This window comes from Trachypithecus francoisi, unplaced genomic scaffold (assembly GCF_009764315.1).
Source record: "Trachypithecus francoisi isolate TF-2019V2 unplaced genomic scaffold, Tfra_2.0 Contig01474, whole genome shotgun sequence".
Lineage (NCBI taxonomy): Eukaryota > Metazoa > Chordata > Mammalia > Primates > Cercopithecidae > Trachypithecus > Trachypithecus francoisi.
This window is the reverse complement of record NW_022681435.1, coordinates 16,507,821-16,579,909: the sequence shown is the minus strand read 5'-3', so window position 1 is coordinate 16,579,909 and position 72,089 is coordinate 16,507,821. Positions and strand designations below refer to the sequence as shown.

The 72,089-nt window shown below is 41.1% G+C and overlaps 1 protein-coding gene across 5 annotated transcripts; it reads right to left on the bottom strand.

The window, feature by feature from the left end:
- Positions 1-25,107: 25,107 nt before the first annotated feature.
- SOCS6 (suppressor of cytokine signaling 6) lies at positions 25,108-69,025 on the bottom strand. 5 transcript variants are annotated; one of them, XM_033175550.1, is made up of 4 exons: positions 68,759-69,025; positions 67,113-67,224; positions 64,005-64,249; positions 25,108-30,753 (listed from the first exon to the last, which is right to left on the bottom strand). In XM_033175550.1, the coding sequence occupies exon 4, from the start codon at positions 30,625-30,627 to the stop codon at positions 29,020-29,022; it is 1,608 nt and encodes a 535-aa protein (XP_033031441.1). In that variant the 5' UTR covers positions 30,628-30,753; positions 64,005-64,249; positions 67,113-67,224; positions 68,759-69,025; the 3' UTR covers positions 25,108-29,019. The 5 variants fall into 5 exon arrangements, with proteins under 5 accessions (XP_033031441.1, XP_033031456.1, XP_033031446.1 ...); XM_033175565.1 differs by lacking the exon at positions 64,005-64,249; XM_033175555.1 differs by lacking the exon at positions 67,113-67,224.
- Positions 69,026-72,089: the final 3,064 nt, after the last annotated feature.

The window sequence follows — 72,089 nt, the reverse complement described above, 5'->3', positions numbered from 1 at the left end:
ATGAATTGATGGGTGCTGACGAGTTGATGGGTGCAGCACACCAACATGGCACAAGTATACATATGTAACAAACCTGCACGTTATGCACATGTACCCTAGAACTTAAAGTATAATTAAAAAAAAAAAATTTTTTTTAAATGTTTCATTCTTCTACTGAACAAGTAGTTTACTTAAGGCCTACATTTTACCCACCTATTCAATACAACATACCAAAGGTGGCAAAGCAGACAGAAAGCATGTTCCCTGCCATTAAAAATTGAGAATCTACTTGAATAATGTGAGTGAATTCTCCGATGCCTACCACAATGGGACGATGCTCTATTCCAGTGGAACAAATCCACAAGATCATAGAAAGACACGATATCACAGGCAAATTGAACTACTAAAAAATCATTTTCCAAATATTTTCTTGCACTCTTATGGCTTACAACTTTCCATTTCTCCCACAGAATCACTGATCCACATCGTGCCTCAATCTATTTCATCTGACCAGAGCCTGTGGCAGTAACTTGTGATTTGCCTGAAGCACTGTATTGTTTGCTATATTACAGGACCTTTGCACTAGATGTGAAATGAAATCATGGAATCCAAATGCCTCCTGCATACTTCCCAGCTCTGACGCTCTGTAACAGTGGCCCCTCTGGGACGATGATTTTACATCAGAGTATGCCCAAAGTTAAACTCAGGTAGGAGTCAAGAGAGAGCGACCACATGCACAGGTGTGAGGCGGAGGGCAGAAAACTGAGTGTGGACAAGCCAGACCTTGCGTGGAGTCCAGTTGCACCATGTTTGTGGTCTTCTACACCTAGCCAAAGCCAATAAACCCCAGAAGTAAACGGAAATCTTGATGACCATCAGTTTTTTTCCACCAGCATTTTATCTTTCTACTCCTCTTCTTTCCATCTTCCATTCTTCGACTTTGTTTCTTCTTTTTTTCTAACTTCATCATCATTTTAGACCTGAACGTGGTACCACTGTCTTTTCAGGATTCAAGCTTTTCATGACCTATTATGAAAATTAGGGAAAGTATTCTTCCTTTACAATTCCTTTCCTGTCTCCTTCTCCACCTCCTTTTCCTATCTTATTAAGAGAAGCTACCATAATGGGAATGGGGAACTTACATGCTGCAGCATTATGTGCTATGTTTTATTCTTATCATCTCATTCAACCTCAGCTGAATAGGATTATAAGACACTCAACAGTAATAATGTGAAAATATATTAACACTCAAGAAAAAAAACAAAAAAAACAAGCAAGATTTTTCATTTATTTATTTTTTTGAGAAGGAGTCTTGCTCTGTCACCCAGGCTGGAGTGCAGTGGCATAATCTCTGCTCACAGCAACCTCCACCTCCCAGGTTCAAGTGATGCTCTGGCCTTAGCCTCCCAAGTAGGTGGGATTACAGGTGCGCTCCACCACACTCAGCTAATTTTTGTATTTTTAATAGAGATGGGGTTTCAGCATGTTGGCTGGGCTGGTCTCCAACTCCTGACCTTAAGTGATCCACCCACTTCGGCCTCCCAAAGTGCTAGGATTACAAGCCTGAGCCACCACGCCCGGCCAAGCAAAAATATTCTGATGACTAATCTCGTAAATAGCTTCTGATGCAGCAGGCATAGTCATTCAACTTTTTTTTTTTTCTTTTTTTTTGGGGGGGTGGATAGAGTCTTTCTCTGTCCCCCAGGCTGGAGTGCAGTGGCACAATCTCAGCTCACTGCAACCTCTGCCTCCTGGGTTCAAGCAATTCTCCTGCCTCAGTCTCCCGAGTAGCTGGGATTACAGGCATGCACCACCATGCCCAGCTAATTTTTGTATTTTTTAACAGAGATGGGGTTTCACCATGTTGGCCAGGCTGGTCTCAAACTCCTGACCTCAAGTGATCCGCCCACCTCAGCCTCCCAAAGTGCTGATATTACAATCATGTGCCACCACACCCGGCCAAGCAAAGATATTCTGATGACTAATCTCTTAAATAGTTTCTGATACAGTTTCTGATGCAGCAGGCATATTCATTCAACTTTAACTTGCCTCATTTCACCTACAGGATTGACTTTCTTTTTTTTTTTTTTTTTGAGACGGAGTCTTGCTCTGCCACCCAGGCTGGAGTACAGTGGCCGGATCTCAGCTCACTGCAAGCTCCGCCTCCCGGGTTTACGCCATTCTCCTGCCTCAGCCTCCCGAGTAGCTGGGACTACAGGCGCCCGCCTCGTCGCCCGGCTAGTTTTTTGTATTTTTAAGTAGAGACAGGGTTTCACCGTATTAGCCAGGATGGTCTCGATCTCCTGACCTCGTGATCCGCCCGTCTCGGCCTCCCAAAGTGCTGGGATTACAGGCTTGAGCCACCGCGCCCGGCCAGGATTGACTTTCATCTGTGAATGAAGATTACTTCCATTGCATCTTTCAAAAAATCATATTATAAACACTGATTATTGTAGCTCTGTTAAACTTGAACTTCCTACATTTCTCCTTAAAAGTTTAATAATGTATTTTTTAAAGGTATGGGTAAATCCAGTCTCTGTAACAATATCTACAAATGAACCTTTTCAGCTGCCTACAGTCCTTGGATGCTAACAGCCTCAGACAGAATCTGAGTCCCACCTATGTTTGCCAAACAATCCTGGTTTATAGGGTAATTGAGAAATCTCCGGAACTATTTTCATTTGTCCTTTGGACTAAATCTGTCCTCATGTAGGTAGTAAGGCTATAAATAGTTTAATTTTTTATTAGCTTAATCAAATATGCCATATGAAAATTATTCCTGTGGGATGAACAGATATTTGATAAAGCACATATAGTAATATTTTAATTGTAGATCTAAGTGATGGGCATATGAATATTCACTGTGCAGTTCTTTCAACTTTTTAAATTTGAACGTTTTTAAAGTAAAATGTTTAAAATCTCCTTTGTAAAATATTTATCATATATTCTACAGATATTTATTAACTCCTGCTGTATACCAGGCACTGGTATATGATGGGAAAGGAGCTTACCGTTTAAGGCAACAATCCTGCAGAATTGGCTTATGTTGGACTTGGAACCCAAAGCTGAGGACCAGATATTCTTTTTTTTTTTTCCTTTAAGACGGAGTTTTGCTCTTGTTGCCCAGGCTGGAGTGCAATGGCGTGATCTTGGCTCACTGCAATCTCTGCTTCCCGGGTTCAAGCAATTCTCCTGCCTCAGCCTCCCGAGTAGCTGGGATTACAGGCATGCACCCCCGCACCTAGCTAATTTTGTATTTTTAGTAGAGACGGGGTTTCTCCAAGTTGGTCATGCTGGTCTCAAACTCCCAACCTCAGGTGATCCGCCCACCTCGGCCTTCCAAAGTGCTGGGATTACAGGCGTGAGCCACTGCACCCAGCCCAGATGTTGTTTTAGCTGAAACAGGAAAACCCCTCTTAGCCTACCCACCTTAGTGGGGTGAGGGTCTCCAGTTATGTGGAGATTGTTTCCAGTCAAAGACTTTGAACAACTTATTGGAAAGCCAATCAGAAAGCTCCACTACCCACTCCCATATCCTCCACATCACTTCCAAAAATCCTACCTGAAGACAGCATGCCACCCAATAGAACACTGACCAACCAAATATTGTCCTAAGACTTCCTCCTTTTATTCTGCAAAACCCACTGTCCTTTCAAATCCCTTTGAGTCTCTACCAGGTTCCTTCCTTGAAATTGTAACTCACTCCTTTGCTATAGTAAGCTCTGAGTAAGTAACCATTGATGAACTCAACAGGCATCTTCATCCTTTTGATATTCCTCAACTATAGTCATCTACGTGTTTAACTGAAATCGGTTGTGACAACTCTTCAAAAACAAATACAGTGTCTACATTGGTTTTCTCTAGAATTCCACACTCCTTTGTACTGCAGTCTGCTTCTAAGAGAGAAGGGGATCAAGTTACAGGTAGCTTGCCTAGAATGGCATATAAGCCACCGTGCCTCCTCATTCGAGAAGGTCATCTATACTGTGATTTTCCAGGCAAAAAATGTTGAGGGCCACTAAGTATTCAACTTGACACATCTATGGGTTGGGGCCTATATTTGTGAGCAAAATAAAATCAATTGCTCTGCAATAAACTGAGTTTCTCCTGGAATCTAGTTAGTGAGATCAACAGATGAAACGAGAGAGCTGGATTTTACACCATTTGTCTCTTAACAATGACAGCAAATACATGAACTGTGCTTAATATATGCCACTGACACCTAACAAAAATAACTCACATATTCAGAACAGCCCATGCAAAGCGGGCACCATTATCCTCATTTTATAGATAGGAAAACAAAGGCACAAAGGTGAACTTCCCCCAAGGTCACAAAGACAAGTGACAGAACCAGGTTACAAACTCACACAGTCTGCTTCCAAAATCTGCTCTTATCCAATATGCTACATTTCCTCTATTTAGGGTTTTACATTATTTAGGGCATTTATTTCTATGAATGTCAGAGGAAAAACATTAGCATAAAAAAATTACCAACTACTCTCTCCTCAATGGGACTATTCTATAGCTTAAAAAAAAAAAAAGATACCCTACATAAGCAATGACAAGGTAACCATTTATGAATGCCTGACTGGTAGCCTGGCTGTGCGGCTTCATCTTTTATTGATATGGAAGGCGAACACTGTTTTCCTTTGTATGGCCTTATAAAGATTTACTTAAAAAGAAAACTGCTTCATATACTAATATGGGAATGAGATTTGGTAAAGTTCAGTCAACTCTTGGGAGACAGACTTCTCCACATGATTGGCACAGAAGGAAAAGTGACAATTCTGCTTTTTCGCTAACATATTTGCTCAATTCCTGAGACAGTCATTGTGCTCTGTTTCACGAGGAGCAAAGGTTTTATGCTTTATAGCAGATCAAAGACTCTACCCTTTTCCTCTCACTTTCCTGCTCAGCCAATTATTTTCCACTTGCTATCATTTAGTGGTAAGCACAGGCTGAGCAGGAACGTCCATCTAGAAGAAGGCGTAGCTGCACTAGATATACTGGATGTTCTGGCTTCTCTACCTACACCTAAAGGGGTAGAAAAGCTCACCACCTGTATTCATATGGCTAGTTGTTATAATGAATCTAAAGGAAATTTCCCTCCCCATTTCTATTCTGGAAAATGGCTGTTTATTTTATACCTAGCTCAACATCATTAAAACAGAAGCAATCATTTTATTAGGAACCTTGATAGTGTCTTAAGCCCTTACTAGCACATGTGATAGGCCTGGACAGCTTTGGGGAATTAGGGCAATTAAGGAAAACTGAAGGTATCTAACTACTACTTAAAATACCTTTTAGGCCGGGCGTGGCGGCTCAAGCCTGTAATCCCAGCACTTTGGGAGGCCGAGACGGGCGGATCACGAGGTCAGGAGATCGAGACCATCCTGGCTAACACTGTGAAACCCCCGTCTCTACTAAAAAATACAACAAACTAGCCGGGCGAGGTGGCGGGCGCCTGTAGTCCCAGCTACTCGGGAGGCTGAGGCAGGAGAATGGCGTGAACCCGGAAGGCGGAGCTTGCAGTGAGCTGAGATCCGACCACTGCACTCCAGCCTGGGCGACAGAGTGAGACTCCGTCTCAAAAAAAAAAAAAAATACCTTTTAATGTTTCTCATAATGCAAGTCTGAGGACAAATAAATTTTCTCACCTTTTGTTTAACTGTTTTACCTTCTTTTTGAAAGTTATTTTTAATGGATACAGAATTCTGGGTTGACTTTCTTTTTCTCTTTAAGCTCACTAAAGATAGTCCATTGTCAGCTGGGCACGGTGGCTCACGCCTGTAATCCCAGCACTTTGGGAGGCCGAGGCAGGAGGATCTTCTGAGGTCAGGAGTTTGAGACCAGCCTGGCCAACGTGGCGAAACCCAGCCTCTGCTAAAAATACAAAAATTAGCCAGGCATGGCAGTGCCCACCTATAAGTCCAGCTACTCAGGAGACTGAGGCAGGAGAAGCTGTTAAACCAGGGAGGTGGAGGTTGCAGTGAGCCAATGTCATGCCACTGCATTCCAGCCTGGGCGACAAGAGTGAGACTCCATCTCAAAAAAAAAAAAAAAAAAAATAGTCCGTTGTCTTTTGGACTCTATTGTTTCTGATGAGAAGTTAACTGTCATTGTATTGTTGTTCCTCTGGAAATGATGTGTCATCCTCTCATTCCCAGAAGCTTATAAGGTTTTTCCTTATTTTAAATAGTCTGATTACGATGTCCCTAGGTATAGTTCTCCTGCTTGGGGTTTGTTTGGTGTCTGGGATTTGTAAATTATGATTTCACCAATTTTAGGTAATTTTTTAAATCTTTTTTTTTTTTTTTTTTTTTTTTTTGAGACGGAGTCTCGCTCTGTCGCCCGGGCTGGAGTGCAGTGGCCGGATCTCAGCTCACTGCAAGCTCCGCCTCCCGGGTTTACGCCATTCTCCTGCCTCAGCCTCCCAAGTAGCTGGGACTACAGGCGCCCGCCACCTCGCCCGGCTAGTTTTTTGTAGTTTTTAGTAGAGACGGGGTTTCACCGTGTTAGCCAGGATGGTCTCGATCTCCTGACCTCGTGATCCGCCCGTCTCGGCCTCCCAAAGTGCTGGGATTACAGGCTTGAGCCACCGCGCCCGGCCAATTTTTTAAATCATTTTTTCAAATATTTTATCCTTTTCTTGCTCTCCTCCTCCTGTAGGACTCCAATTTCAGTTATGTTCGACTGTTTGATACTCTCCTAAGTATTACTGAGGCTACTAATTTTTTCCAACCATTTCTTCTCTAGGTCTTCAGAATATAATTTCTTTTCTTTTATATATATATATATTTATATTTATTATACTTTAAGTTCTAGGGTACATGTGCATAACGTGCAGGTTTGTTACATATGTATACTTGTGCCATGTTGGTGTGCTGCACCCATCAACTCGTCAGCACCCATCAATTCATCATTTATATCAGGTATAACTCCCAATGCAATCCCTCCCCCCTCCCCAGAATATAATTTCTATTGATCTAGCTTCAAGTTGACCAACTCTGACAGTTTCCTTCTCCAATTTGCTGTTATGCAATCAATTTTTAAATTTCAGATATAGTATTTTTTGGTTGTAGAGTTTCCACTTGATTCTTTTTGGGAGTTTCCATTTCTCAGCTGAGATTTCCTATCTGGGCACATTTATAGTGTTTTTTTTTTTTTTTTTTTTTTTTTTTTCCCTACTGTCTGGCCTGGGGTCCCTTGTTCCAGCTTTTTAGCATTACTGACAATTTTTGACCGGATGCTGAACATTGTGGATGAAAAATTTTAGAAGCTCTGAACTATTATTGCCTTCCTCCAAAGAGGGTTAAGTTTTCTTGTTGAAGGAAGGCTAGGTAATGGATTCCTTTGAAACTTGGTCGTAGGCATTGTTAAGTCTGGCCTATTTAAGTTTTCCTTACTCTTCTGGCACAGCCACCCTGAGGTCTTGATTTAAAGCTTGAGTGCTTACCAAACCCACTCTACTTGAACTCCAGCAACTGTCTCCCCAGCATTTCGTAGCTGCTAACGTCTCTGTTTGGCTCTTCAGCCTCCCTGCTGTTGTTTTCTTCCAGGATTCTTTTTTTAGGCTTTTTTTCCTTCTAAGGTTCCTGAAGTTTTACTCTTTGCATGAACATTTTAAGCATCCAACAATTACAATAAAATACCACGGACCGGGCACCTTACATAACAGGAATTTATTTCTCACAGTTGCCAGCAGGGTTGGTGTCTGGTGAAGTATCTCCTGGGTTGCAGATGACTGTCTCCTTGCCATGTTTTCACATGGCCTTTCCTTAGTGTATGCAGATAGAGAGAGAGAAAGAAAGCACGCGACAGAGAGAACACCCACGCACAAACATGAGTGCACTCTGGTGTCTTTTCTTATTACTATTATTATTATTATTATTTTTAAAGATAGGGTCTTGCTCTAAAACCCAGGCTGGAACACAGTGACATGACCATCGCTCACTGCAGCCTTGACCTCCTGGGCTCAAGCAGTCCTCTCACCTCAGCCTCCCAAGTAGCTGGGACTACAGGCACACACTACCATGCCCAGCTATTTGTTTTTACTATTATTTTTAATAGAGACAGGGTCTCACTATGTTGCCCAGGCTGGTCTTGAACTCCTGACCTCAAGTGATACTCCTGTCTTGGCCTGGGATCCCAAAGGGCTGGGATTACAAGTGTGAGCCACTGCACCTGGCCCATGCCTCTTCTTGTAAGGGCACTAGTCCTATTGGGGGGGCCCTGCCCTCATGACCTCATCAAACCCTAATTACCCCCGAAAGGCCCCAGCCCCAAATACCAGACACATGGGTGTGTTAGGGCTTCAATATACGAATTTTAGAGGGGCACAAACATTCAGTTCATAACAGCGAGGGTGGCTCAGATCCCAGCTGGTGGTTGGGTGGGCCACTTCAGCTTTTTAACCTGAGGTCTCTTGTCCTATTTGTATAGCCCCAGATTCCTCTCTTTTTTCCCATTCAGTTACATGTTTAGTTGTAATATTTCTGCATGGCGTATATGACATTTTGGTGGTTTAAAAATTGTGCACACTTTGAGAGGCCAAGGTGGGCGGATTACCTAAGGTCAGGAGTTCAAGACTAGCCTGACCAACATGGTGAAACCCTATCTCTACTAAAAATACAAAAAATTAGTCGGGTGCCTTGGCACATGCCTGTAATCCCAGCTACTCAGGAGACTGAGGTAGGAGAATTGCTTGAACCCAGGAGGCAGAGGTTGCAGTGAGCTGAGACTGTGTCACTGCACTCCAGCCTGGGGAACAGAGAAAGACTCTGTCTCATAAAAAAAAAAAAAAAGGAAAGTTAGATCGCACCACTGTGCTCCAGCCTGGGCGACAGAGCGAGACTCCATCTCAACAACAACAACAACAACAAAATGTGCACAAACCCAACCATAACCAAGAGGGTTTTGGTTGTCTTTTATTATCTGAGCAGGCAGATTTACTCTGGAATGGAAAACATTCCTGCAGTTAACTTGTTTTTGCGCTGCTCTTGCCACCTTAACCTAGCACAGCTCTTTTTCTATCTCCAGAAATAGCATTTTTAATAATTCTGTGTTGCATTCATTCAGGTTGTTCCAGTATCTAACAAAATTTTCTTTCATAAACAAGACTCTTGCAGTTGTTAAAGATTCAATTCCAAAGTATTGCCTACAGCCATCACATTCAAATAGGTTAAAAGTAAAAAAAAACATATAAGTTGCTGAAACGATTCTATTAAAGTTTAAAATCTACAATCTCTTTTTCTTCCTCTGGTAGAGCAGTGCTTTTTCTTATGGGTTTCCAAATGAAGCCACTTTAATGAAAAAAATATGCCAGGGCACAAGGCAGAAATGTACACCAATACTTTGCTTTGCTGTGACCTTGGAGCTCTCAATAAGTGTGTCTGCATGTCCCTGAATAATTTACAAAATGGGTTTTTCATGGCTTTGATCACTGTCTAAGCTGGTCTCTTAATTGACCTAGGCAATGGCCTCTTTTTCACATGAGAATGCCTCTTCAGAAGGCAACAAGATTGTGAAGCCAAACTTTGATCTATATCTTTTGATTATGGGAAAAATATGAATGTAATTTACTTATTAGAAACCATGTAATTTTTGAAGCCTCAGTTGGCAAGTACAGCTAAGGTGTGGTGTGTAGTTTATATTTATGCCTTCAGCATCCCACTCAAAGAGCTCTTACTTCCCAATCCTAAACATATTTCCCTAGTAATGATAGTTGATGGCTGGTTTGTGATTGCCTTAAAAAGTGATTTAATTTTCATCAGTTTTTTTTCCTTACTCCTAAGGAAGTAGTTTTTCCCTGTTTAGAATTTAAAGACAATTGGTGGATTCCAGAAATTCAGCAAATGTCAATTAGAAAGGGAAATTTGAACTTGAGCTTTAGAACAATTTGAACCAAATATTTTTTTTCCTTTGTGACATATACTGAAATACCTACACATTTATATTGTTTCAAGTCATTTGTGACTTTTCAAGCTGTCTACATTTGCCATGTAATGGGAAGATTAAGTGTGAAATCTGTATTTAATTTAATTAATATGTGTTATTAGCTCAAGGGCATGAAAGAGTTAATCTACAGACATCAAATATGTAATATTTATCAACTACTAAATTGCTATCCTTCATTATTAATTGATAGAGCCTTAAATTGTAACACTGTTGTTAAACTATTTCAGTTGAAAGGATTTCCCTCTCTATAGGAACTGGGTGGTAAGCCGTTAGCAGGGTGGGAATATATTTCTATTGTTCCCTCAGGAAGTTAAAATGCAAGACATATAAATGTTCACATAACTAAAATCTCTTAGGAAGCTCTGTGTAAAAGCAATAGATGTATATTTTTTTAAAATTTCATTTCCATATTAGCCTTAGGGTGAAAATTCAATTTTAATATCTTAATGTTTACTGCTATTCAGAACTTGTGGTAGAAATGAATATGTCTGGACCCAGAAGTTGAGAATATAACTAAGGTAATTCTGAATTTTAGTATGAAATTTTCTATTGCATTTCTCACTACCTGATAGTTTACGACTTTTTTTTAATCTAAATAGATGATAAAATAAAGGTCTGGGGCAAATTCCCTAACAGCCCTGGTCTTTCCTGATAATCAGTTGGAGATTATATCTTTATAGCACTCATTTTGGCAATTAATCATTGACTGCTTAACTGTTCACTATATAACTGTCTTGCCTTCCCAAGAAGATTATAAAAATTTAGAGCATAAGGTTATAAGACTGCCATTATACCTAGTCTCTAGGACTTGATTACTTCCTTTAACATGTTTCTAAAATTAATCACAATTTTTAGTATGATGTTAGCGGGCACATATGCCAAAATTGCTCACAATAAAGATACAGGTGATTAGAAAATTCTTGAAGTCTTTCTTTTCCTTCTTAACTTGAATCCTTAAAAATGATGTCTTTTGCCTGGGTGTGGTCGTTCACGCCTGTAATCCCAGCACTTTGGGAGGCTGAGGTGGATGGATCACCTGAGGTCAGGAGTACAAGACCAGCCTGACCAACATGGCGAAACTCCATCTCTACTAAAAACACAAAAAGTTGCCAGGCGTGGTGGCACATGCCTGTAAGCCCAGCTACTTGGGAGGCTGAGGCAGAATTGCTTGAACCTGGGGGGTGGAGGTTGCAGTGAACCGAGATTGTGCCATTGAACTCCAGGTTGGGTGACAAGAGCAAAACTCTGTCTAAAAAAAAAAAAAAAAGATGTCTTTTTAAAAATCTAAAATGCATATATATCTTAAATTCATATCTTTCAAAGGGAATCATGCAAGTTTCTAATATAATTTTTTTTTTTTTTTTTGAGACAAGGTCTCGCTCTGTCACCCAGGTTGGAATGCAATGGTGTGATCCGGCTCACTGTAGCCTCAACCTCCCAGGCTCAAGCAATCCTCCCATCTCAGCCTCCCAAGCAGCTGGGACTACAGGCATGTACCACCAAACCTGGCTATTTTTAATATTTTTTTTATGAAGTTGGGGTCTGGCCATATTGCCCAGGCTGGTCTCGGACTCCTGGGCTCAAGTGAACCATCTGCCTCGGCCTCCCAAAGTACTGGGATTATAGGCATGAGTTGCTGCACCCGACCTCTAATATACATTTTAAAATGAAAAATAATAAAGGACAATTGTCATCACTGATGGCCATATTTGAGTATTCTGGATTCTATAATCTAGAGAAATTTAGGTTACTGAACATTAAAATCACACAGAGGCCACCAAACCACTTTTACTGGTGTTCTATAGGGTGGAAAAAGGATGTGAAACAGAAGACAGAAATAGCTAAAGTTTTTTGTCTCTGGTTTTGGGAGATAAGTAAAGAAGAAGAGAGGGAGCCTGGTATTTATGTCTCTCTACCTGTTGGTTCCCACATTTCCAGGAAGATCTGATATTTTAGAATAGCAGTATGCAAACTGGGGTAAGTACATGAAAGTCTAGAGGTTAAGTACATGTAAACTTCTCTTTTTTTTTTTTTTTTTTGAGACGGAGTCTCGCTCTGTCACCCGGGCTGGAGTGCAGTGGCCAGATCTCAGCTCACTGCAAGCTCTGCCTCCCGGGTTTACGCCATTCTCCTGCCTCAGCCTCCCAAGTAGCTGGGACTACAGGCGCCAGCCACCTCGCCCGGCTAGCTTTTTTTTGTATTTTTTAGTAGAGATGGGGTTTCACCGTGTTAGCCAGGATGGTCTCGATCTCCTGACCTCATGATCCGCCCGTCTCGGCTTCCCAAAGTGCTGGGATTACAGGCTTGAGCCACCGCGCCCGGCGTAAACTTCTCTTAAGTAAGCAGGTATGGATAGTTTAAAAGAATTAATTCCCAGATCCTCAAGTACCATGTCTATTCTCTTCTAAAAGTGATCTTCCTGAGAATGTGCTTGGGGAGACATCATTCTGGTTAGTTCTCTCTTCACAAGTATCCTTCTCTGTCATTCCATTGCTATAAGATGCCATGTAGGCCACTGGCCACACCATACCCCCACAAATCTCAGCTTTGTTTTAGAGACAGAGGGAGACAGATTTCCAACCCAGAATACTACACAGAGCCTAACCAGTAAACAAATAGACATACAAATGAGTGGAATAAAGAGATTTTAAGGCATTCAAACTAAAAAAGAAAAAATAATCGTGTACTTTTTCTCAGGGAGCTATTGGAGGATGTGCTCCAACAAAAAGAGGGAGTAAACCCAGAGACAGGTGATCCCCAACACAGGAGAAATATGAAGGGAATCCTGGGAGTGATAATAAGATAACTCACTAGTATCACTGAGAGTGACATTAAGTGTAGCTTAAGGACATCTTAAGGTTAGCAGCTATAGTAGACTAGAGAGCAATCCATCCAAGCTCAAGAGAAAAAGCATGAGGGGAAGTAGGGATGTTTCAAGAAGAAAGAAAAGTGGATAGATTACCTGTTGCGTTCCAATGTATTGAGAAATAATTTCCAATTCTGACAAAAACTTCAAAGATGACCAATACATAGAAAATTAAGTGAATGAAAAAAAATGTGACCAATAATGAGACTGCAGTTGTACAAGAAAAGTTATACAGGAAAAAATAATCATAGCACAATATATGTTTTAGTTATAAAAATATTTACTGGCTTATAGTAATTTGAATACCTCCAGAAATTGGGATATAACACGTTTGGGAGAATGACAAAAGAAACAATATGTATGTGTGTGAGTGTGTGGGTATATAAAAGAATTACAGCATTATATTTATGAAAGTAAGTCAACATTTAATACCTAATGCTAAGGTCTAACCTAAACAAGAAAATCCAGAAACAGTCATATACACTAGTAATAGAGCAAAAAGATTTTAGAAATCAGATGGAGAACTTTGAGTGTGATAGACAGAATAAGGGCCCCCAAAGATATCCACATCTTAATCCCCAGAAACTGTGAGTATATTGCCTTTTGTGACAAAAGGAACTTTGCCGATGTGATTAAGTTAAGGATCTTGAGATGCGGAGATTATCCTGGATTTATCTAAATGCAGACAATCTAATCACCTGAATCTTTTACAGCAGGTTATCTTTTCTGGCTGAAGTCAGGAAGAGGGAGAAAGATGCAAAGCCTGACAAGAGTTGGACCTGCCATTGCTGGCTTTGAAGATGAAGGAGAGGCCCTGAGCCAAAGAGGCCCTGGATGGCCTTTGGAACTTAGGAATGGGGAAATGAGGATCTCAGTTCTACAATCTCAAATACCTAAATTCTGCCAGCAACTTAAACTAAATGAGCAAGTAAACAGATTCTCCGCAAGAGTCTCTAGGAAGGAACCCAGCCCTTTGAACACATAGATTTAAGCTCAATGAGACCTATGCTGGACTTAACCATCTCCAGCCTGTCAGATGATACACCTGTATTATTTGAAGCCACTAAGTGTGTGATATTTGCCACAGCAGCCAACAGAAATCTGTTGAGGTACAGTGAAGAAGAGATATTTTATTTTATTTTATTTTATTTATTTATTTTTTGAGACGGAGTCTTGCTCTGTCGCCCAGGCTGGAGTGCAGTGGCCGGATCTCAGCTCACTGCAAGCTCCGCCTCCCAGGTTTACGCCATTCTCCTGCCTCAGCCTCCGGAGTAGCTGGGACTACAGGCGTCCGCCACCTCGCCCGGCTAGTTTTTTGTATTTTTAGTAGAGACGGGGTTTCACCGTGTTAGCCAGGATGGTCTCGATCTCCTGACCTCGTGATCCGCCCGTCTCAGCCTCCCAAAGTGCTGGGATTACAGGCTTGAGCCACCACGCCCAGCACAGAAGAGATATTTTAAATTCTGTGGTACTTTTTACATGAATACATTTGTTTTCAATATGTAACCATTTTAAAACTTCAGTAAACTAAGAATTTATGGATATTTTCTTGATGCGATTAAAAATATTTAATTAAAACCATCAGCCTCCTTCTGGCTTCTCTTCCATTAGGTACATTTACACATGAATTCTGGTGGCTTATGCAGTCCATGAAATGGGAGAAAGGACCCTGATTTCCAGTTCATTTTGATGTTCCCCTAAGCTTCTACTGACATAGCTGTGGTGGTTTCAAGTTGGGGCTGCAAAGTTTTTGACTTTTGAGTTTTTTGACTTTGCAAAGTTTTGACTTCCTACTATTAAGGGGGTTATGAGCCCTTCCCTTTTATCTGGGCTGGTCTGTGACTGAGTTGACCAGTAAAAGAACACCTGTGACAGTAGAGGACTTCTGGTGTAGGTTATAAAAGACCATGGTGCTCTGTTTCATTCACTCTTGGAGTCCTGAGCCACCATCTACAATGTCTGGTTGCACTGAGATTGTCATGCTGCACAAGCCACATGTAGGTGCCCTGATCAACCAACCCTGCTAAGTGGATCCTTCAGCCATCTTTGAGCAGACACACGCACAAAGCCTTCCTGTGTAGGAAACTATCTTAGAGCCCTCCAGCCCAGCCCATCTGTCAGCTGAATAACACTGAGTGGTCTCTGCCAACCCTTCTTAGGATAGAAGAACCACCCAGCTGATCCCTACCCAAACTCCAAACCCACAAAATCAGGAGCTGTAATAAATTGTTCTAAGTCAACAATGTAAAGTTTTGGGATAGTTTACTATGTAACAACAGATGCCGACAATAGAATTTTATTAGAAGACAGGTTCTGATCATGGCTTTCACACCCTTAACATCAAATATGGCCTTGGGGATCTTGGCTGAGCTCCAAAAGCCATGGTGTTTGGTTCTCTGTTGGATGACAGGAGCCAGTCCCCAACCAAGGTCCTGTACCTGAAGACACTCCCAACTCTTAGTATCACAAAATTCAACTATCTCCCCAGGAAGGGCCACTTTCTTTTCGCATCCCCAGAACAAAACTTTTTTCCCCTAATGTGCCTCATAAAACAAAATGAGCTTTCCTCTAGGTCAGGGATATCCAGAACTCAAGGACTTCAAGACCAGCTATCTCGTTTAACAAAGAAAAAGGGGAAATTTCTCAAGGTTCCATGGTAGGAAAAATGCCACCACCTACAACCAACTTCTCACCCCTATATAACAACATGCCTTATTCAGTGGTGGTGGGTTGAGGCAAAGAGGGAGTGTTTAAGTGTTACCGTTAACAAAATAATTATTGGTTACTTATTGTAATGTAGCCAGAGAATGTGGGTTTCATATTTTGTAATTTTTAGAATCTGCTGAGATATTCTTTCTTTTTGAGACAGAGTTTCTCTCGTTGCCCAGGCTGGAGTGCAATGGTGCAATCTCGGCTCACTGCAACCTCTGCCTCCCAGGTTCAAGCGATTCTCCTGCCTGAGTCTCCTGAGTAGCTGGGATTACAGGCATGCATCACCATGCCCGGCTAATTTTTTTGTATTTTTAGTAGAGACTGGGTTTCTCCATGTTGGACAGGCTGGTCTCGAACTCCCGACCTCAGGTGATCTGCCCGCCTTGGCCTCCCAAAGTGCTGAGATTACAGGCGTGAGCCACCACACCCAGCCTGAGATATTCTTAAAGTCCTAAGATATGATCAGTTCTTTACATCTTCCAAATGTTTATATTAAATATATATATGAATATGTTTTAAAATACCTGTTAATTACATTATTCAATTCTTGTAATAATAAACGCTTGCATAGTATTCACTCTGGGCCAGGTGCCGTTTCAGAAAGTTTAGATAAATTAACTCTTAAGTGAGAGCCCTCTGAGGCTGGAGCTGTTATTACTACCGCAATAAACTTAATCAGTAAAGTTAAGGCAGGGAGAAGATAAATGGCACTGCTAGTATGTGGCTAGGCAAGGGTTTCCACTCAGGCTGTGTTATTTACATTCTAAAGGCCATGTGGCCTATGTAGACTTTATTTCAAGCCACTTATGTTATTTTGAACGAGTTATAGCATGCCTTATTAATAAACAAAAAGTTTTATTTGCTGACAACCCTAGTTAACTCTCAACGCTTAACATATTTATATTTCTCTCATCTCTGTTACTTCTAGTTACTCCATTTTTGCTTGCTTTGTAGAAGTTGTTTGACAATATCACTGACATTTAAGTCTTCTTGTATATTTCTTTATATTGGTGATTTCCTTATTTTTTTTCTCCTTTGCTGCTTTTTATTCTAAAGGTTTAAGAGTCAAAAAATGACTAGGTTGCCTTAATCACACTGGTTTGAATGAGTTAGTTTGGTTTTCCTTTTTAATCTGCATTCTCTTTATATCCTAGCCTAGTTTCTGGGAGGTGCAAGGCACTGAGTGACTCACTGGGACCTGCTGAGTCATTAGAGAGAGTGCCTGAGGGACAGAGGCCAGACTACAACTTAGGCTATCTGGAATCTTACCTCTGCTGTCTTACTGGCTGTCTACATGGGGCTACACTTTAACTATGGCTTACAGGTAATCATTTCATGTCATGTTCTTTCTATCTTTTCCCCTCTAAAGTGGTAGTAATCATCCATTATCTCTCCATCTCCCCACCAGGATATTGCAAAGATTATTATTAAAAACAAAATGAAATTATCAATCCCTTCAGGAATATGTTTGCTGTATTAATATAAGAAACCATTCTCATGGTTTCCTCGATTTTTATAGCTGTGCTTATTGTACCCCTTCTCAATGAAGGAGATATGCCAAATTTCTCCCAGAGGCATCTGGCATTGATTTAAAATCGATTCAGGGGCTGAAGAACCCTGAAATTGTCCCAGCGGGTTCTTACTCTGCCAGGTAAATATTTCCAAGAACTAACATGCTAAGTCTGAGACTGGTTATTCATGATTTAACTCTTAGAGTTGTATTGTTCTTGAGTTTCTTTGGGGTTACTTTTCTCGAACCTCTATGATTTTGTGCATCCACTCATTTGTGTCAGTGTATGTTCTTCAAGACTGAGGGATACTAGAGCTAGGAGGAACAACCTACTTGCTAAGAAAGGACATTCAATGTGTACTTAATAAGATGTTCATAGATAGATTTTCCCAGACTGGTCATGGGGTCCCATGCTCTTTCTTTCCTTCCACTCCAACATCTGCAGCATGTTTAGTTTTTGTCTTTAAGTTTGATGACTCACGGCCACCCAGTCATTGCCACACTTCCAGACAGCAAGTCTTTACTTGACCCTGTTCACGTCAGAAGTGGAGCGATTGCAAAGATGGCAAGAGAAAACTCTTCTCCCAGGCCTATCTCCTTTCATTCAGGAATGAAAGTCTTTCTCAACCTTACATCTATTGAATGTCATGGGCTCTCTGGCTCTGCAAGGGTGGCTGGAAAAATGAGTATCTTGCTTTTTCAGCATCTACATTGAGAGGCCGGCAAGGAAAAGTGGATGAAGAACAATTAACCGAAGTGTCTGTCACAAGTAACAAATTCTTTTTCTCTTTTGCTCTCTTCTACTCCACAGAAATCATTGCCTGTCAACAGTCCCCCCCGACCCCACCACCCCACTCTTGGGAATGGACTCTGACAAACTCACCATCAGGAAAGTTGATGTTTCCCATCTAGGATGGAAGAATGGAATTCTGAACTTTGTCACTGTTTCTGAAAGGTCATCAGCTCCTGTAATTGCATGGTTGGGACAGATCTATTTAAACTGCTTTGAAGTTTTCCCAGAAAATTCCCACAAAATTGTGCAACCCAAGGAAATGAGGTGGAAAAAATGGCACTGGCTTCAATTTGCTTCTCACCACGACCCTGTGAAGGAGGCAGGTAGCCACTCATATTTGTGATTTAAAAAATGAGGGATCAACAATTAAAGGGGTAACAGTTCTAGGTGCTTGGACTATTAGTTTTGTCAAAAACACAGTCGGTACAGGTTCATTGACAGCCGGCATTCATCATCTGAAATTAGATCCCCCTTTTAAATTATTGTTTCTCTCATTTTCCTTGCTTTTACATAGAAGTTTTTTTTTTTTTTTTTTTTTTTCCTGTAAATAGTTAGAGAATAGCATGGGATGACATTGCAAATAGGCAATATGCCATATGATCAATTCTATGTATTAATTCCAGAATAGTTTACTCATTAATAGAAATACAGGATGCATTCTGGTATCATTATCATTGACATTTCTCTGTTTTTATTATATTCAATAAAATATTGTATTCAACAGCTTACCTCAGAAGAGAAGTTTGATGAGGTTTGATTGTCCTTTAGTTTTACCTTTATCACCAAGACAGGACCCAAACCTGTCTTCCTCCTAGTGTGGCAGGGCTGTTGCAATGAAGCATGCAAATAACAAACACATCTTTCTAAAGCTCTCCTTCATCTGAAAATAAAGAAGACAACTTGATATGAATAAAACCCATAGAATTTTGGAAAATTTTGATGTTTCTCAATCTGCACTCTCTAGTTGGGATTGATTTAACTGAGAGTAACAGAAACTTTGACACTGCTTAAACAAACAAGAGGTTTATTTGTCTTGCAAACAGTATGAAGGTATTCATTTCAGGGCCCAGAGCAACTGCTCCAGGGCCAGCTCATTTGACCTTTCAGCTTTTCCATCCTGCATGTGTAACTGCTGAGCATCTGAGAGTTACATTAGCAAGCCAGGAGAAGAAGAAGATGAAGAAGGGAGGATAAATGGCTATAGCAGGAAGTGGAACATTTCCAGAACCCCAATAAATGTGTATCTTGCCTAAACTATGTCTCACAACCACCTTTAGCTGCAAGAGAGTCTGGTAACTGTAGTTTTTTCACTGGGCACACTGCCACTCCTGTAAAAATTAAAATTTTCTTAATGAAGATGAAATAGAGACATGATGTTGCCTCAGCAACTAGCAGTGTACACCACACCCATCATCGCCAGGCAAAGTGTAGTGTCTATGATTTCATTTGTTAGTCATCACTTTCAACATCTATTGAAATAGTAAACGTAAGCCAAAATGGTATCAAAAACTGATCTACCATATTATTTTGTTTTTCCAACAAGTAATAGTAGCCTTACTCACCTTTGAGAAGTGTAGTTTATTTTATGGGCACAATTTTACACGTATTTCTATTTTGGGGTGTGGGGGTAAGTAAAGATTTGTGTCTTTGTTTGGGCTGCTGTAACCCAATGCAACACATTGGGTAGCTTATAAACAATAGAAATTTCTTTCTAATGGTTCTGGAGGCTGGGAAGTCCAAGATCAAGGGACCAGCAAATCTGGTGTCCATTGAGGACCCACTTCTTGCTTCATAGATGGCACCTTCTCCAGGGGCCAATGAGCTCTCAGGGGCCTCTTTCATAAGGGTGCTAATCCCATTCATGAAAGCAAAGCCCTCATGACCTGATTACCTCTCAAAGGCCCCATTTCCGAATACCATCACTTTGGGGATTAGGATTTCATCTTCTGAATTTTGGAAGGACCTAAACATTCAGTTCATTTGGATAATAAAGTGAGCTTGAAAGGGACAAAATTCACTGGATTGTCAAAGGGGTCTGGGATTCATCTTGGGACTGCTGTTTCCCTGCTACACTGTTTGAGCACCCTGGCTTTACCCTTTAGAACCAGGGCCCCTCAACCCTGACTAAACCTGGAAACAATTTGAACTCAAGGCTGAAAAACAGCTTCTGAGTCAATGGGTGGCCCATTTTGGGCTGTGCCTGACCAAGCTGTCTGGCTGGGTCTGTAGGAACACTCTTGATGGTGTCATAGGCAACAAGTCAACGGTGCATTTAAACAGAGTTAGAGAAGTGCTCCATGCACTGCCTGGTTACATCTTGACTCCAAGGATCTTATCCCAGGAACTTAAATGAAATGGGCATACCAAACTGGTGGGCTCATTGTGGACTCAGTCTATCGCAACTATGTTATAAGTTTTTTTTTTTTTTTGAGACGGAGTCTTGCTCTGTCGCCCAGGCTGGAGTGCAGTGGCCAGATCTCAGCTCACTGCAAGCTCCGCCTTCTGGGTTCACGCCATTCTCCTGCCTCAGCCTCCGAGTAGCTGGGACTACAGGCGCCCGCCACCTCGCCCGGCTAGTTTTTTGTATATTTTAGTAGAGACGGGGTTTCACAGTGTTAGCCAGGATGGTCTCGATCTCCTGACCTCGTGATCCGCCCGCCTTGGCCTCCCAAAGTGCTGGGATTACAGGCTTGAGCCACCGCGCCCGGCCAATATGTTATAAGTTTTAATTTTTGTTTTCCTTTTAGCTTTTTTTTTTCTCCAAATCTTTTATTCTTTTTCTCTATTTAGGTTTTGTCTTAGAAACCTTATTAGAAATTTCAAGTTGGAAAGACTTTAAAAAGTCACCTTATCCAGCTCCCTACCTGCAGGAATCCTAGAGCACCACATCCGAGTTTTTCAAATGCGGACACCTAAAGCTGAGACAATCATTATCTCACAAATCTGCCAGTTTTGAGTAACATGTAAGAAAGGTATTTCTTATTATTACACTGATAGCTTCAACTGGAAGATTTCATAATCTCATACCCACAGGGAAACTCTAAAATCTTATTTAACAAAATGACCAAAAAGCTGATGCACTGAGTGGCTGTTACATTGCTAGCTCATCCCTTTTGCATAAGCTTTGTTGATTCAGAATTACGTGATAGCTTAAGAGTCTCCATTAGAAAATTTGGAGAAGTATGAATGAAGCATAGCAACAATTCTGTGTAAAAGCTGAAGGTTTTGATGGGGTGTGAAAAGAGAAAACTGAACAGTGTCATGTGCCATTCTGTCATCTTTAAAATTAAAATGTCATGTAAGGACATACATCCTTATAAGGATCATTGAACATATTCTTCTTCATTTTCAACAGTGAAACAGGTTGTATCTCCTCCCTTCCTTTTTTCTTTCTTTTTTTTTTTTTTTTTTTGAGACGGAGTCTCACTCTGTCGCCGGGGCTGGAGTGCAGTGGCCGGATCTCAGCTCACTGCAAGCTCCGCCTCCCGGGTTCACGCCATTCTCCTGCCTCAGCCTCCCGAGTAGCTGGGACTACAGGCGCCCGCCACCTCGCCCAGCTAGTTTTTTGTATTTTTTAGTAGAGACGGGGTTTCACAGTGTTAGCCAGGATGGTCTCGATCTCCTGACCTCGTGATCCGCCCGTCTCGGCCTCCCAAAGTGCTGGGATTACAGGCTTGAGCCACCGCGCCCGGCCCCTTTTTTCTTGCTAAGGCTTATGAGAGTTTCAAGGAGAAGAGGTTAATCAATTTGATTTGGGATAATGAGAGAAGACTTTGTGAGGTAAGGCTTGAATTACCTTTGGAGAATGAGTATTGAGGGTCTGGTTGGGTGGGATGGGAAAGATTGAATAAAGACTGATGAATAAATGCAATAATTTTTATTGACTCTGCTTGGGTGGCTAAGTCATGATTACTCAAGCCACTATTATGCAAAGTAAATATGCAGCCCACAGGCAGCCATTACTGTTCATACCTATCCCTTACTTTGGGGAAGGCAAAGCATTTGTTACTATTGACCCTCTGTATCTGCTGGTTTGAATCCACAGAGCTAGAGGTCTTTTCGGGGGCTTGAACATTGGTAGATTTTTGTTATCCACAGGTGGTGGAGGAGAGCGGGGAGGGTAGAGGGTGGTCCTAGAACCAATCCCATGCAGATACCCAGCGACACCTGTATATTCCCCTTGTGACCTAGACTAGTGTAATTAACTCCTACTGACCCTGGATGTTACCATTTTAGACCCATGAAACCAAGTGAGAGATCCGGAAAAACCCTCATATCCGTATCTGTGCCTCCTAGGGCTTTCTTGGTGTGGGGAAATCCATTGCTTGTGATTACAAAGGGAACTCTTCCTTTTCAATGTAATTTTTTTTTTTTTTTTTGAGATGGAGTCTCACTCTTTTGCCCAGGTTGGAGTGCAGTGGTGCAGTCTCGGCTCACTACAACCTCTGCCTCCTGGGTTCAAGTGATTCTCCTGCCTCAGCCTCCTGAGTAGCTGGGATTACAGGTGCATGCCACCATGCCTGGCTAGTTTTTGTATTTTCAGTAGAGATGGGGTTTCACCATGTTGCTCAGGCTGGTCTCGAACTCCTGACCTTGTGATCTACCCACCTCAGCCTCCCAAAGCTGGGATTACAGGCGTGAGCCACCATGCCCTGCTCAATTTAATATTTACCCTGTTTGTAAGCCAAAGTTAACCAAGGACAAGATTTGACGGCCCACAATTCTCTCTAGGAAAGACAATTGGCCCTATTTATAAACCTTGATCTAGCCAGCTCTGCTTGGCTCTATGTAAGGGAGCCTTTCCCTCCTATGACTCCTCCAAAAGTGGTGGTGAGACTGCCTGCCTGGTATTGAGGGAAGAATATAGGCTGGTACGAAAGCATTCTAGGAATCTGGCTACAAAACTCAGCTGTGCCCCGAGATGAATGCCCACCGAGATATTCACTGTTATTAGTTCTTTGCCAGCGTCAGGCCTAGGGCACTCCCGGGGTCTGTGGATTTGACTTCTGTAATCAAACCTTTTTTTTTTTTTGGAGACGGAGTCTCGCTCTGTCGCCCAGGCTGGAGTGTAGTGGCCGGATCTCAGCTCACTGCAAGCTCCGCCTCCCGGGTTCCCGCCATTCTCCTGCCTCAGCCTCCCGAGTAGCTGGGACTACAGGCGCCCGCCACCTCGCCCGGCTAATTTTTGTATTTTTGGTAGAGACGGGGTTTCACTGTGTTAGCCAGGATGGTCTCCCATCTCCTGACCTCGTGATCCGCCCGTCTCGGCCTCCCAAAGTGCTGGGATTACAGGCGTGAGCCACCGCGCCCGGCCTGTAATCAAATCTTAACAAGCAAAAGGTACTTTTCACTCTCAAATCCATTGGTTGTTTCCTGGAGTTTATGACTGATCTTCCTACTAGGACTGAATTATGTCATAAACCCATACTTCTACTCCATCCAATCTGCCGTTTCCATAAAGGAACACAAAGACCCTATGGAACTGTCAAGTCTGACAGGTGAGGGTCTAGGAAAACTGTCCTGGACAATTCCAACATGAGAGGGAGCCTGGCTAGAGCCGCAAGGGTCAAAGCAGCTGTAAATCCATCAGCAAAACGAGCCATACGAAGGGAAGGAAGACAAGAGTCGCGTTTTGCTAAAAAGAGGATTCAAAAGGTTAGGTAACCCCAAAACTAGAAACTGAAATACAACAAAAATTAAAAGAATTAAACAACCATTAAAAAAAAAAAAAACCAATGAATTGTAAATGAAGCTGAAGATCTGAAAGAAGAAAAACCACTAGGCCAAAACAGCAGACATGAAAGCTAAATTCAACAGAAATAAAGATTAAACTATTTTCGATCCAGAAAGCTGAAAGCCTAGGAAAAGCAGAAGTAAAATCTGTGAGGCTTTAAAAAAAAAAAAGCAAAAATTTAGAGGTGGGAGCAAAAAAAATTGGCTATAGCAAACAAAATGTTATTATGGAAGTTCTGATGCAGGCACAGTATTTTCTGTTATCATCTGGCAGCCTAGCAGCAGGTCTGTCATCTTCTGAGAGCGTCCACCTGCTCTCACTCTCGCCCTCCTCACAGGTGGCCTTTCGGGACAAGCACCTACAAGGAATGCAGCTTGGCCTCAACAAACTTCCCTGTTCGTCTTATTAAATGAATAACCCTAGAGAAGAGGTAGATGAATATGAAACACTCATTTTCTAAAATAGTTCAAAGTTTGTTTACCTGGTGATGGTGTACGTTTGTGAAGTCTGTTCTTTTGCACAATTCTTGATCCCACGATAATCTCATAGTATTTCGTTAGCACCGTCATCAGCAAAGTATAACGTTAACATCAATGCTGTCAATTGATACCAGCTCTGGAAAACGGGGTTAGAGTCCGCACTATTTGTATTCCACTGAATCCAAATTGGGTTTCACTCAAGTGAAAATTTGTGATACATTCTAAACAAGATCAGTCGAAAATTCATCTTTGAATTAGCCATGGTTTTTTTAAAAAAAGAATCTGTCTACAAAGTATTTGAACAAAATAAAGTGAGTGTTTAATCCCATGTTTAAGAACTCTGGGGCCGGGCGCGGTGGCTCAAGCCTGTAATCCCAGCACTTTGGGAGGCCGAGATGGGTGGATCACGAGGTCAGGCGATCGAGACCATCCTGGCTAACACCGTGAAACCCCGTCTCTACTAAAAAATACAAAAAACTAGCCGGGCGAGGTGGCGGGCGCCTGTAGTCCCAGCTACTCGGGAGGCTGAGGCAGGAGAATGGCGTAAACCTGGGAGGCGGAGCTTGCAGTGAGCTGAGCAAGACTCCGTCTCAAAAAAAAAAAAAAAAAAAAAAACTGATAAAATTAAATACAGTGGATATAAGGAGAACTCTTTATCTATGAAAAAATGTCTAAACGACCCCTATATGAACTTTAATGACTGGTTCTATTTCAATGAAATATTAATAATGACATGCTTTTTAATATGTCACAATCCAAACATTGTACCATTTAGCCTAGCCTTCTTTCAGTGAGATTTCATTACTGTGTCAGTTTTAATTTAGTGTTTTTGCTTAGTACAAGTTCTCCAAACTCCTCCAGTCTTCACGTGGAAGACTTTCGGAGATTAGCACCACTAGCTGACATCCTCCATCTTCCATTAGGGACAAGATTCTGCTTTCCCATTTTTACTAAAATTTGCTGGTTCTCACCCTCCAGCCCCTGTGCAGTTCCTGGGACACCCAGAAGTTTTCTAGTTAACCCCATACTAATTAAAATCAGGCACCTCTCAGGGTATTAAGTAGACTACAAGGCAGGTCTTGTGAACGAAATTTTTTATTTACACACTGTATCTAGAAGCAGATACATAAATTCTTATACAATTAATTTCCAAAAATGTGCAAGAAATTACTATAATTTGTTTACAAACCAAAACACATATTAAAATCAATGGACTTTGGATAATTCATTCTGTGGTGTTCTCAGTACAAATAGTACACACCTGATTTGAAACATACAGAAAAAGTGTAAACTACCGCAATCTGGATTGCAAGTATTAATTTCATGGCACTCCAACAACTATGAAATTTCTTTAACCCAACATGTATATACTATTACAAAATTCTATAAGAATTTTTCATAATCTCTGGATGTACAGTTTGGATCACTTTTCAGAAACAGCAACTACACACTTTGCCATGTTATGACTGATTAATAAAAAGAATGTTTATAAAAAACCTTCTTTACAGGATTAAAAAAGTATTAAAAGAAACCAAATTTGTGATTGCTAGTGTACCAACACTTTTAGAATTTTAAAGTTATTCACGGAACTGGCTATTGTTCCTTATTAGAGTATTCAAGAAAACTGCCTATTGCTGGTAGTGAGTTCATTTTGAAATTAAGACTACACATTGGATGAAAAGCAATTAAGATTTAAATGAAAATGTATTATTCTGATTCATTCGTAAAGCAGTATCTCCCCTATACAATGTGAAATGTAATTAAAATTGGCATTTCTGAAAGCATTGTTACCAAGATTATTTTAAACCTGTAGCACTAGCAGAGACATTGCATTAACCTATGTTAGATTTTAGTAACTTTTATCCTGTTTCAATAATACTGGCTCAAAAATTACAACGTATACTTTGGGTTTTGTTTCCTTTATGCCAATGATTTAGCCTTTTGGAACTTTATTTTCTTCAACAGCAAGATGGTTGCCCCGTGTAGCTGGTTTCCTTAAAAACTATTTTTAGTTCTATGATCATTTCCTGTGACATATTTTGACCTTCTAAATTTTCAGATTATTGCACCAAGTAGAAAGAGTTTTCCTCAGACAGAAAGAGAAAGAATTAGATATTTTTCAAGTACTTTCTATAGCCTTATTATTATTTATAAAAATGCATAATAGTGTTATAGTAAGCCTAAAAATAGCTTCTGGCCTCCATCATATTTTGTGATGAAATATTTAATAGAAAACAACTCTGATTCATCTACTATGGCAAATGGATACAGCTTTCCTGTTTTTTCTTGCCTTGAGCGCAGATTTTTAGAAGCATGTATTTAAAAAGCACTCATAGGCTGTGTCCATGTCATAGATGTCAACTGCCAATAGAATCCAAATTGTGTTAACCAAATTGTGTCTAGACCAAACTAAATGATGAGTTTTCTCTCTCTCTTTTCCCTGTTTCCACTTTTAACCGGACTGTGTTACTATCATATAAAGCCAATCTTTCACATTGTTGTGCTGCCTACCCCAAATGGTTATCTTTCTACACAAAAGTAGAAAATATCGCAAAACATCTTTCTGCTTGTAAATTTAACTTTTTGGCAAATAGTTTGACTTTATCATTATACTATCAGAATCTAACAATTTCAAACTAGATTAGAAAAGGGCATATTAAAGTATATATTATGAACATACAAAAGCGCATCAAAATTTGGCTTTCTGAATTAGAACGGTATCAAGACTGTCCTCCACTAAAACACAAAATACAATTTTAAAAACATTTAGATGAAAATCTGAATAATCTTGACACTAAGCGGGTAGATCTTAAACACATGACATGATGAGAAAACGCAGGGAATAGGTTATGTCCACATAAGACGGGTTCAGGGCAGTCCAAAGACCTCTGTGCACCATGATCTCACAAGGAGGACATGTAAATGCTTCTGGGGACACGGAGAAGCCATTTCAACATTTATTATTAATACACAGTGACTCTGTGACAAAACCTGCCATCTAATATAGATGCACAGGGACTTTTAACTCACCCTAGATATACTTTAAGTTGTTTTAAAAATAAATAGTTTTGCAAAAAAATAGTTTAAATGTCTTGCATTAATTTGATAACAAGCTTACAACTCTGTAATAGTTCTTAATCCAAATAGCTTATAATGAACACTTAAATTATATTATTACAGTATACTCCATATTCCATCTTATTAGGAGAAAACATATGAGAAAATGAAAGAGTCTTTGTAACAAGGTACAATCAACATCCCACCAAAATTAAGTACCTTTTCCCCTTTAAGTCAAAATACCATAAGACCATAATATTATGGCATTGTGCCTTTTCTTGGTAATATCTCAGTTCTGACCCTAAAAAACAAAGAGAAAAAAGTAAGGATTCAGATATGTTTCAATGACAAAGCCAGTAAGTTTGACCTAAACCTTTACCCTCATGTTTAAAGTGGGTAAGAGACTTTTCCTATCTCTTCCTTTAAGTGACAAAGGAAGAACCATCCCAAATTACAAGTTTCATCTGAAATAGAAAACTTTTCCTTTAAAGGTGTGTAGCTGAAAATTTTCTGGACAGGGCAATCCCAAAATACTACATCCATTGCAGAACTGTGAAATGAATAAACACTCCGCATTTCAAAATAACTAAAAATCACTGAATATAACATCCCTCCCCAACAACCGACTCAAGGAGATAAATTAGCAATGGCAAATTACTTAAAACTTAGCTAAATTTTAAAAACCTATTTTTAAATGGCAGTATACATGATAGACAATATGACTTCCACATTATCTAATATGGTTTAAAATTTTTCTCACATTGTGAGAAAAATTACTCCACAATTTCCACAATTTTTAAACTAAAGTCATCAAGGGTTCTCTTTATAGTGGGGGTAAGGATTGGTCAAATCCAGCACACTTTTATAGTAACTACATAGAAGAAAAATATAAGTCCAACTTTAAAACAATGTTTTCTTTCTATTCAAATCAATTTAAAACTTTTTATAAACATTAATGTTGCAAGAGAATCCAGTTCATTTATGAAAATTAGTTGACAATCAAGTTCACCCAAGAAAATGCTGACTAAGCTAAAGAAATCACAGATAAAACATTTTACCAAAAGTATAGGTAACACACAAAAAAATGCTATCACAGGAAGCTATGATCATCTAATATTTCTTTAATAATAATTCTAGTTCCATAGGTTTTCATGTTATGCGCCAATTTGTACCCGAGTTCAATTACAGAAAAGGCAACAATTTCTAAATTGGTGGTATACATTTCTTTACAATTTTTTAATGTAAGGCCATTTATTAAAACAGACAAACTATAAGATGAAAATGAAGGCAACAGAAAAATTCAGCTTTTCACAACCAAAAGAATTAGCACAACCTTAGAAATAATTTAGAAAAAAGTGTTAAAGGTAAGTTGCAGATCTCCGTTCCATTACCCAAGATCATGTCAATTCGCGATTCTAAATAAATCTTTTTAAAGAGATTAAAAACTCATCTTCAGTGTACAGTAAATTCTGTGTTTTATCACACAGGTATGTTTATTCAACACTATCTTTTGAAAATGGGCCATTTAAAAAGACATAGCAATTTCCATTCTGTAAGTTTCATTCAGTTTTACTTAGGGTTGAATACACATGAAATGTGCTTTTAATGCATAAAAATCACAGTGGATAGCAGCAAAGGACTGGGGGGAGGGGCATTAGGAGAATTTGATAATTCACATTGTGATTATTCTGCACATTGATGAAAGATAATTCACACCTCTAAAACCTCAAGACTTCCCTTTTTAAAGAACCAAAATAAACCCAAGACACCTTGCTGACACTTCCCCACCCCTAAACAAACTGATGACTCTTTTACACATAAAACTGAAATAGTTATGGCAGCAAAATATTTTGATGGCAATGAAAGTCTGTAAACTGTATTTCAATCTTTTGTTCTTATTCCCAAAGTGCAAGATGCAGGGTTCTCAATCTTTCAGTAGTGCTTCTCCTGTAAGTAATCCTTCATTTTGTTTGGCAAAGGCAGTTTCTGAATTAAGTCTATTCTGGTGTACTGACGTATAACAAAACGGCACAGGTACTGCAACGAGCGCACCTGCATGAACCGGGACACTGGGTTGGTCAGTCTGACGGGGTAAGTTGCAGAGCCAGGCAGCCGAGACCTTGAATAACAAAAAGCTCCATTTTCAGAGTCCCTGATTGAATGCTCAATTAGATCAACTATAGACGTATGTCCTTCCACATCGGGCTGTTCATAAAAGCTAAACCTACCGTTTGAGTGCTCAATTCTAGTGTGAAGTGTTTTACCATGGGAGCGAAAGCTCAAGCTTAAAAGATAACGGTCGTCAGAACTGTCCCGAACAAGAAAAGAACCATCTGGCACGTTTGCTAGCTTCCCTTCTGCCTCCCAACGTGTGATTGGTCCCCAGTACCATCCTTGTTTTGCAAGTTTTTTCAGCTCCTCTGTAAGGCTTGTCACGACCATGGGACCACTACTTTGCACTGAGTCATAAACTCTTGCAACCCCAGGAGCAGAGTTCGGATCAAAATTCAAATGACAACGCATACTTTCAGCCACGTGGGCTTCTGTGCCAGTGAGTCCACTGAAGTTCCTTTGGATTTGATTATTCTGCATTGGAGGTAGCAATGGTGAGAGTGGAGGGACATCATCGTGACCCGCTCTCGGGCTCTGCAACATGACGCCCGTGGTGCCAATCAACAAGCCATTCACGGACTGATCCACGAAGATCTCTGGGGCGACAAGCAGGTCCTGGTCTACCTGACTCTCATCTTCGGGGAAAGCGCGCCCTCCCCCTGGAGGGGGAACGGCAGAGACTTCCATGGGAGAAGAGCTGTCCAGACAACAGCTCCGTGATCCTTCCAAAGGATACATCCCCTCATCTAAAGGCACAGTATACTGAATGTAGTCCTGAGGCATAAGTCCAATAACGACAGGCACATGTTCATCCAGGTGGAGATGCAGGTCTCCGTTATGAGAGGCCGAGCTCTTCAGTGAATTGGCTTGCTCTTGGCACGCGGTCTCGTTCTGGAGGTCGTGGAAATCCTTCCGGACGCCATTCAGGGCTGGGCTCGGGCTGGAAGAGTGAACCAAGGCCTTGACTCTCACCTCCATCTTGATGCAGGTCTCCTCGGAGTTCGTGGGCCGCAGAGGCCACGGCGTGGGACTGTAGTGATGGCTGCGGAGCGAGGTGGACCTTATCGGCCTCTGAGCTCTCACGTCTTTAAAGACTATGGGTGCTGAGGAGGAGGAGAAGGTGTCCTCATCGGCAGAGCTCCCAGAGGGTGTGCCCGCCTTGCCTTTTGGCTTCTGTTTTGCAGAAAGCCGCCTTTTTAGCGTACCCATCAGGCTCTCGCTTTTCGATCTGTTTTTTCCGCCTTTTTCATCTTCACCGTTGATATCGCAGCTGGCCATATCTTTACCATAGCAGCTACCAAACAAGGAATCATCTTTTCCAAAGTCACTGGCTAGCGATGGTTGTTGTACTACCATGAAATCAGTTTCTTCTTTACTTTTATTCAAGTTAAAAGATTTCCGTAAGGTTTTAAGACTAATTTTCTTCATTATGACTAGTTACCTAATCCAAGGGATCAAAATTTCTATCTGGAATATTATCCCCAAACATCTGGAGAGGCTGCAAGGCTGCATCTATGTATTTGTCCTGCTTCATTTAACCTTTGGGGCCATTTTCTAAAAAATAAAAAGAAGAGTCATATTAAAAAATATTTCCACAAAAGTTTTAGTCAGTTTTAATCCTTTAGCTTCTGAACAACAATACCCCAGTCTTTTTTTTTTTTTTTTTTAAGATGGAGTCTCGCTCTGTAGCCCAGGCTGGGGTGCAGTGGCGCGATCTCGGCTCTCACTGCAAGCTCCGTCTCCCAGGTTCAAGCCATTCTCCTGCCTCAGCCTCCCGAGTAGCTGGGACCACAGGCGCCCGCCACCACGCCCGGCTAATTTTTTGTATTTTCAGTAGAGACGGGGGTTTCATCGTGTTAGCCAGGATGGTCTCGATCTCCTGACCTTGTGATCCGCCCACCTCGGCCTCCCAATGTGCTGGGATTACAGGCATGAGCCACCGTGCCCAGCCCAGTCTTTTCTTAATGTCAACTCTGTTAGGACCGGGATTTCTATTGCACCCGGCACAGCAGATCACTGCCTACTACACATGAGCATTTGGCAAATATTTCATTATGTTTATAAAGAACAAGCCTGTATCTACCTTTATTTCATTTGGCACCTTGCTTTTTGGTATAATCTCTAACGTGTGGGCCAGTGTTCACGTCCTTCCTAGCTGGACTCTAGCTAGACCGGCACACTCCTTCAGCACTGATCCTGACTGCTCCTCTGCTGCCCGCCCATGTCCCAGGACGACAATAAAGGCGCTCCATAGAACTGCAGTAACAAGCCTAGTCAACTCAACAACTTATGCATACTATAAATATTTAAGCATGTGTCAAAATAAACAAAAAGAATTTCATTATGTAGAGATGTTCCTTCAGAACAAGAATCATTCACCTTCAAGTTCCCAATGCACAGAGAAGGAAGAAGCCCAATGCATGTGGGCTGAAAAGCTTCATCTCTTAAGTACATCCATAAAAACCCACGTGTCTAGTTTTGATTGATTTGGAAGATTATGAAACATATTTCCAGAATTATTCTTTCTTACTCTTCTTTTTTTGCAATTTCCCATGGCAAATTTTTACTTCTATATCCAGAAATATATTTTCTAAACTTTTTTTGTACATTGTTCTACACTGAAATGACAGGATTTCCATTCTGTAAAGACTTTCTGAAAGTCATTTCACAAGAAAAAATCTTGGTTCCATAAACCAGGTTAAGTGATCCTAACACTACTTTGCAAAGGCCTTGTGTTTAAATCGTGTGGAATGTTTTCTTTCCTCCAAGGCCATGTTCTGCCTTCTCTGCAACCATCAGAGTATGCCTTGACAAGGTGACTCGCTTGACTTGAGCGAAATGCTAATAAAGCCCAGAACAAGATTCTAGCCTCCCAAACCAGCAGTTTTGCACCACTCAGTTTCTTGGCACAAGACTAGGGCTCTAGCTTTGATCCCATTCATGAATTCACTCTGCATTTACTAAGCCCCTACTTGGCCTCCGCTGAGTCAGCTTGGCTTAGCCCTGTGTGGCAATACACAGATTAATAAATAACTGATGGTCACCTAATCCAGTAGGAGAGACAGATGTATGAACAGATAAATTGTAGTATCAACCCTTCTGTAATATAATGGTACACAAGGTGGAAACTGACAGGAGAGAGAGAACCTGACAATTGTCTCCTTTTAGTTACAGGTAGGATTTGGGTGGTGTGCAGATGGAATCATCCTTACTAAAAACCATTCAGTTCAGACAACCTATCAGGGGATCAGTAATACCATGTCCCCAAAAAGGAAGAACCAATTTTTAAAAGTCTACTGTCATGTACTACATTTCCGAATAAGTTGTAAAAAATAAAAAACTTAAAATATTTGAAGCACCAGTTACTTTTGAATAGTAAATGAAGTTGTATATTAGGTGAACTCAGTGTCTTAGTAGCATGTCTTCTACCCAAGCATAATGAAATATTATAACTGCCAGAATCAGTAACTGATTAACCCTACTAAATGTGAGATTCAAATAGTTCTGCTTCCCACTATCACACCCATACCCCAAAACACGAGAGACTAGCAACCACGGTAAAAGTACCTGGCAATTACCTACTTGAAAATTATTCCTTTTTCAAGCACCAATCCATATTTGTAAGCTATTAATCAATACTGATATTAAAGAAACAAAATGCAATCCTAGACACATTACAAACTATAAAAGTTCTATTAGGCCATATGGTCTTTTATCTCTTCCCTTCATATTCTAGGCGAAGATTACTCTAAAATTTTTAAGAGTATCTGTTTTTCTGTTTGCACATCCAAAAATACGTGCCATCTTTTTATAGGATTACCATCTGTCTCATGCCTAAGTAAATGTTCTGAATTAGTTTTACTGCTTTTCTAATTGTAAAATTTTAAGTTTACACATATACTTGAAAATGTATATAAAGTTTCAAGGGAAAAAGCTTTACACATTTAAATACTTTATCCATATGGGTAAAGGATAACTTCTTCAAATAATTTCAACCTCTTCTAAAAGAAATGACTTGAGGTAGTCATGTCTGTCAGTCATCATAACACATAATGAAAAAATTTAAAAGATCAAACAACTAATTAACCTTCAATAAACAAAACAGCTTTATTATCCCCATTTTATAAAATGAGGAAACTGGTTATCAGAGAGATTGGAATTTGCCCAACAAAGTTAAACAATTTGCTACTAGAAACAGCAGATCCAGAATCTGAACCTGGCTATTTATTTGCAAAGCTCACATTCTTTCTCTACACCAAACTGTCCTACCTGTCATTCTACTGCTTACATCAGTAGTTCTCAAACATTCTGGTCTCAGAACCCCCTTATTCTCTTACAAATTATTGGAAGACAGGAAGAAGCATTGTTTTTGTGGGTTGTGTCTATTGAAATGTACCCTACTAGAAAATAAAACTGAGAGACCAGGCATGGTGGCTCACGTCTGTAATCCCACTCTGGGAGGCCAAGGCGGATCACCTGAGGTCAGGAGTTCGAGACCAGCCTGGCCAACATGGTGCACTCCATCTCTACTAAAAATACAAAAAAAAGAAAAAACTAAATTAGCCAGGCATGGTGGCGTGTGCCTGTAATCCCAGCTACTCAGGAGGCTGAGGCAGGAGAATTGCTTGAGACTGGGAGGCAGAGGTTGCAGTGAGCTGATATTGCGCCACTACACTCCAGCCTGGGCAACAAGAGTGAAAACTGTCTCAAAAAAAAAAAAAAAAAAGAAAAGAAAAGAAAATCCTGAGAACATTTGTTATTTATTTATTGAAGACACAGAATCAGAGTCTTGCTGTGTTGACCAGGCTAGAGTGCAGTGGTATGATCTCGGCTCACTGCAGCCTCAACCTCCTGGGTTCAAGTGATCCTCCCACCTCAGCCTTCCGAGTAGTTGGTACTGTAGGCACGCGCCACCATGCTTGGCTAATGTTGTCTACTTTTTGAAGAGATGAGGTCTAATTTTGTCTACTTTTTGTAGAGATGAGGTCTGTGTTGCCTGGGCTGGTCTTGAACTCCTGGCCTCAAGCAATCCTCCTACCTCTGCTTCCCAAAGTGCTGGGATTACAGTGTGAGCCACCGTGCCCAGCCTAATTTTATATGTATTTTAAAACAACAATATACTCTTTACTTGTTAACATAAATAACATTTTCATGAATGATAATAAAAATCAGTGAAAGTGGCACCACATGACATTACTGTAAATCTCTTCTGCCTGACTTGAAGGAAGACAGCCAGACTCTCATGTCTGCTTCTGCACTGAATCTGTCACAGAACAGTAGCCCTCTCTTATCTGCAGGGGATACATCCCAAGATCCCCCGTGGCTTCCTGAAACCACAGACAGTACAGACCCTATATAAAGTATACTTTGCTTTTTTCCTATACACACATACCTATGAGAAAGTTTAATTTTTAAGTTAGGTAAAGTAAGAGATTAACAACTATAAGTAATAATAAAATTGAACAATTATAGCAACATATTGTAATAAAAGCTATGAGAATGTGGACTCTCTCACAAAATATCTTACTGTAGTGCACTTAGCTGTCTTCAGATGACTGTCGACCGTGGGTAATTAAACTGTGCATGAGGGACTACCTGTAAGAAGAAAATTCAGCCTCCTCCAGATACATAGTTGGAAAAAGGAAAAATATATTTTACTTAATAATCTTTTCATATAACTACGGATATCTTTCTTTGATACTATATCAAAGCTCAATGAATGACAGTTTCTTAATGTTAAATTGCCCTGTAAAATCTGAAACCATAACATGAAATTTTTTACTCTATAACATTCAAACCCATTGGTCGTGCCTATAATGCCAGCACTCTGGGAGGGTAACTTGAGGTCAGGAGGTCGAAACCAGCCTGACCAACATGGTGAAACCCCGTCTCTACCAAAAATACAAAAATTAGCCAGGCGTTATGGCTCACGCCTGTAATCCCAGCTACTCGGGAGGCTGAAGGAGAATCACTTGAGCCCAGGAAGCAGAGGCTGCAGTGAGCCGAGATCACACCACTGCACTCCAGCCTGGGCAACAGAGCGTGACTCCATCTCAAAAAAAAAAAAGAAACTTTGAATTTTATCACTGGCAACAATACTGTCATTTGTTTTTATTGAAGTGACAGACTCATGTTGATCATTTATGGGAAAATATTTTAATCATGTGTGTCTATCGATTGTTGTTTTTAGTAAAAGTGGTTATTTCACAAAAAAAGGAGCTAGTTAGCGAGTGTAGCCAGCAATTCAAACAACAAGCGCTTCCCCTGGAGACACCCTTCCTCAGCATGTACTAGAAAGTGTCTTTGAAATATTCACATTTCATAAAAAGGATTTTAGAAAGATGTATGCTCAGGGTAAAGATTTCATAAAATTAATAGTTTTTATAGCTTCATTAATGGCACCCATAAGTATAACCAATTTTTTTTTTTTTTTTTTAACTAAAGTGCTTGGTTCTTACTCAAGTAAAAAACATATGACTATGATTACATTTACTATTACAGTTTGGTGCCACTGCCTTGACTCATGGTGAGGCATCATCAGTTTTATCCATCATTGTTTTCTGTCCCATCAGTGAAAAAGGCAAATGATGTTTCAGCATTATGATGAAAGAGGATCCACAGACCAGAGCCACAGGCTTAAATTATCTGTGAAGGCAATTTAAAAGAGTAAAGACTTTAACATAAAGCAAAGAATCCACATAAAAAGTTAATAGCGTTGTAAATATCTCTCTATACCCTAAGTTGCATTGTCAATTTCTGAACCTGCATGGTTCATGTACTTTCATCTCAGTTTCTTAGATTCTACTCCACTGCTCCTGAACCTGTGGGAACCCTACTTGCCATTCCCTTAGGAAAAAAAGGAAAAATAAGAGATACCAAAGTCTTCCCAGAAAGGGAGAACAGAAAAAGGAAGAATGGAACAGACCATATGATAAAAAAGAATTACAATACAAATATAACATGAAATATAAGATGTAGGCTCCAAAATGTTTGTTATACCAATACATATAAATGGAGTAAATCCAAGTATTAGACTTTTTTTTTCCTTTTTCTTTTTTTCTTTTTTTTTTTGTGAGATGGAATCTTACTCTTGTCGCCCAGGCTGGAGTGCAATGGCACGAAACAGCACGATCTCGGCTCATTGCAACCTCCGTCTCTTGGTTTCAAGTGATTCTCCTGCCTCAGCCTCATGAGTAGCTGGGATGATAGGCACCCACCACCACACCCGGCTAATTATTGTATTTTTAGTAGAGACAGGGTTTCACCATGTTGGCCAGGCTGGTCTCAAACTCCTGACCTCATGATCCACCCGTCTCAGCCTCCCGAAGTGCTGGGATTACAGGCGTGAGCCACCGCGCCCAGCCTAGAAGAAAAACATTTTAAGATCTGACTAAAAAAAAAAAAAAAACAACAATCATATGTTATATATGGAAAGGACACACTAAAACAAATTATCTCAGAAAGTTTTAAAATATCATAAAATCTCTCCAGTATTTCCACTCTTTCCAACTATTCTCTTCTTCACTGTTCCTGTGATTTTCTTATGCTACCAGCTAGTTGTACTAAGTGTGTTCTACTTGGGATCAGGAATGTTTTCAGTAGTGGTCACTGCCATATCTCCAATATCAAAGATAGATCCTGGGCATGGCTGATACTCAGATGCAAACTTTTTTTTTGTATTTAAATTCATTATGCAATTTAAACATATGAACAAATAAGTATATTTTTGAAAATTATTTATATAAAAATAGTGCTAATTGATTTAGAAATAATAAATGCAAGTGGCTAAAAATATTTTCTGCAGAATCAGGTACAGGCAAAAAGACTAGGGAAACATTCCTTTAAAAAAAAAAAATTTGTCTATAATAAATAATAGGCCAGGTACAGTAGCTCACACCTGTTATCCCAGCACTTTGGGATGCTGAGGCAGGTGGATCACTTTGAGGTCAGGCATTTGAGGGCCAGTCCGGCCAACATGGTGAAACTCCGTCTCTACCAAAAATTACAAAACTTAGTGGGTCGTGATGGTGTGTGCTTGCAGTCGCAGCTACTCAGGAGGCTGAGGTGGGAGGATTGCTTGAACCCAGAGGCAGAGGTTGCAGTGAGCCAAGATCACACCATGCACATCCACACACCAACCTGGGCAACAGAGTAGGGTCTTGTCTCAAAAAACAAACAAACAAACAAACAAAAAGAATGTGGTAAAAAGGGAACACTTGTACACTGTTAGTGGGAATATAAACTAGAACCACTATGGAAAACAGTGTGGAAATTCCGTAAAGAACTGAATGTAGATCTCCTATTTGATCCAGCAATCCCACTGCTAGGTATCTACCCAGAGGGAAAAAAAAAATTATATGAAAAAGATACTTGCACACACATAGCAGCACAACTCACAATTGCAAAAATATGGAACCAACTCAACGTCCATCAACCAATGAGTGGATAAAGAAAGTGGGGGGGGGTGTGTGTGTGTGTGTGTGTGTGTGTGTGTGTGTGTAATACCACTCAGCTATAAAAAGGAACGAAAGAATGGCATTCACAGCGACCCGGATGCAACTGGAGAGCATTATTCTAAGTGAAGTAACTAACTCTGGAATGGAAAATCAAATGTTGTATGTTCTCACTTACAAGTGCGAGCTAAGTTATGAGGATGCAAAGGCATAAGAATGATACCATGGACTTTGCAGACTCAGGGGAAAGGGTGGGAGGGAGGTGAAGGATAAAAGGCTAAACATTAGGTACAATGTACACTACTCAGGTGATGGGTGTACCCAAATCTCAGAAATCACCACTAAAGAACTTATCCATGTAACCAAAAACCACCTGTTCCCCCAAAACTTATTGAAACAAAAAATACATTATAAAAAATAAATTCCATTATGCTACCTTGAAAAAAATAACTGGGCCTTTGTACAAAAATTGTTTTGCAAAGGCAATTAAACTTCTAATTCTAACACTTAAAAGAAGTACTAAACTAGAAATCCTAGACACATTACATAACGATATAGATTGTATCATTTAGGCTGATACAGACTTCAGGCAATAGATGTTTAAAGAAAACACATTGGTCCTGCATTTAGAAATTAATAAGAGTGTATTTACTTGTTTTAATTTAAAATAAAATGTTTAAAGTACACGAGTCCCTAGTTTAGTGAAGTTTTTCAATTAACTGACAAACACCAATTCAGAAAAATTTTGAAAAAGAAAAATAGTCCTCTTACAGAAAAGACTGGAAAAAGGCCTAGGCTAGCACCGGGGAAGTAGAGTAACAAGATGGCACTGCATTCAAGAAAAACTGGTCAGACACAATGAAAAGGGGCACAAGCCATAATACAATGAAGAAAAAATCTGCCAAAAATTTTTGAACATAAAATGGAACAGCATTAAAATGTCTCTTTCAGCCCAGGAGAATGAAGTGAACAAAAATGAAGAATATAGCAAATTTAAATTACAAAATTAATTTATCTTTTAGACATATGGGATTCTATACCCTAAAAAATGAGAACACATCTCCTTTTCAAGAACTTAGGCAACAGTTACTAAAGGCTCCAATTAAAGCCTTCATAAATTTTAAAAGTCAAGAGATCTCCTTAATTAACCACAAGGCATTAATAAAAGTAAATAGGACAAGCAAAAAAAAAAAAAAAAAAAACTAAGTAAATTAAATTAAAATCAAACATCTTTAAATAACTCAAGTCAGAGACAAAATCTCAAAGTGAACAAAAATGGTATATGAACAAAATGAAAACACCACATATCAGCCGGGCGAGGTGGCTCCTGCCTGTAATTCCAACACTTTGGGAGGTTGAGGCAGGCAGATCACTTGAGGTTAGGAGTTCAAGACCAGCCTGGCCAACATGCTGAAACCCTGTCTCTACTAAAAATACAAAAATTAGCTGGGCGTGGTGGCAGGTGCCTGTAATCCAAGCTACTCAAGAGGCTGAGGCAAGAGAATCGCTTAAACCCAGAAGACGGAGGTTGCAGTGCCTGGGCAACAAGAGCGAAACTCCATCTCAAAAAAAAAAAAAAAAAAAAAAAAAATCTACATATCAAAATCTATGTGATTCTGCAAGACCCTAAAACCAGGTCCACAGAAAATTCAAAGATTTAAACATTTACAAAACTACATGGTAAGGAATTAAGAGAAACAAATTATGCATTCCATTCAAGAAGTCAGTAATTATAAACCCCCAGCCAGCAAAAGAAAAATCAGAAAAAATAACGATAAAAGCACACATTAATGAATTAGAAAATAAAAAGTAACAGCATTAAACATTACAAGATTCGATTCTTTGATTATGCAAGAGAAAACTCAATTGGTAAACAACTAGCTGGCATAACTAAGAAAGGGAAATGTGCTTATACAACATTGGAAATAGAGCAATAACCACACATTCGTGAGGAATCAAAATGTGTAAAACTACTTTGAAAATTCTATGAAAATTAATATGAAACTCAGATGAAAAGGGTAATTTTATAGCAAAATATATATCATCAAACTTTGCAGCTGAAGACATAGGAATCCAAAAGAAGCTAACAATTGTCGAAGAAACTGAGAAAGTGATCAAGGAGCCACCATGGCTCTTTTTCCTTCAGGAGAAGAAAGGGAAGGACAATAAAGACAGGTCCAAAATTCACACCACCACTTCAGAGCACAGAGAAAACACAAAGCTCCCAAATTTATTTTTGAGGTCAAAAGCACACTGATACCAAAATTTGACAAAGATGACCAAAAAAAAAAAAAATCAAACTGATCTCACTTAGGAACACTGAAGTACAAACCTTAAATACCAGCAAACGTTGGAAGTGGTAGGGGAAAAGCAATTCAACTAGATAAGGTATATCCAGGGATTGCTACCGTGGCTCTAATATGGAAGTTTATTAATATATACTACTTTAGATAAAAGGAGTAAAATAATATGATCATAGCTACGAGTCACAAAAAGGATCTGAAAAAAAATTAAACATCAATTCCTGACACCCCAAACCCATTGCAAAACAGAAACAGATGGACATTTAATGTTATATATATATACACACACATATATACATACACACACACACACACACAAAACATCAGAGCTGTAATGAAGAAATGCTGAAAGCCAGCAACAAGGACATCAATTATCAATATTATTAATTAGCATTATTTCCAACATATTAGCCAATGAATTAGACAAGAAATAAAAATAAATATTGGAAAGGAGAAGACAAAATCATCCTTATGAAATGATTAAACACCTGAAAATTCAATAGATGCCGCTGAACAACAGGGGTATGTTAGGTGATTTTGTCATTGTGTACACATAGCGTGGATTTACACAAATCGTGATTGTATAGCTTACCTAGGCTTTATGGTATAGCCTATTGTTTCTAGGCCACAAACCTGTAAAGCACGTTACTGTTCTAAATATTGTAGGCAATGTAACACAATGGTAAGTATTTGTGTATCTAAACATATCTAAAGAAAGAAAAGGTAGAGTAAAAAATATGGTATTATAATCCTATAGGACCATATTACACACTCAATTCATCATAGACTAAACTGTCATTTTGCAGGGCATGACTGTATTGGGGAAAACAGTCAAGTGACCAATCACAAAATTCATACGTAAAAATCAGTAGTAATTCTATGGCTTTTTTTAGTTTTGAGATGGGGTCTCGCTCTGTCGCCCAGGCTGGAGTGCAGTGGCGTCATCTCGGCCCACTGCAACCTCTGCCTCCTGGGTCCAAGCGATTCTCCTGCCTCAGCCTCCCGAATAGCTGGGATTACAGGTGCGTGCCACCACACCCGGCTAATTTTTGTAGATTCTATCATTTTAAGAAGCAGATAAGAAAACATAACAAAAGACTAGATCCTATTTATAACAGCTTCAAAAAAAGTGAATAGGAAATGTACAACTACATGAAACACTTTAAAACTCCGTAGAGAATCATAATAGATCAAATACACATAGACACATCTTGTTCTTAGGTAAAACAATTCAATCCTCTCAAAATCTTGACTCACGATCCCAAGAAAACAATAATAATGCTTTCTAAGAAAGTCAACAAAATGACAGTGAAGTTAACTTTGTTATCCAAACAACAAAAAGAGAACAATTCTAAAAGACTAATTGAAAGAGGATGAGCTACCTGACATATTAAAACATGTGACACCAGCTTAACACTGGAGAAGGGGAAAGACAGAATAGAAAGTCAAGAAATAGACCAAGAGACATATGGGAAGAGTGTGTCATTAAGAAGACATCTTAAGACCACCAGGGAAAGGTGAACTATCAATGAGCAATGATGAGCAGGTGGGAGAAACTTTTGGGACTAGTGGGTCTAGCAGGGCTCTTACTTAATTTCCTATCTCAAAATGAATTCCAGAAAGATCAAATATATAAATATTTATATTTTTAAAATATAAAAGTTGGAGAAAAAATTTTTTAAACGCCTTGCACTGCAGAAGGCCTTCTAATACATAACATAAAACCTTGAATCCATAAAAGATGAATAAAGCTAACAGTGCAAAATGTATAAATTTCTTGATAACCAAAAAATGACATAAAGAAAGCAAAAAACAGAGAAAAACTGCAAACATATATGACAAAGGATTAATTTTGTAACATAACTGTGCTGTTAGAAATCAGTAAGAGAAAGTCTAACAATTCTAAAAGCAAGCAGGCAAAGCATAGAAACAAACATCACACAAAAAGAATGATGGAAAGGAAGAAGAAAGGCAAGAATAAAAAAGAAACTATGAAAGCAAGAGGGAGAACACAAATTCAAGTGGCCAATCAATACCCTAAAATATTCTCAATTCATTCATCATTAAAAAATCCATGGGCCGGACGCAGTGGCTCACCTCTGTAATCCCAGCACTTTGGGAGGCCGAGGCAGGCGGATCACGAGGTCAAGAGTTCGAGACCAGTCTGGCCAACATGGTGAAAGCCTGTCTCTACTAAGAATACAAAAATTAGCCAGGCATGGTGGTGCGTGGCACTTGCCTGTAATCCCAGCTACTCAGGAGGCTGAGGTAGGAGAATTGCTTGAACCCAGGAGGCAGAGGTTGCAGTGAGCCAATATCACGCCATTGCCCTCCAGCCTAGGCAACAGAGCAAGACTCCATCTCAAAAAAAAAAAAAAAAAAAAATCTAAAGAATTTTGGGGTAATGGGAATTGTTCTATTTCTTGATTGTGGTGGTGTTTATATGACTGCATGCATTTGTCAAAACTCAACAAAACGCAACTAAAAAAGGTGATTTCACTGTATGCAAATTATATCTCAATTTTTTAAATTCATTGAAAAGGAAATTCAAACCAAAACCAGATAACCTCTTCATCTGAGTGTGAAAACCTTAAACTATTAACAATGTTGGGAAAGGCATCCTGAACTTAGTGCTCATAACTCATGATTGAAGTCAATTACAACTTTGTAAAAGATTATTTGAAAACATTTACCAAAAATTTAAACTGATATACACCTAACCAAGGAATTAGGCTACTAGTGATTTGTCCTTTGGATATATACTCATGCCAAAAACAAAGACATATGGACAACAATGTTCCTTATTGCATTAATTGAAAAAAAAACAAAAAACAAAAACAAAAAGCAAACATTACTTGATCACTACCTAATATTGGTAAATACAGACCACATATTGGCCTATTATGTGCTAAGTCTTTGTTATAAGCCCGTAAGTTTGGTACTATCCACTGTGGAACCAGACTGCATAAGTTCATGTACTGTATTCTCTCTCTCCACCATGGAATCACCTTAGAAATACCAGTATCCATCACTCAGGCTAGTTGTGAGGTTTAAATGCATTAACATATGTGATTTTTTAAAACAATGTCTGGCTCATACTAGGCTATACAGATGTCTGCAGCTAGTAAAAGTAGAAGTACTAACATTCTCAATGTATAGATGGGGAAGCTGAGATACAGAGAGGTTAAGGAACTTGCCTAAAATCACACAACTGATTTTAGAGCTCACTTCTCTACACGAAACATTTACTATATAATTCATTTTGGCAAAAATATGGAACCTAAATGTCAGGAAGCAACTATAAATAATAAAAAATCATTAGACTAGTATAATAAATGATAATCCATACAATGCAATGTTAGAGATAAAGCAAGATGTTCACGACAGTACTGGGGAAACAATCAAGCTATAAAACTAAATGCAAAGATTATCTCATTTGTATATATGTTTATATGCCTAAAAGTGCATAGTAAATGTTTCAAAGAATATACAAGTAATCGTGATTACATCTCTAGTGAACAGGAAAAGGGATAAGGAGGCTCAGTTGACTTTTATTTCCTATATTAGACTTTTCTGTAACTGTCAAGCAGATTTTACATTACTATAAAACAACCACTCCACCCCATAAAGTGTTCAGGTACAATTTAAGGTAAAATAAGGCACTCTAAGAAAAACACCCTATCTCTGGGTTTCAGTCACCTGGTATTATGAAAAGCAGGACCTTGATGCTCTCAGGGCCAAAGGTATAAACAACTTTCCTTAATCCATCTCCCATAAGCCTTCTCAAACTGTTCCAATTCTTCCTAAAGTTTTAATTTCATGAAGCAAAGTATTACCCTCATGCCTTGCCTCATTCCAAGTACCTCATTTCAGCCTTTTGCTTCCCTCTTCAAGCAACAGCAAAAACACAAGGATGAAAGATGAACTCATTACCTTCTAGGATCTTAGATTCTAGTGTAGAATCCATTGGTGGACATCTGCAGGAGACTGTCAGAAGTGCTCTAAGAGAAACACATTTCAGAACGCCATCAGCACTCAGAGCCACACCTAACTCAGACCACAAGGAAGGAGGGAAGCCTTCCTATCACTGAGGCTGCTACCTCTGCTGCTGCTCCAACCACCACTCACTTGGAGATTATGCACGAGCAAATGTTATGTTTATCTTCTTGAATCCTCACAAGAGCTCTACTTGGAAGACACTATTTTTATCTCCGTTTTATAGAAGGGCAAACTTAGTTTAATAATTTGCCCAAAGTCACAAAAGAAGTTACCAAGTAATGGATACAAGTGCTGAACCCTTGGTGCGTAATTCAGAAACTGCCACTTTACTTGAATGCGCACTCACTTAACATCAGGCATGGCAACACAGAACCTCATGATTAAGAGCACAGACAGGAGAGGGGAGTCCATGTCGCAACTATGATTTTCCTAATGACCCTGGACATCCATGTCTCAGTCTCCTCATGTGAAAATGGGGACAGTGCACAGACTGCTTGAGCCCAGGAGTTCAAGACCAGCCTGGGCAACATAGGAAGACCCTGTCTCTGCAAAAAAAAAAAAAAAAAAAAAAAAAAACCCACAAAAACTCAGCCAGGCATGGTGGCAAATACCTGTAGTCCCAGCTACTAAGGAGGCTGAGGTGGGAGGATCACCTGAGCCTGGGAAGGAAGGTCAAGTCTGCAGTGAGCTGTGACTGTACCACTGCACTCCAGCCTGGGCAAGAGTGAGACCCTGTCTCAAAAAAAAACAAAAAAAATCATTTATAAAAACTATATTTTAAAAAAAGGAACGAGGAGGCCAATAAATCTCCTTCCCTAAATGTAACTATGAAGCTGGACTAAACTGTCAATAGCAACCATTCAGTGCTTTGAATTCATCACATTTGATGATGACTGGAAATGATAAGTGTGTAGGTTAATTTAAAATACTATAGGCCGGGTGCAGTGGCTCAAGCCTGTAATCCCAGCACTTTGGGAGGCCAAGACGGGCGGATCACGAGGTCAGGAGATCGAGACCATCCTGGCTAACACGGTGAAACCCCGTCTCTACTAAAAAAAATACAAAAAACTAGCCGGGCGAGGTGGCGGGCGCCTGTAGTTCCAGCTACTCGGGAGGCTGAAGCAGGAGAATGGCGGGAACCTGGGAGGCGGAGCTTGCAGTGAGCTGAGATCCAGCCACTGCACTCCAGCCTGGGTGACAGAGCGAGACTCCGTCTCAAAAAAAAAAAAAAAAAAAATTAAATACTATAAATACATTTTTTTCATTTCTTCTCTTCTTCAAAGGCCATGAGATTGTATAGGTTAATAACGGTTAACAGTACCGTTGAGGTTATAACATACAACATATAGTAATTTACATAAATAATAGCACAGGCTGGGCGTGGTGGCTCACGCCTGTAATCCCAACATTCTGGGAGGCTGAGGCAGGCAGATTACTTGAGGTCAGGAGTTCGAGACCAGCCTGGCCAACATGGTGAAATCCTCTCTACTAAAAATACAAAACAATTAGACTGGCGTGGTAGTGCATGCCTGTAATCCCACCTACTCGAGAGGCTGAGGTAGGAGAATTGCTTGAACCTGGAAGGTGGAAGTTGCAGTGAGCCGAGATCACGCCACTGTACTCCAGCCTCGGCAACAGAGCGAGACTCTGTCTCAAAAATTAAAATAACGGCATAAAGTCAGGGGAGGAAAAGGAGACATGAAGCCAAGTGTCTGTATTTTATCAGTATTAAGGTAGCATTATTTTGAAGTACACTGTGATAAGCAAAGATACATGGAGTGATTTGTGGAGAAACCACGAATAAAATTACTTAAACAATATTATTTAAAAAATAAAATGTCAACAAAGGAATTAAATTGGCACAACAAAAAATATGCACTTAACACAAAATAATGCAGTAACAGAGGAAAAAATAAACAAAAACAAAATTTAAAAAGAATAGCAAAATGACGAACATAAATCCAATGGAATCAATAATCACATTAAGTGTGAGTGGACTAATACACCCTTACTCCAGGAGTCAGCAAACTTTAGTTTACAGGCATAATTCAGCGCATCATCCTTTCTGTGTATTTCATAAGCTAAAAAATTGTTTATTTATTATTTAATGATAAAAAAACAAAAGTGACACACAAAAATTACATGAAATTTGAATTTCAATGTTCATAAATAAAAGCTTGGAATAAAGCCACTCCTACTTTGTTACATATCTTTTATGGCTGCTTTCTCACTGCAGCCATAAAGCTGCATTGTTAAGGGGTCATAAAGCATGCAAAGCCTAACACATTTACAATCTGACCCTTACAGAAAAAGTTTGCTGATGTCACTCTACTCAAAAAGTAGAAATTGTCAGACTAAATCTTTTTTAAAAAAGAAACAACTATGTGCTGGCTACAACAGGCTCCCCTAACACAGAAAGACGCAAACCACTTAAAAAGGACAGGAAAAAGTTTCCATGTAAATAATAATCATGAGAGCTACAATAGCTATATTAATATCAGACAAAATAGACTTTAAGTATTATTAGGGGCAAAAAGGGACATTTCAAAATGATAAAAGGCTCAATACATAATGAAGACACAGCAATTATAAACACATATGCACTTAATAAAACCCCAAAATACATCAAGCAAAGCCTGAGAGAATTGAAAGGAGACACGGACAATTCAACAATAATACTTGAAGATTTCAAAAAGCCAATTTCATAAATGATGGAACAAATAAAGATGAAATAGCAAGGTATATAATACTTCAACACTATCAACTAACTTGACCTAACTAATATTTTTTCAAGGCTTCATTTTTCAGGATAGACCAAAATAAGCCTCAATAGCCAGGTGTGGTGGCTCACACCTGTAATCCCAGAATTTTGGGAGGCAAAGGTGGGAGGATCACATGAGCCCAGGAATTCAAGACCAGCCTGGGCAGCATAGTGAGACCTAGTTGCTGCAAAAAATTTAAAAACACATTAGTCAGGTACAGTGGCACATGCCTGTAGCCCCAGCTACATGGGCAGCTGGGGCAGGAGGATCACTTGAGCCCAGGAGCGTTGGGGCTGCACCTTGTCCATGATTACACAGTGGTGTCACTGCACTCCAGTCTGGGGGACAGAGCAAGACTGTCTCAAAAAGCCTCAATAAATGTGAAAAGATTGATACTATAATTACACCAAGCATGTTCTCTGACCACAACGGAAGTAAATTAATTATATATCTACAACAGAAATAAATCCAGAGAAACACCAAGTATTTCTAAATGAAACAAAACACTTCTAAATAACGAGTGGGCCAAAGACTAAAAATCAGAAGAAAAAGTTAAAAAATATTTTGAACACAATGAAAACAAAACATACACAAATTTATGGGATGTGGCTAAAGCAGTGCTTAGAAAAAAATGTACAGCATTCAATGCCTATATCAGAAAAGGTCTCGAATCAATAACCTAAGCTTTCACCCTTAAGAAATTAGAAAAGAACTAAACCCAATGAAAGCAGAATAAAATAGTAAATGTTAGAGTAGAAATTAATAAAATAGAAAACAGAAAAACAAGAGGGAATAAACAAAACCAAAAGTGGGTCATTTGAAAAGATACAAAACACACAAAGCTTTAGGCTAGACTGACAAAGAAATTAAGAGAGAAGACATAAATTAGCAAAATCAGAAATGAAAGAGAGGCTATCGCTATCAAACCTACGGAAATTTAAAGGATTATATGGGAATATTATAAACCACCTTTTACCAACAAATTAGAAAACTTAAGAGAAAATGGACAAAATCCTAGAAAGACACAAATTACCAAATCTGACTCAAAAAGAAACAGAGAATCTAAATAGATTCATAATGAGTAAAGAATGAATTGATAGCCCAGCGCGGTGGCTCACGCCTGTAATCCCAGTACTTTGGGAGGCAGAGGCGGGCGGATCACGAGGTCAGGAGATCGAGACCATCCTGGCTAACATGGTGAAACCCCGTCTCTACTAAAAATACAAAAAATTAGCCGGGCGTGATGGTGCGCGCCTGTGGTCCCAGCTACTCGGAGGCTGAGTTAGGAGAATGGCGGGAACCCGGGAGGCGGAGCTTGCAGTGAGCCGAGATCGCGCCACTGCACTCCAGCCTGGGCGACAGAGCGAGACTCGGTCTCAAAAAAAAAACAAAAACAAAAACAAAAAAAGAATGAATTGATCATTAAAAACCTTCCTATAAAGAAAGGTCAGGCTCGGGTGGCTTCACTGGTAAATTCCACTGAAGATTAAAACAATTGGGAGGGATTGCATTGGGGAGTTATACATGATATAAACGTTATGCACATGTACCCTAGAACTTAAAGTATAATAAAAAAAAAAAAAAAAAAAAAGAAAGTGAAAAAAAAAAAAAAAAAAAACAATAAAACAATTAATACAAATCTTCACAAACTCCGTCAGCTAGTAGAGAAAGGAACACCTCACAAGCCATTCTGTGAGGCCAGTACTACCCTGATACCAAAGCCAAAGACATCACAAGAAAACTAAAAATCAATATCCATCATGAACACGGATACAAAAATTCTTTATTATTTTTACAGATAGGGTCTCACTCTGTTGCCCAAGCTGGAGTGCAGTGGTGCAATCATGGCTCGCTGCAGCCTCCATTTCCAGGCTCAAGTGACCCTCCCATTTTGGCCTCCCAAATAGCTGGGACCACAGGCATGCACCAGCACAACTGGCTATTTTTTTTATTTTTTGTAAAGACAGGGTCTCCCTATGTTGCCCAAGCTGGTCTAGAACTCCTGGCCTCAAACAATCCTCCTGCCTAGACCTCCCAAAGTGCTGGGATTACAGGTGTGAGCCACCATGCTTGGCCAAAACTTATCAGCAAACTGAATTCAGCAACATATAAAAAAGCATTATATACTTTGACCAAATGAGATTTATCCAGGTTGGTTTAACATCAATAACCAATTAATGCACCATAGCATACTAACAAAGAAAGAAAAAAGCACACACGATCATCTTAATAGTTGCAGAAAGGCGGCCGGGCATGCTGGTTCACGAGGTCAGGAGATCAAGACCATCCTGGCTAACATGGTGAAATTCCGTCTCTACTAAAAATACAAAAAATTAGTCGGGCGCCTGCAGTCCCAGCTACTCGGGAGGCAGAGGCAGGAGAATGGCATGAACCCAGGAGGCAGAGCCTGCAGTGAGCAGAGATAGTGCCACTGTACTGCAGCCTGGGCGACAGTGTAAGACTCCATCTCAAAAAAAAACAAAAACAAAAAACAAACAGCTGCAGGAAGGCACTGACAACACCTATTGAAGATAAAAACTTTTTATAAGCTAAGAATAGAAGCAACTTGCTCAAACTAATTAAGGGCAACTATGAAAAACCTACAGCTAACATCACACTTAATGGTGAAGGGCTGAATGCTTTGCCACTAAGACTGGGTGCAAGACAATGACATTCGCGCTCACCCCCTCTACTCAACACTGTACTGAAGGTTTGAGCCAGTGGAACAAGAAAAGAAATGCACACAAATTGGAAAGGAAGAAATAAAACCACCTTTATTCATAGTTGATACAATCTTAGTTTTGCCTTTCTTTTTTTTTGAGATGGCGTCTCGCTCTGTCACCAGGCTGGAGTGCAATGATGCGATCTCGGCTCACTGCAAACTGCGCCTCCGATCTCAGCTCACTGCAATCTCTGCCTCCCGGGTTCAAGCGATTCTCCTGCCTCAGCCTCTCCAGTAGCTGGGATTACAAGCGTGCGCCACCACACCCAGCTAATTTTTTGCATTTTTAGTAGAGACAGGGTTTCACCATGTTGGCCAGGATGGTCTCAATCTCCTGACCTTGTGATCCGTCCCCCTCTGCTGCTTTTTTGTGACAGGATCTCCGTCTGTCATCAGGCTGGAGTGCAGTGGCATGATCGCAGCTCACTGCAGCCTCGACCTCCTGAACTCAACCAATCCTCTTGCCTTAGCCTTCCAAGGAGCTTGGACTACAGATGCATGCCACCACACTTAGCTAACTTTTAATAGAGACAGGGTCTCCCTATGTTTCCCAGGCTGGTCTTGAACTCCTGGGCTCAAGCAGTCCTCCAGCCTTGGCCTCCCCAAGTGCTGAGATTATAGACACAAGCCCCCACGCCTGGCTAGCTGACAAAATCTTATACATAGAAAAACCCAAGGAAATCACACACACACACACACACACACACACACACACCCTACAAGCCTACAACAATAAAACTACTGGCACACCAAAAGTCATTAAGAAAACAATTCTGTTCACAAAATATAAAATTGCTGAGGAATAAATTTAACAAATGTAGTACACGATTCATACAGTCAAAACTACAAAATACTGCTAAGAGAATGTAGAGATTCTAAGTAGAGATTTCATGTTTTTGAACTGGAAGATTCAATATTATTAATATGGCAATTCTTCTAAAATTGATCTACAGATCCAAACAATCCCTATCAAAAGCTTAGTAAGCTCTTTTTTATATTAATTGATACAACATTCCTAAATTTCATATTGAAATGCAATTTTGAAAAAGAACAAAGTTATACTATCCAATTTCGAAAGTGCTTATAAAACTATAGGAATCAAGACAGTGTGCTGCTGACATAGAGACTGGCATACACATCAGAGAATAAAGGAGTCTGGAAATAAGTCTTTACATTTATAGTCAATTGACTTTCAAGAAAAGTCCCAAGACAAGTCAATGAGGAAAGTCTTCTTGACAAATGGTGCTGGGACAACTGAATAACTAAAAACAAAAATGTAAACCCTCACACCACAGGTAAGAATGAAGTCAAAATGGATCATATACCTATATGTATGTACTAAAACTATAAAACTTTTTTTTTTTTGAGACGGAGTTTAGCTCTGTTACTCAGGCTGGAGTGCAGTGGCGCGATCTCAGCTCACTGCAACCTCCGCCTCCCGCGTTCAAGCAATTCTCCTGCCTCAGCCTCCCCAGTAGCTAGGATTACAGGCGCATGCCACCATGCCCAGCGAATTTTTGTGTTTTTTAAGTAGAGACTGAGTTTCACCATGTTGGCCAGACTGGTCTCGAACTCCTGACCTTCTGATCCGCCCACCTCGGCCTCCTAAAGTGCTGGGATTACAGGCATGAGCCACTGCGCTCAGCCCTGAAACTATAAAACTTCTTAAAAAACACTTGGTGACCCTAGTTTGGACACAGAGTTCTTGGACACAATACCAAAAGCACAACATTTAAGAGAAAAACTCTGCTAAGTTAGACATCATTAAAATCTAATAACTAAAATTTAAAATGTTTGTGTTTCAAAACAAACCACTAAAAGAAAGATAAGCCACAGGCTAGAAGAAAATGCCTGTACCATATCTTCTAAGCCACAGGTTAGAATATCTGTGTATCATAACTGACAAGAGATTATACCAAGATATAAATAAAACCTAATTTTTTAAATGAGCAAAAGATGTGAACAGACCTTCGACCAAAGACAACACGCAAATGGCTAATAAGCACACGAAAAGGTGCTTAATAGTATTAGTCATTCAAAATGTAAATTAAAGCCACAAAAAGATACCACTGCACAAACACTATCAAGACAATATCATGACAAAGGCAGGGGTGCAGAGCAACCAGAAACCTCACACACTGCTGGTGGAAATGTAAGACGGGTTGGCTTTTAAATCAAGCCTTTCTTTTCTCCTGATTGCGGCAAAGTGATGATTAAAGTGTGTGGCTAAATATAGACAATAAAAAAATGTATCACAGGGCAGGTCAACTTCAGACCCCTAGAAATCACTCGGTATCCGTTCACACAGATCATCCTGTGTCTCTTCTCTTTTTTCTTTACCGTTGCATTGACCTTGTATCTTGACTTTTTAGTCTTTTTCTAGTACCTGAGGATCAGAAGTTTCTCCACTTTATTTTAGTCAAATTTATCAGTTTATCTTTGCCTCTTCTATTTAAAAAATTCATCTAACCCTGAGATCATATGTTCCTGTGAATTTGCTGTAAACAAGTTTTGGTTTTCATATTTAAGTCCCTGATTAATCTAGTACTGATTTATGTGTGAGGTAGGTAGGGATTTATATTTTTCCACACATATAACCAATTCACTCAACACATTTATGGAAAAATATTAATCTTCACAAGAATCAGAGATATACAAATTAAACTATTAACACTATAATTTTCCAAAAGTCAAATCAGCAGAGATTTTTTCTAAATGGTTGTACTAATTGCCTGAAAGTATCTGGTTTTAAAAAAATTATTATTATTATTTTTTTTTGAGAGTCTCAGTCTGTCACCCAGGCTGGAGCACAGTAGTGCAATCTCAGCTCACAGCAACCTCTGCTTCCCAGCCTCAGCGATTCAAGCGATTCTCCTGCCTCAGCCTGCTGTAGCTTGGAATACAGGAACATGCCACCACTCCCAGCTAATTTTTGTATTTTTAGTAGACATGGGTTTCACCACGTTGGCCAGGCTGGTGTCAAACTCCTGACCTCAGATGATCCACCTGCTTCAGCCTCCCAAAGGGCTGGGATTACAAGCGTGAGCCACCGTGCCCAGCTGAAGGTATCTTAATACAGTTATAAAAATTAATTTGGCAATATGCAACTGAAAAACAATCATACTCCCTGACCCAATAATGCTGTTTTTATCAACCTTAAAAAAATAAGAAATAAAAATATTCCCTGGATCATTATTTATGACAAAAAGTAAATTTAAATTTAAAAAATTGGAAACATCCTAATTTCCAACAGTATGAGTAAACAAAATCCTGGCACGTTTACACAATGGAACTTTAGAGAACCACTGAAATTGATATTTATACAGAGTTATAAATAACATGAGGGGAAAATTCATATTGTTCATTTGTTAAGTGCAAAAACACAGGAAACAAAATTATACGTATGTGGTTCAATTACATAGAAAGAATAGGGAGGAAAAGTGGACCACAAAGTACAGCAGAACTGTTAACTGGATGGCAGAATTTTTGTAAACATTATTTTCAAAACATCCTATAATGAACATGCAGTGTTTTTATAAGAATAAAACCTGTGAGCTTGTTTGTTCTTCTTTTTTAAAGGAAATGGTTGAGTGAATCCATTAAAATGCAGGGGCTTTTCTTGGCTTTCAGTTATACCATGACTGCCAAACAAAAACTAAATCAAAAGATGAGACTATTGGGTTTTTTTGTAGCTTTTTGTTTTTACTGTTATTCTTTGGCTTTGGTAGAACTTAGACAGCCTCCTCCTCTTTACCTGCTCAAAATAACTTTTTGCAAATCTGACTTAAATTTCTTTTTGTACTGGTGTATATATAGTTACGAACTGGCCTTGAATATTCAAAGTCTAAATGACAAGAGTGATACACCTACCAGCTTTCAAGACCCTCTTCCCTTCCCACTCAGCTTATATTCCACAATTCCTCACTGTAAGCATTTCCTCGTGTATGCTTCTATCCCCTTCTTCTACTCTCCTTCTGAAAAACTCTCTTGGTAAAACTATATTAGCAAATTCAGCTCTGCTTATGTCATGCCTGCATCCACAGAGCTGAATAAGGCTGGAGAAAAAGAGAGCTGGTCTGATGGATCTCACTTTGTAGTCACGGCTATGACCCTCAGGTGGGTCCTTACCACGGTCTGGAAATCAAACTACTTTTCCCTGGTCCATTTTTCTCCTTCCCCGCCTACCATTTCACACCTTTCCTCTCCTTTCTCCACCCCTGGAACATTCCCATTACCCCTGGAACACTCCCTTATTTAATATCTCAGCAGATGGCCCAACTTCCTATTTCACCTAGAAAAGGAACGACATCAGGAGACCTGGGACTCGGCCCCCATCTACCCGCTCAGCATCATGTTTCCATCTACTGTATCCTGCTGCCTTGCTCAAGGGCCCTCACGGTCAGCTGGCACACCTAATCTCCCAACAATTTCCCCACTCCACTGGATCACTCCTGAAAATGTTATTTCTCATATATAAACAAACTTGTGGGGACCCCACTTTCCTTCCCAGCTGCAGCCCCATCTCTCTCATTCCCTTTGCAGCAAAACACCTTAGGAGAACTGTGTCTACCGACGCCTACTATTCCTCTCCAACCTTCTCTGACACCCACACCAAAGGCTTCTCTACCAACCAGCGCACAGAGCAGCTCTTGTCTAGCATGAGTTCTCAGTCCTAATCTTAGAGGCACTGTGTGACCACTGACCACTCCTTTTCCTTTCATATAATTTTACCTCTTTGCTAAGCACACCACACTCTCAAGGTCCCTCAGTCTGACTCCTTTGCTAGTTCCCCTCTGAAGTCTTAACAGGAGTGCCCCAACACTCAGACTTTGGTCTCCTCTTCTCCATCCATGATTTCATTCATGCTCGTGACACTGTATAGCATTGATGTGCCTACACTCCCAAATTCTCACTCTTCAGTTACAGATTAGTTATATTCAGCTCCCTTTGGGATACTGCCACTTTGATGTCTTGCAGATACCTGAAACTTCACAAGTTCAAAACTAAACTCTGGCTCTTTCCCACCCCACCCCTACACACTCCCCACCTGCAGGTTTAAATCTTCTCTATCCTACTTCCATTTCCGGCTACTCCGTATTCTTCCAATGATCAGATCAGAACATTCAGAATCACCCTTGGCTCCTTTCTTTCCCTCATACCTCATCCAGTATGTCATGAAATCCCAGTTTCAGCTACCTCCAAAACATATGCAGAATCCAACTACTTTTTGCCACTGTACCAGTCCAAGCTACCATCCTCTTTCTCTTGCATTATGGCAATACTTCCTAATTCATTTCCTTGCTTTCTTTCTCCTGCCCCATTCTATTCTCAACATGTCTCAGCAAACTGGGACAGATGCTGACACTCTGGCTGCTACTGTAATAAGGTCCTTCATCTCTGACCCAAGAGTCTTAGGTCTTTTGCCAACATCCATGAAACTGCAGCAGGCTAACTGGTGAGCCTGCCTTTGAGCTTGTGTTGAAGGCAAAAATCTCAGACATTTCACATTTCTTGGCAACTACATGCAAACATAATAAATATTTACAACTACATAAAAATACAATTATATTTACATAATAAATGTAATACAATTGCTTTGACTTCTTTCAGAGCCCTTAGCTCTTACCACAATAAGCTCTAATTCAAATGCAATAGGAACACTGCATGGCTACAAAGGTAGATTAAAAAAATTTAAATATAGCCAAATTAAGAAAAATGAACTTAAAGTTGCCAAATAATTTAAACTTAAGAATAAATTTATATTTACAGCAAAAGTTCTAATAAATTCTCAAGTGATTCACTCCTACTTTATAGGCTATTGACACAAAAATATGAGGTAGCACTACCTTAAGTTTGCAGGGGGATACTGAGTGAATCTCCATATAAAATAGGTGATAATCTCTAAATCATGTCCAGTTCTAACAGCATCTGACTCAATGAAAATAATAAAAATATGTACAGATTTAGATATCTAACCAGCAATGAACTTTCCCAAGAGCATTTCTAAGCATCCTTCATTGTAATTGCATTCAATGCATTCTTCTTCAATTATTAAACTGAGTATGAAACAAATATTCATAATGTCAATCATGTAAAAATGCTAATTGTGTTGGCTTATAAGAATTGATTAATGAGACTGGGCACGGTGGCTCACGCCTGTAATCCCAGCACTTTGGGAGGCTGAGGTGGGTGGATCACTTGAGGTCAGGAGTTCGAGACTAGCCTGGCCAACAGGGTGCAACTTTGTCTCTACTAAAAAAAATACAAAAACTAGCCAGGTGTGGTGGTGGGTGCCTGTAATCCCAGCTACTCGGGAGGCTGAGGCAGGAGAATCACCTGAACCCAGGAGGCAGAGGTTGCAGTGAGTTGAGATCCGGCCGCTGCACTCCAGCTTGGGCGAGAGAGACTTCGTCTCAAGGAAAAAAACATAAAGAATTGATTAAATGGCTGTACACCTCTCCTTAATTTTTTAATTCAGATTTTAACAGGTTACATTTAAAAAGTAGTACACCTATACGTCAATTCATCACTGTCTTTGTACGTATACAGTCACCCCTCGGTATTCATGGGGGATTGGCTCCAGGAACCCTATCAATAACAAAAGCTATGAATGCTCAAGTCCTTTATGTAAAATGTCATAGTATTTGCATATAACCTATGCACATCCTCCCCTACTTTAAATCATCTCTAGATTATTTATAATACCTAACACAAGTGTTATATAAATGGTTAAACTGTATTTTTTTATTTTTATTTATTTTTTTTTTTTTGAGACGGAGTCTTGCTCTGCCACCCAGGCTGGAGTGCAGTGGCCGGCTCTCAGCTCACTGCAAGCTCCGCCTCCCGGGTTCACGCCATTCTCCTGTCTCAGCCTCCCGAGTAGCTGGGACTACAGGCGCCCGCCTCGTCGCCCGGCTAGTTTTTTGTATTTTTTTAGTAGAGACGGGGTTTCACCGTATTAGCCAGGATGGTCTCGATCTCCTGACCTCGTGATCCGCCCATCTCGGCCTCCCAAAGTGCTGGGATTACAGGCTTGAGCCACCGCGCCCGGCCGGGTTAAACTGTATTATGTTTTGTTGTCTTATTCGCACTTAACTAATTCAAAGAAATGTGATATAAGAAATACTGCATCTTTGTCCCTAGTTTCTGGCACAGTTCCTAAATCTTTGGGATTTCCTGAGATAGAAATGTTTTTTGTTTTTCAAAACAAGCTCCTTTCAATCACAACTGTTAATGCTAATGCTGTGATTAAAAGGAGCCCTCCCTCCTAGACAGCCTCAGGACGGGGCTGGTCACCCAGAGGCCCAGGGCCTAGAGCGTGGAACTTTCAGCCCTGACCCTCAGTCCCTATCCTGAAAAGGAAAGGAAAGGATTAGAGATTGAGTTCTACAGAAACTCTAACCACGAGATTCGGGGCTGTGCGCACAAGGGCGAGCTGGGCAGGAGGCCACCCTACGAGGGCACAGAAGCTCAACGTCCCCCCGTGCTTGCTCCGTGCACCTCTTCTACTGGGCTGTTGCTGAGCTGTGCCCTTTTATAATAATGTTTTCCTGAGTTTTATCCCAGCAAATTATCTAATCTGATGAGGTAGTGGGAACTGCTGATTTGTAACCAGTCAGTCAGAAATGTGAGCGGCCTGGGACTTGCGACTGGTATCTGAGGTCAAGGCAGTCTTATGGGACTCAGCCTGTTGCCTGTGGGGACTGTACCTACTCTGGGTAGTGTCTGAATTAACTGAAACGTTGGACACTCGGTTTTCTTTTTTTTTTTTTTTTAAAGACAGAGTTTCACTCTTGTTGCCCAGGCTGGAGTGCAATGGCACGATCTCGGCTCGCTGCAACCTCTGCCTCCCGGGTTCAAGCGATTCTCCTGCCTCAGCCTCCCAAGTAGGTGGGATTACAGCGTGTGCCACCATGCCCGTCTAAATTTTGTATTTTTAGTAGAGACAGGGTTTTGCCACATTGGTCAGGCTGGTCTTGAACTCCTGACCTCAAGTGATCCACCCACCTCGGCCTCCCAAAATGTTGGGATTATAGGCATGAGCCACCGTACCCGGCCAGGACACTCAGTTTTCATGCTGAAGAAGTCGTTGTTGGTGTTGGAAACACATCACAAGAAATAAATCGGCCTTTTATCTTCACCACTGTGTGTATCAGGCCTGGGTCGCCTATGAAATAACTATGACACTTTTCAACAAATTAATATAGGCATCTTAACTCTAAAATCAGTGGAGACCTGGGCAACACTGATAATGGAGATCATCTGCACACTGAAAATACAGCACCCCGACTTACTACTAGTAAGATCCTTAATGATGTCCACATCTGCAACCTTACTGGCTAAGGTAAAATTACAGCTGGTGGTTTAGAAATAGCTATTGTAGGCCGGGTGCGGTGGCTCAAGCCTGTAATCCCAGCACTTTGGGAGGCCGAGACAGGCGGATCACGAGGTCAGGAGATCGAGACCATCCTGGCTAATACGGTGAAACCCTGTCTCTACTTAAAAATACAAAAAACTAGCCGGGCGACGAGGCGGGCGCCTGTAGTCCCAGCTACTCGGAGGCTGAGGCAGGAGAATGGCATAAACCCGGGAGGCGGAGCTTGCAGTGAGCTGAGATCCGGCCACTGCACTCCAGCCTGGGTGGCAGAGCAAGACTCCGTCTCAAAAAAAAAAAAAAAAAAAAAAAAAAAGAAATAGCTATTGTAATACATTCTGATATAATATATATGTAATACATCCTGACCTCCAGAATGATAAATGCAAAATACCATCTTATATATAGTTCTTTTAATTCCATTCACCTATATCTGATCATAGCTGACAATGACAAATCAAAAAACAATTATTTAACATTTTAATGTCAACAAAATTATTTTAACGACAAATATAGCAAATTCCCTAAAAATATCACCACATTCATTGCCTATGAAAAAGAATAACCTCATGAATTATAAACTACCAAGTAGGTAAGATTCTTTCAGAATTTGACAAACTATGAACAAAGATGTTTTGTTTTTATTCTGTACTGTAGCAAAGTGTTTTAATAAAGTTTCTTCATTGCTTTTTTATTTTTTCAAGATTAAAAGTAATTTGTTTATATATTAAAATATCTTAAATGTAATGAACTACTAAAGCAAAAATATCTAACTTCTGAAAGGCAACATGCATATAAAAATAACGGAAAAGTAACACAACTGTTATGACTGCTCTCAGAGCCTTCAGAGCAACACAAATCTCTAATTTAAAGAGCAATTTGTCCATTATTGAAATGCTTTCAACATAGAACATACAAGATTTTCTCATTCAATTTGCAGTAGAGAATATGAGTTTTCAGTTAAAATAATCTTTTCCTCATTTCTAAAGTACATCCAAATGAAGAATGGAATTTTAAATAGCAGATTTGGGGGACAAAAAGTAATCCACATGAAATTTGCTATTAAATGTACATTAAGAGCCAATGTAAACTTCATTCACTGATCATTAGAGCTGAAGGGAATCTTGGAAAGCAGTAATTATTCAATTTAATAACGTATCTCTATTAAGCAAATAATATAAAAATCTTACAAAATGAAAAGATTACTTCCATTGTAAAACAATAATTTGATTGCCAAAAGTAACCATTTATTATGGGTTCCCAAAGATGTGATCTCTTGATGCTTTTAAAACAGTCCAAATTAAAATAATTATGTTACCCACTACAGATCAGCAGGCATTTCATCAACTAAGTTAATTGAGCTCAGTGACACAGATGTGGCTTCATGAGAGCACTAAATGAAAACACTACCTTTATTTAAAGAAAAAAATAGATGTGGTTTTTCCCCAAAAACGAAGGGTTTAATATTCATTGATGCTAGCAAAACAAACGAAAACTGTTTAAATAAAGGAAAAAAAAAAAAACCTTCCTGATTAAACACACACTTCTTTATCTCTATCATTCCCCAAAAACATAGGAATGAAGAAAATCACAAAGGGAATTATGGCAGATGACAACAGTGTTAAGTGGCTGAAACAAACTGGAGTAAACCAAAATCTAAGACTACCAGAAAGGAAGACAACGAAAAACCAGCCTGAGAAAAGGTTTCACAAATATGAACCGCGAGGCGGATGCTATTTGTTTAAAAAAGAAGGGGTGAGGAGAACGGTTAGAAAACAAAACTCCCACAGCCAAAAAGTAAACATCCAATGAAAGAAAAACTGAGGGAACTCCCCTCCAAAGAACAACAACAACAAAAACTGACAAGAGAAATGGAGAAAAAAGCTAAGCAAATAAATAGATGGATTAGGAGTTCCTATGTCCAATGAAGAGCTTAAGACAGAAAAAAAAAAAAAAAAAAAGGAATGAGAAAAGGAAAGGGAAGAAATGATCAAAGTCATTTTAATAGTTTTCCTAGAACTGAAAAACACAAGTTTACAGACTGAAAAGCTCTGTGGAATGCTCGGCACATCCAAAGTAGAAAAGAACAATCACCAGACCCACCATGGTAAAATGTTGGTATTTAGGCGATAACACAAAACTAGGGAGAAAAGAAATGGCTTACAAATGCCTGGCAAACTGGCGGCATGTGACTTCACAGTAACACTGAAAACCGGAAGACAACCAAGCAATGCCTGCAAAATTCCAGGAGGAAACACACAACTGTGACCCCCACTGACAGTTCAATGACTCTCATTGTGCCCCTGCACGTGTCTGGCATTCTTGCAGGGACTAGGCCTGGTTCTGGCCTATGGTCACCAGCGTGCGACCTGCAGATACACCCACATCTGCCATGGGAGCAACAGACAGGAACTGTAGGTGAAAGCAGACTAGACCCAAAGGAAGAGGCCCAGGAAGGTGGCGCCCACCACAGACTTAGCGAAAGCAAGACACAGACCTCTATTCATGCACTGAGATTTCAGAGTTAATTTGTCACTGCCAAGTAACTTACTCTATCTGAACTAAAATATTAACCTGGAATTTTATACACAGCCAGGCATACATCCGATACTTAGAACACAGACATCTTCTGACACACAAGGCTCATAAAAACAGTATCATCTTCTCCACCACCTTTCACAGAAGTCACTAGGAGGATGAGCTTCATCATATCAAGGAGGTAAACTAAGGAACAGAAAACCAGGAACCCCACTTGGGAAGGAGAGAAGAATGTCTAAGTTGACGGTAGAGTCTCCTGCGATTCGCCCGGTTTTAGATACTGTCCCTGCCTTCTGTATCTTTCTCCAGTCACACACAGGTCACCCTGCAAGAGCCAGCTCAACTGTAATATCCTCCATGAAGACACAAATCCAAATCCCCCAGCTCCCAGGATTCAATTAAAACCTTCAGCATCAACAGGAAAAAGGGCTGCACACACCACAGTCCATTCTGAAATCGACTACTAATGTGGTGTGTGACTCTGGGCAGATGACACCCTGCTCAGACCCAATTTCCTCATCTGTGCAAGGACGAAGACAATCTATAATCAGAGGAGTTCCTTCTAGCTCTAAAATGCAGTAATTCTGCTGCAAATGTATAAAATCACTAAAACCCTACCGTAATGCTCTGCTTTGGTATTTGCTTACATTTTCTGCCAGTCTGTGATATTTGGCAATAATGTTATTCCCTAAATATGTCACTTTTTTTTAACTTCAAAAGCAACGTCAACAAACAAAAATGACTATTGTCTGAGGGATGGTAATGTTACTTAAAACCAAAATTAAGCTTTAAAAACAAACACATTATAAACATCACAACAAACTTTAAACAAGTAACATACACAGTAAAAATCTACCAGTAAGAATTCATCTGACTTTAAAAGCATGCTAACCCAGCTGCTTCAACCATCTAGCATATTATGATATAGTCAGAACAACGTGTACCACAAAAATCACTTTAAGTGCCACCATAAACAGCACCAAATAATCGGCTACCCAGATCGCTGAGTAAAAACACCTTGTCTAGATAATACTAAAGATTAACACTGAACCACTGAAATTGTTTTTGATGGAAATCTTATCTAATAGGAGCCATACAGTCCTCTGACTTCAAAAAGGTATTTTAAGCACAAGTGTGTATATTAAGTACAATCCCAGACTGTCACAAACTGCTGTATATAAATGGATGCCTCTCCAGATGACCAAATTTATCTGCTGGAAAATTTCAGGATGGCATAATGACACCATGAGGACTTACTGATGTTCAGGTCACTGCCTGCCTCCCAGGCCCTCAGATATATCCTGCCTTCTTTCTTTTCTTCTCTATACTCAAGAGTCCAATGCTATGGAAAGTAAGATAATCATCACTCTCCAGTCTCCAAGTGTGATGCCCTTTTCATAATTTTAAGAAAGTATTTTAGTGTATTGGCTGTTAAGAGTGATAAAACAGTATCAGAGCAAACATAATCAGAGCAGAAGGCTCTGCAGAGAAGGCAAAGTGTGGCATCCTTTTTGTTCTCGGTCTCCCACCAATGAACTGCAGTGACTCCACAGCCAAGCCAGGCAATTGCTGCTAACGCTGTGACCACCTGTAACCCTTACCAGTCCAGCAGCCGGCACTAGCAATCCTTCGGAAGACGCCCATTCACTGCCTGCTTTCATTTCCATTTCTCTTGCTCCTTTGGTCTCAAAACCTTTTCTCACATTAGGCTTCCTTAACAAAAGCACACAAGTCTAACACAGGTGTGGCTGATTAATCAGAATACTACTTTTGACTAGTCAGATTATGTTTTCAATAGTAAGAATTACTTTAGGAATTATTATTATTATAATATTATATATTATAAAACAGAGGGTGAGGAGAACAGTTTGAAAACAAAACTCCCACAGCCAAAAAACATCCAATAAAAGAAAAATCGGCCGGGCACGGTGGCTCAAGCCTGTAATCCCAGCACTTTGGGAGGCCAAGACGGGCAGATCACGAGGTCAGGAGATCAAGACCATCCTGGCGAACATGGTGAAACCCCGTCTCTACTAAAAATACAAAACAAACTAGCTGGACAAGTTGGCGGGCGCCTGTAGTCCCAGCTACTCGGGAGGCTGAGGCAGGAGAATGGCGGGAACCCGGGAGGCGGAGATGGAGTGAGCTGAGATCCGGCCACTGCACTCCAGCCTGGGCGACAGAGCGAGACTCTGTCTCAAAAAAAAGAAAGAAAAGAAAAGAAAAATCGAGGGAATTCCCCTTCAAAGAACAACAACAACAACAACAAAAACTGACAAGAAAAATGGACTCAGTGGCCAGTCCTCCTGGGATATGTCAGGGACACAGAAAAGAATAGTAATAATATTAATAGTAACAATTACTTTAAATAGGAATTATTACTATTATTTTAAAACATAATCTGACTAGTCAAAAGCAGCCAGATAAAGGAGTAGAATACTAGTGTTAAAGTATTAGCACTTGTTATAGTTCAGGTACTTAATTAATACAGTAACATGCATTATCTCATTCCATTTTCTTTTTCTTTCTTTTTTTTTTTTTTTTTAGACAGAGTCTCACTCTGTTGCCCAGGCTAGAGTGCAGTGGCACAATCTCGGCTCACCGCAACCTCCAACTCCCAGGTTCAAGCTCCTGCCTCAGCCTCCCGAGTAGCTGGGACTACAGGTGCGTGCCACCATGCCCGGCTAATTTTTGTATTTTTAGTAGAGACGGGGTTTCACTATGTTGGCCAGGCTGGTCTCAAACTCCTGACCTCCTGATCCGCCCACCTTGGCCCCCCAAAGTGCTGGGATTACAGGCATGAGCCACCGTGCCCAGCTACCTCATTCCATTATCACACCAGCTCTGAGAGAAACGTCATCATTATTATATATGTAAAGGAACAAAAACTTTAAGTTTTTTTTTTTTAATCTACCCTATAAAATTGAAGCGCTGAAATTCAAACCTAGATCTGCACCCCCAGGAGAGACTGCCTTCCTTAGCACGGAGGCCTTCGAAGTCTCTGGCTTTTCTAATTCCAAAGGAGTTGTTCCTTCTGGCTTAATTCTACACCAGAAAACTGAGGATACCAGGAGGTTCCAGATAACTGAGGTTTCACTTTACTAAGCTATGTAAGCAGGGGAAATGCGTTTTGGGATGGTGACTTTCAACACACTATACACGACTATACTTTCAGAAGTGAAGGAGATCTGGGTGTCTACACTGCGAGTTAGCCTGGTACTTGAGTCACTCAGACACACATCATGCCTCTACAGGCAGTGACAGTTCTCTCTCTGTAGGGCTGTTGGGGCCATGTAATGATAAGGACTTTGGTTTTATTAGTGCTATGATTGACTCAGCCAGGCAAGCAGTCCAACTCTGAAAAGGACAAACGACATGAAAACCAACAACTTTCTAACACGTACACAGCATGTCTCTGCCTTTAAGGTGTAGATAACAACATGAAAACTGCAGGTACTTTCTGTACACCCACAAGCCTCCTACTCAGCGGCTAGGCCCCCCGGGGATGTGCCAGGCACACGGAAAAGGAGGACCACAGTAGACGTTCTGGCCTCATAGAACTTCTTCGGGGTGGCGGCGGAACAGCAGAAACAAGTAAACAAAGTAATTACAGATAATTGCAGAGGTCATGAAGGAACCATACAAATCAATTACTTAGGATGACTGAAGGAGCCGCAAGGTAGTCACAGAAGTCTTCTCTGAGGTGGTGATGCTCTGAGGTGGTGACACTGGCATTAAGATCTGAGAATGAACCCACCACAGGAGCCACCGAAGGACACTGTAGGCAAACAGAACTCCTGTGTCAAAGGTGGCGAAGCAGGAAGCAGCTCCGATTGCTGAGGAACAGAAAGGCTAGGGCAGAACGCTGGTAAGGCAGAGATGGTTGTTCAAGATGAGAACTAGGGAGAAATGAAAACACATTTCAGAACTAGGCAGAAATGTTACAGTCGATGAGAAAGAGTTTGGATTTTTGGCTGGGCACAGTGGCTCATGTTTGTAATCCCAACAATTTGGGCGGCAAAGGTGGGAGGATCACCTGAGTCCATGACTTCAAGACCAACCTGGGCAACGTAAGGAGACCCCCTCTCTACAAAAAATTAAAAAATCAGCTGGGCATGGAGGCATGCACTTGTGGTCCCAGTTACTGGCGGAGGGGGTGCTGAGGTGGGAAGATAGCTTGAACCTGGGAGGTTGAGGCTGCAGTGAGTTCTGATGGTGCCACTGCACTCCAGCCTGGGCATCCAGAGCAAGATCCCCGTCTCAAAACAAAGCAAAACAAGAGTTTGGATTTTACCATAAATACACATTCATTACAACACTGTGAGATAAATTATTATCCCCACTTTAGCCCCAGATGAGGAATAAGACTCAGAGGGCATACAGAACGTGTTCAAGGTCACAGAGCTGGTAAACGGATGCCCCCAACATGTCCAGAGTGTGCAAGGTGGGAACTGAAATCTTACGTGACTTTATCTAAGTATGTTTGTTCTCAAAATATCAAGACCAATGGCCACCTAAAAACAACTGCCCCAACTAAGTAAAATTTAATGTTTGTATGGGTGGGTAAAGACCTGAAATCATTAACTAAACTGTGTTCTCAGTCCTAAAGCCATCACCACTTATTAGCTAAACCAACACGCCAAACAGCATACTAAATTACCCATAAAAACATTAATGACAATTTCACTTCAAAACAATATCAAACACGTCTTATGTTATTCCTCTTTTAACAGCTGAAGAATTATTTCTATCAATCTATCCATGTAAGAAAGTTTCGGCCGGGCGCGGTGGCTCAAGCCTGTAATCCCAGCACTTTGGGAGGCCGAGACGGGCGGATCACGAGGTCAGGAGATCGAGACCATCCTGGCTAACACGGTGAAACCCCGTCTCTACTAAAAATACAAAAACTAGCCGGGCGACGTGGCGGGCGCCTGTAGTCCCAGCTACTCGGGAGGCTGAGGCAGGAGAATGGCGTAAACCCGGGAGGCGGAGCTTGCAGTGAGCTGAGAACCGGCCACTGCACTCCAGCCTGGGCGACAGAGCGAGACTCCGCCTCAAAAAAAAAAAAAAAAAAAAAAAAAAAAAGTTTCTCCTTTTTATGACATATACTAGTATTAGGAAGTTCTCCCTTGTAAAATGAATAATTTTACAAAAGTACTTCAGCACCACAGATGAAAATATAATTTCCAGAATTGGAAGAGGCCAGGGATGAGGCCAGAGAACTATAATAGACAATCCTCACTTCCTACACAGGATGAAATAAACGGAAAACAGCAAAAGGAGATCTTTTTAGTTCATTTGCTTATCTAACTTTATTAAGCATTAAAATAGAATGTATACACATCCATTAGCTATACTGGATTATAAATGAAGTATTTGACCTCACGCTTCCAAATACATATGCATTTATGTGTGTATTATCCTTTCTCATGAGTGCATATTTTCAAGAGAATAACAGTAATTGCATCCCAATAAGCCCACGATAAATTGAAAGTATCTTAAAGTCAAAACTCACAGTGGATTTATCTGGATCTAAGTCGAGATGCATACTGAATGTGTATCGTTTTTGCTCCATCAAAAAGTCAAAAAGTCCAAAATTGGGGACCATCTATATGTTTGGACTTTTAAATAAGATGACACCTCTATGAGCAAAATAAAAGATATGATCAATAACCCAAAAGTTTCCTGTAAACTGGCCACAATGGAGAAAACTAGCAAGATTTTTCTCTGAGGAGTGTAATTACACAAGACAGGCTTAAGGGGACACTTGCAGGCTGGGTGTGGTGGTTCATGCCTGTAATCCCAGAGCTTTGGGAAGCTGAGGTGAGAGGATCTTGAGGCCTAGAGTTTGAGACCAGCCTTGGCAACATAGCAAGACCCCACCTCTCCAAAAAACAATCAGCCAAGTTCGGTGGCACATAAGTCTATAGTCCAAGTTACTCTGGAGGCTGAGGGAGGTGGATCACTTGAGCCCAGGAGTTCAAGGCTGCAGTGAGCCAAGATTGCACCACCGCACTCTACCCTGAGTGAGAGATAAAATAAAAAACAAGATTCTTGCTTTCTGTTTCCTAAAAAAAGGGGCCATTAAAAAGAACACCTTGGCCGGGCGCGGTGGCTCAAGCCTGTAATCCCAGCACTTTGGGAGGCCGAGACGGGCGGATCACGAGGTCAGGAGATCGAGACCATCCTGGCTAACACGGTGAAACCCCGTCTCTACTAAAAAAATACAAAAAACTAGCCGGGCGAGGTGGCGGGCGCCTGTAGTCCCAGCTACTCGGGAGGCTGAGGCAGGAGAATGGCGTAAACCCGGGAGGCGGAGCTTGCAGTGAGCTGAGATCTGGCCACTGCACTCCAGTCCGGGCGACAGAGCGAGACTCCGTTTCAAAAAAAAAAAAAAAAAAAAGAACACCTTTTCCAGTTCTAATGCAAGAATGAAGAAAAACATTGGAAGGCAAAATGACTCGAAACGCAGTCAGTACAGCACCATTTTCCACCCTACGCCCAGTCAATGGCTCTCCAATTCCTTCCCTGCCACTCCCTGCGGGCGGGGGGCAGGGGGGCACCAAGAGAGGAGGTCATGGGATGACCTGAAGGTGTGCCCTTGGGTCGGAGGCCCTGCTGAAGAGAAAGGGGCAAGACTACCAATTTAGAGGGTAATTCAAAAGATAACGATAAAGGTAAGAGAGAAAAAGTGTTTCAAAAGAGATGCTGAATGGAGTTTTAAAAAGTATATATTCGGGTGAATACCTGGCTCATCCTTACCCAGGCACAAGCGGAAAGAAAGCTCGGGTCAAACTCCAGATAGAAGTTCTTCCAGGAATCCTTATCAAATCCACTGTCCACCAACCAGCTTCCTCCAAGGCACCAAGGCAGGCTTAGGGAGGGTGTTGGAACCAAAGGGTTAAGGCCATATATTTAGTTTAGAGCTGAAAGGATCCTAGACCTTACCATATCCACACGTGCACAAAACCCACTAGGAGGAGAAATTAGAAAGCCCACGGGAAAGTATTACAGACTTTTTTCCGGTTTTTGTGAAACCTGGTGAGCAATGCCATTCGTGTTTTTAAGTAAGGCTGACTGTCCACAACATTAAATATTCCACTTAAAATTCATTCATTCAAGTAAGCTAAATGGATTTAACGTTGTGGCAGTTGGTTTAAAAAAGTCAAGATAAATTGCTACCTTCTGTGGCTGAGAAGATGTCAGATATTGTATCTTGAAGTAGACCGTTTACTTTTGTTTGATTCCAAATGTATCTTTATCCCAAGGAACACAGTAAATTTAAAACGTCTCTGGGAGACGTTCAGTGTGTGTAATTCACGTTATTTCTGTCATTACTGTGTTCTCTGTCCTTAAGCACAGTGCATGTTGCCTTATCCCGGCAGACGTTGCAGAAACATTTGTTGAAATGAATTCAACATTATTTCTTTTGCTACCGGAAGACTGAGTTCTGCCACATATTCCCACCTGGCCCTTCATTCCAAACAGTGGGGATGGGAACCCCAATTTCACATTCCAACTGAACGATAAGTTGGCCCACACATTACTGCACACATCCCAAGTTTTGTGCCAGGACCTGCCCCTGAGAAACGTCCATAATTCTGCTCCGTGAGCCACAAGGGTGTACCTGAAGTTGCCAACTCCCGAAGCAAACTGAAAATGCAGGCCCGTGTCGGTCCCAGGAGCGGTTTAAATTCCACAATTGTCTCCTCCCTATACCCGGGTGAGTGCGCTGCCGGCCGGCGGCACCTTCAGCGGCAGAACAGCCCCGGCCTGCACCTCCACCAACGCCGGCGCGACCTCGCGGTGGGGCGGGGGCGTCCCCGAGTCCCAGCGCCGCTCCCCAGGCCCGCCCTCGCGCCTGCGGCCTCGCCGCGCCCCGACCCCGAGCCCGCGGAGGTCCGAGGAGGGACCCGGCCGGGACGCAGAGCCGCGGAGGCCCCGCGCCGCCGCCCAGGCCTCGCGGAGCCCCGGCCTCTCCCCGGCGAGCTGCGGGCAACAAAGGCGGCGGCCCGGGCCGGCGCGCCGCGGCCGAAGAGGCCGAGGGGTCGGGAAGAACCGCCCGCGGCCACGCAGGCCTCGGCCCTTCGGGGACCGCCGCGCCCCGGCCCCGGCTCCCCGGTTCTCGCGTCCCCGCTCCCGGGCCCGGCCCCGGTCCCCGTTCCCCGTTCCCCAGCCCTGGCCCCCGCCCGCGCACCCGCCGAGACGGCGCAGGGCCTCGCGCTGACCCAGACCCGCCGCTGCAGCCCCGCGCACGGCGGCCTCCCCGGCCCGGCCCGCGCCAGATCCGCCCCCTGCGCCCGGAGGCGAAAACCAGCCCCGCGGCCGGTGCCCCGCACCGCGAACGAGCTGAAGGCGGACGGCGAAGCCCGGCCCCTGCCTTCCGCCCGGGCTCCCCGGTCGCTCACCCGGAGGCGGCCCGGCTCCGCTTCCTCGCCCAGCGCCGGCGCGACTGCCGCGCTCGCCTTCTCTCTGCAACTCCTCCTCCCGCCTCCTTCCTCCTCCTCCTCCTCCTCCAGGAGGGGCGCGCAGCCGCGGCGCCTCGGCCCGAGCGAGGAGCGGGTGCGGAGGAGCCGAGCGGGCCGCCCCGCGCCCACTACTCGGGCCCGCGGCGCAGGCGGGGCGTTGGGGCGCGCGGGACTGAGGCCGGGGGCCGCGCGGGGCGGGGCGGGGGCTGGGCACTAAGTGGGGGTTCCGAGGGGTGGGGCGCCGGGCCGGGGTCGTGGGGCAGGCGGGGCGCGGATCCCTGGTCCCTACCCCCCGCGCCCCTCCGCTGGTGCCTGCAGGCGGGCGCCCCTCCCGCCCCCAGTGTCCCTGTCCTGGTTTTTCCTTTGGTGCCTTCCCTCTGGCGGGGGTGGCCCCGGCTAACGCGGAAAGGAAAGTCTCCTTGACCCCCTGGCCCCGCGGATTTGGCGGCTGCTGTCCCTGTGCCCCTGCGGCCGGCGGCCGGACCCCCGCACTGCCCAGGTCTGCTGGGCTCGCGTAGGGACCCCGGCCTCGTCCCCGCAGGGAGGGGACCCCAGGACAGACGCGCGCGCACGCACGCTGTGCAGAGCCACAAGTGGGGAAACCCTTCCCACACCTCGACTAAATTGTGAAAAATGCTTTTTAAAAAGACAAACTTATTCCTTGTTTCAAGCCATCTACTTTTCCATTTAGTCGTTTTCAGGGAGGTTTTGTACAAGTAATAGTTGTTTGTGCCGCCCAATTCCAAGGTCCTGTGATATACAAGTTGCATGTTGGAAACATGACTAATTTCTTTTGAAACTGGCTGGACATACTGCTAATGTATAGCAGTACCACAAAAACTTGATTTTTGTCCATAAGAATCAATAGGAAAATTTGTATTTCTCTTACGATGAAAAGTGGTTAAAAAATGAATATCATTAGTATTTCAATAAAGCTTAGGGGGAGATAAGTATTAAAATCTAACAAAAATTATTGTGGACTTTAAAAGTTGTGTTTCTTGAATAGCATGGACCTTTTTAAAAGAAAATTAAAAGTACAGAGAAAAAAGGGCTAGAAAAAAAATCTAAAAAGTTGTTCAGGTATGAGTTTGTACCCGAATTATATCTCAATAAAGTTGTTAGTTACAAAAAAGTTCAAGTACAGTAATCTTAATTCCTGTATCCAGTATACAATCTAGATTTCCCCAAGAATAACAGTAAAGTTGTATCTTTAGGTGATGCAAAGTTGATGTCATTTGTTATGTATCATACACTATCATTGTCATCTTCAGTTTTTACTTGAATTTATTAATAAAATACTACCATTATTGTTACCGTGATTGAAATGCAACACAATTCTCAAATATCTAATTACAGTGATTGGAGAATGTAGGTTGAATAGAATTGTCAGAGAGGTTAGTGGGAAACATACCAAATAGTAATTAACAGTGGCTCATGCTTGTAATCCCAGCACTTTGGTAGGCTGAGGTGGGCAGATCACGAGATCAGGAGTTCGAGACCAGCCTGGCAAATATAGTGAAACCCCCCATCTCTACTAAAAATACAAAAAGTAGCTGGGCGTGGTGGCAGCTGCCTGTAATCCCAGCTACTAGGGAGGCTGAAGCAGGAGAATCATTTGAACCCGGGAGGCGGAGGTTGCAGTGAGCTGAAATCATACCACTGCACTCCAGCCTGGGTGACAGAGCTAGATGCCATCTCAAAAAAAAAGAAAGAAAGAAAGAAAGAAAAGAAGCAAATCCTACTGCCTCGGCGTACCAGTGTCTCCTCATTTTTTCTAAAAAGGACAACTGGTAGGAGCTGTGCAGCAGGGGATTAATGAGCCTTTCACACAGCAATGGGGCTGTGCAGGATGGGGAAGAGTTGACTCTTCCAGGAGACACTTAAATGTGTGGTTAAGACCCTGGGGTTCTGAGTCTGGCAGAGCTGGACCAGAAGCACAGTTTTGTCACACAGCTGTGTGACCTCAAACAAGTTTCTCAGTTGTAATCTCAGTTTCTATTTTTGTAAAGGGAGGTGAGGGAGCTCGATATTTATTATGTCAAGTAGTTATAAGATTACATGAAATAATGCACAAAAACCGCTAGGGGCCTAATCTAGGTAATAAAATTTTATGAGTCAGGCCTTGCATTCAGTTCTTTTGAATATGTTATGACCTTTAATTTTCGTATCAATCCTGTAAGGTCAGTATTAACATCATACCCACATTACCGATGAGGAAACTGAGACTTGCAGTGTGAAAGTAGTAATTTACTCTCCCAGAGTCACAGCTACTGTGGGGCAGAGCTGGAATTCAGGCTTAGGCCTCTGTGATTTCAGAATATGAGCCCTCTGCCACTAAATAGTGATGACAATAATATAGCAACAACTTCAGTGTAGAGACATTAGTGTCTAGATACACTATTAAAATCTCCGCTTGGCTGAATTCCAAACACTTCTTGGCCATAAACATGTGATATCTTCTTGGCTGTCCGCCACTGAACCCTTTTTTCTATCAGCCTTCACTCTCCCTTTGGAGGAAATCTTATCTTTGCCTTACCAACACCCAGCACAGCTAAGATATATGCCTATGACTCACCTACTTAAACTCTTGCCCAGGCCAGACAGAGAGGCTTACACCTGTAATCGCAGCACTTTGGGAGGCCAAGGTGTGGAGGTTCACTTGAGGTCAGGGATTCAAGACCAGCCTGGGCAACATGGCCAGATGTCAGCTCTACAAAAAATTAAAATATTAGCAGAGCATTGTGGTATGGAGGTTGGAGGATCACTTAAGCCCAGGAGTTCCAGGTTGCAGTGAGCTATGAACATACCACTATACTCCAGCCTGGACAATAGAGCAAGACTCTGTCTACAAAAAGAACCAGGCTGGGCGTGGTGGCTCACACCTGTAATCCCAGCACTTTGGGAGGCCAAAGCTGGCTTGAGCCGGGGAATTTGAGACTAGCCTGGGCAACATGGCAAAACCCTGTCTCTACTTAAAATACAACAATTAGCTGGGTGTGATGGCACAGGCCTATAGTTCCAGCTGTTCAGGAGGCTGAGGCTGGAGGATTGCTTGAGCCCAGGAGGCAGAGGTTGCAGTGAGCCACTATCATGTCACTGCACTCCATTCTGAGCAACAGCACGAAACTCTATCTCAATAAGTAAGCAAGAGAGCGAGAGCGAGAGCGAGAGAAAGAAAGAAAGAAAGAAAGAAAGACCTAAAAAGAAAAGAAAAAGAAACCAAAAAACTCTTGTCCAGATGCTTACTGTGGTGCAAGTGATATAATCATGG

Excerpts from the sequence above, each read along its gene's own strand:
- SOCS6 (XM_033175550.1), bottom strand. The coding sequence starts at position 30,627 with ATGAAGAAAATTAGTCTTAAAACCTTACGGAAATCTTTTAACTTGAAT.